The sequence below is a fragment of the Eutrigla gurnardus genome (assembly GCF_963514095.1).
Source record: "Eutrigla gurnardus genome assembly, chromosome: 11".
NCBI lineage: Eukaryota > Metazoa > Chordata > Actinopteri > Perciformes > Triglidae > Eutrigla > Eutrigla gurnardus.
In genome coordinates this window covers 14,600,085-14,671,369 of record NC_139925.1, presented here as the reverse complement: position 1 = coordinate 14,671,369, position 71,285 = coordinate 14,600,085, and the positions used below count along the sequence as shown (strand labels likewise).

At 42.4% G+C, this 71,285-nt stretch overlaps 4 protein-coding genes across 5 annotated transcripts in view; 3 read left to right on the top strand and 1 right to left on the bottom strand.

Annotated features, from left to right (window-relative positions):
• The window catches only part of ifngr1l (interferon gamma receptor 1-like), a 10,531-nt gene extending 5,641 nt beyond the window's left edge, over window positions 1-4,890 (top strand). The window contains exons 4-7 of the mRNA XM_084021723.1: window positions 619-809; window positions 1,044-1,212; window positions 1,940-2,055; window positions 2,159-4,890. Coding sequence (XP_083877849.1) covers window positions 619-809; window positions 1,044-1,212; window positions 1,940-2,055; window positions 2,159-2,524 — 842 coding nt within the window. The 3' untranslated portion in view covers window positions 2,525-4,890. The remainder of the gene's footprint in view (window positions 1-618; window positions 810-1,043; window positions 1,213-1,939; window positions 2,056-2,158) is intronic.
• A 2,207-nt stretch (window positions 4,891-7,097) lies between these two features.
• Window positions 7,098-10,713, top strand: il22ra2 (interleukin 22 receptor, alpha 2). The gene is made up of 6 exons (XM_084021288.1): window positions 7,098-7,231; window positions 7,973-8,093; window positions 8,731-8,912; window positions 9,012-9,154; window positions 9,499-9,656; window positions 9,864-10,713. Exons 1-5 carry the CDS (start codon window positions 7,168-7,170, stop codon window positions 9,646-9,648), a joined length of 660 nt encoding a protein of 219 aa, XP_083877414.1. The 5' UTR covers window positions 7,098-7,167; the 3' UTR covers window positions 9,649-9,656; window positions 9,864-10,713.
• A 6,023-nt stretch (window positions 10,714-16,736) lies between these two features.
• On the bottom strand, window positions 16,737-38,323 carry map3k21 (mitogen-activated protein kinase kinase kinase 21). 2 transcript variants are annotated; one of them, XM_084020806.1, is made up of 11 exons: window positions 37,415-38,323; window positions 24,889-25,069; window positions 24,598-24,746; window positions 23,935-24,110; window positions 22,184-22,424; window positions 21,500-21,622; window positions 20,177-20,272; window positions 19,236-19,386; window positions 18,971-19,065; window positions 17,764-18,594; window positions 16,737-17,673 (listed from the first exon to the last, which is right to left on the bottom strand). In XM_084020806.1, exons 1-11 carry the CDS (start codon window positions 38,205-38,207, stop codon window positions 17,303-17,305), a joined length of 3,207 nt encoding a protein of 1,068 aa, XP_083876932.1. In that variant the 5' UTR covers window positions 38,208-38,323; the 3' UTR covers window positions 16,737-17,302. The 2 variants fall into 2 exon arrangements, with proteins under 2 accessions (XP_083876932.1, XP_083876933.1); XM_084020807.1 differs by lacking the exon at window positions 20,177-20,272.
• A 7,923-nt stretch (window positions 38,324-46,246) lies between these two features.
• pcnx2 (pecanex 2) lies at window positions 46,247-69,480 on the top strand. Its single transcript, XM_084021785.1, has 41 exons — window positions 46,247-46,493; window positions 46,532-46,708; window positions 48,124-48,326; window positions 49,055-49,172; window positions 49,279-49,315; window positions 50,561-51,066; window positions 51,186-51,380; window positions 51,638-52,129; window positions 52,213-52,387; window positions 53,256-53,406; window positions 53,498-53,640; window positions 54,164-54,242; window positions 54,443-54,578; window positions 55,652-55,794; window positions 55,988-56,141; window positions 56,256-56,288; window positions 56,482-56,653; window positions 56,767-56,877; window positions 57,172-57,263; window positions 57,678-57,787; window positions 58,280-58,388; window positions 58,878-58,970; window positions 59,080-59,230; window positions 59,369-59,510; window positions 59,629-59,806; window positions 59,958-60,066; window positions 60,156-60,285; window positions 61,640-61,698; window positions 61,817-62,032; window positions 62,106-62,359; window positions 62,595-62,828; window positions 63,240-63,343; window positions 63,637-63,781; window positions 63,963-64,193; window positions 65,108-65,265; window positions 65,501-65,617; window positions 66,984-67,162; window positions 67,522-67,688; window positions 67,804-67,878; window positions 68,376-68,552; window positions 69,071-69,480. The coding sequence occupies exons 2-41, from the start codon at window positions 46,556-46,558 to the stop codon at window positions 69,239-69,241; spliced, it is 6,402 nt and encodes a 2,133-aa protein (XP_083877911.1). The 5' UTR covers window positions 46,247-46,493; window positions 46,532-46,555; the 3' UTR covers window positions 69,242-69,480.
• The last annotated feature ends 1,805 nt before the right edge of the window (window positions 69,481-71,285 follow it).

Genomic DNA, 71,285 nt, shown 5'->3' with positions numbered 1-71,285 from the left:
ATGGGCAGAGAGGACGGATTTGGAGATAAAAGTGGCAGCTGACACCCCAGCTTTGGACAATAAAAAAAAAAAAAGAACTCTGATGTCCAAGTGCAAGTGAATGCAGCAAGAGTTGACGCCAAGTCGTGTCTGATAGTGTGACGGATTGAACCTGACGGATCAGTGCAGAATACAAAAGCTCCCAGTTTATAAGGCACTAAAATGACATGCTCCAAGCCCTAAACAAAAGGCATTACTGCAAATGCATCAATTTAGATTACATGTTATCTAACATGTTATCTAATTAAAAAAAGCAAAGACATTGAAAAAATATCTTAACATATTTAGAAAATAAACTAGTCACATGCATGAGGATGCACATGCACAAAATACAAACAAGATGGGCACAACCATGGGGGAAACACAATGCACAATCCTGCTGACAGTTTGACACTATTCCACTCATCAACAGTTGCACACATGCATCTCTTACATGGATTTATATCACGCGGGTTTCAAAGTATGCAAATGTTTCGTGTGTTGCGTTAAACATATTTGTTGCTTTTTGTTACTTTTTTTTTTTATCATCTCTCATCTGACATGATATTGAAATTAAGCCATGGTCATGTTGATTTCCAGGTTTCGTGGACTTCCCACCAGTTAACGTCACTGCGCAACACGATGGCACTGTCCTGCTCCGCTTCAAGCATCCTTGGCTGGTGTACAACCGAAAGTCGGCAAGCACTCCAAACACAAAACATAGGAAGAAGAAAAGCCACGATGAACAAGAGATTCCTGTATTTAATTATGATGTCGTCATCATCAACCAGGTCAGACTGCACACTGTTTTACATCTTCCACACCTTCCAAAGTGCATTAAGACATGGGTGAAGCGTGAGGAAATGAGCTGCACTACTGTTAATGTAGTTTTACTATTTATTAGTAGTACAACTGCTTACAGCTGTATGACCGGTGCTCCCATGTTGCCTCACACACTAAACACACAAATGCGGTCTCTGTATCACTTGTGAAGTTTTGTTGAAAAGGAACCTCTCTGTTTGCAGAAGGAGCGACACAGCAGGTCGTCCTGCTATGAAAGCGTGTGTGAGGAGACGCTTTCAGTGGATGCTGCACAGAAGAAACTCTGTCTGAAGATGACGGGAGAGGTTAAGAATGTATTAGTTCGAGCCACACAAGATTACTGCGTCGGGCCACTAGAAGAAGAACCAAGCTGTGAGTACTTTTTTTTAATTTTTTTTAAATGACTTCTGACTTTTTAAATATTGTCCTCATTATTTGCGTACTTCGGCATCCTATTTATCTATGTATTGCAATTAAGTCACAACAAAAGTGTTTATTTGGGGTTCATAACGCCGTAGTAAACCAGCCGATGTGTGGCCTGCTGCTCACATTAAATACAGCTCAATTAAATTCACCGAGCACCTCGAGGTGATGTGAACTCATACAGGACGGCGTTTGGTTTCCCCAGGGTATCCCGGATTTCACAACATGTACGAAGCAGCAATAGTGTTTATTTCAGCCGTGACTCATGAAACATTGTCAGTATCCTGCGAATTGATGCCAAAACCTGATGTATATCCTGCTGTTTTACATTTCACTGCATTAAAAATGACGTCCTTATTTTGTAGAAAAGGGGAAACAATATCACAGCACATTGCATGTCAAACCAAAGAGAAGTGTACATTAATTTGATTTTGATGACATGATGACAGCATTTTCACAGCTGGAAGGCAGAACCTAGATGGTAATGTGATGTCCGCCCCCTTTTCATACAAAATAAATGCAAAATTTCAGCTTTTTATGACGGTCAACCACCGTTCTGCTGAGTATCCACCACGATTTAAGGCTTATGCTTACTTTATTTTTAAGTTGAGATCTCAGGCACATAGTGAAGATGTTAATCTGTAAATCTATTTACTTTGACATCTGTTTCGTCTAGATCTCATCCACATCTGTGTCGTGGGCAGCCTGTTGGCCTTGAGTTCATTTGCTTTCGTCTTATTCATGGTGTACCGAAAGAAGACCCAACCCTCATCTTCTTTACCAAAGGCTATGGTATGTTCATCCTAACAACTCTTTGAATATGCTGGCAGTGTTCCTTCACTGGGGAGGAACACCTGGTTACATTTTCGTCACAATTCCTCTTTGTGTCTTAAAGAAATTCTCGGATAAACTGAAGCCGTGGAACTGGGGAGCGGATCAAGAGACTGTCGTGGAAGTGGCTGTCTCACCCACACCTCTACTTCCATCATCAGAAGAGGACGAGTTCACGCCTACAGGCACTCCCTCTACTGAGACCGACCTCCGTCTGCCCCTCGGGGTGTCCACCAAGGATGTAGATCAGCCTGTTGATGACGTAGAGGTAGGAGTCGATGAGGGACCCGGGTACATGCAAGGCGGAGACCTGGGTGACGATGAGGAGCTTTCCTCAACTGAAGCCTCCTCTGGTTATGAGAAACGTCAGGTGGTGGTTGAGTTGGCACCAGATGAACAGGCCAAGGGCTACCGGGCTCCTGCTCTCTGAACATTGTGGCACATTTAATGTTTAACATTAGGTCAAGTTAGGTGCTGTCCCACAATCACCTGTAATTGACACTGAAAACGATGTAAATGTTAATCTCGACAGCGACTTGCAGTCGTGGATACAAATGTCAGGTAGTTAGTTTAGTGTTGTTTCCTTGTCCGACCATCTCAATGCCAGGTGAAAGGAGAATCAGGACCGTCCTAACCTCTTGTTACATTTCTGTTACTATTTACATTAATATGTCAAAGCAGAACAACAAACACCCGTTGTGAAATATCTTCTTGCAAAGCAATTGCAACAAGAGATTTAACGGATCAAAGTGATTGCCAAATCGGATCAGTCGCCAAATTGTTGGTCGTGATTAAATAGTAATATCGTCCTGTCTATTAAGTTCTTAAAGTCTGTGATGAATTCTGCTGCCATCACAAACTTAACCTAACAGTGTTGGCTGCTGTGAAAGCCCCTCCTGTTCACATGTGATTGATGACGTTACAGAACATCACATTCATGTGGCACTTTAGTCCAAAGCGACTCAAAAGAAGTGCAACTCCATCTCCACAGGAACAAGAGTGTCAAATCCTTTTCTTAATAGAGACATCAGCAAGTGGTCATGCTGAGTTGTAGCATGCTGTAATTCCTACAGGTTTAAAATTGTTGCCAAGAAACAACTGATCCCTACTTGTTACCTTTATCAGGTATAGAATCCTACACAGACTTAAATGGGCTTCCTGTAATACATATTGAAATACTAACAAGTGACAACATTTACATACTGTTAAACATTGATTATCTTGCACTATCATCTATTTGCATTTATTTCTATACCCGCTACTGTGCGGAGTGGTCACAATACTGTATTGGCTGTGGAATAATACCTCTTATGAATACTCGCTTATTTGCACTTTCGACCTAAATCCAATGCTTTTGATTTGTCGTTTAGCACCTTAAAGCCTTCGAGTCCTATAATGTGATTAAGTGAATTGGAATATGTGGGTGGGTATATTTCATCAAGTCCTTCATATTTGATTGGATCCTCCTTCGTCTCCCTTACCTGCTGGTAGATCAGGAGGAGAATCGGAGAGGAAGTAATAAATGATCACTAAAAGCCAAAGAAGCATGCTCCCATATGGTATCACTCCTCCTGCTGAGATGACCCAGTCGATGGCAGGGTTAAAGGATTTTGCCACTATGCACATTTGTTTAGATGCATAAAGTAGAGTAGTAGACAACCTGGAGTTCAAGATGAGTCGTTGAACAACACTCAAAAAGTATTATTTACAATTGGAGGTAATTGAACAATTAAAAGTATATGGGGTAGAATTTTTTTTAAACATTTTTTTTTATTTAGTCATCCTTTAAGCATTAATGCAGTTTGAGAACTGCAGTTAATTAACTCTCTCATGAAATGTGTGGCGATCTTACACCAGAGGATAAAGAGAAGTTGAAGTAATGTTGGAACTTTACACAATCTGCTCTTTTTCTGTCATTTGTTGCTTTGTATTTAGCTTTTTTGTGTTTGATAACTTTAAGATTAGACTCTAAGATTTTAAGTTGACTTGAGATATCTCGGCACCTCCCAGGTAGATCTGTTTATACTCTGTGCTGAATATGTGAACACGAGCTGGCTGAACCAACAGCACATTTTAAGTGATGCTGACTACAAAAAAAGGGAAATGGTGCCTTTATCTGTGCAAAATGTGTCAGTCCACCAGTTTCAAATAGGAAAGGAAGGACTGATGTAATTTCCCGCGTCCCGGAGTGATTGTTTGGGTGTGATGATGTCTGAATGTGTTGTTTAGATTATTTAAAGGATGATACCCGTGTTACTAAATGTCATTGATATCATATAAGTACCCTAATGCACGATTTGATCTTGGATCACTTGGATCCGTTGTGATCGACAGCTCAGAGGGTGGAGCCAAAGTAACGATTGAAAGTTAAACCTTGGGCTTGTGTGACTTTCAGGCTCATCAGTCACGCCATAAATGAATGATTTTAGATCAAATAAACGGCGAAACCCAGCAATTTAACAGAGTGTTATATAGTGTTTTTACACACCGTTTCAACATGAATGGCAGTGAACGGTGGTTAAAACGGTTACACCGAAGCACACAAAATGTCAGGATGAGACTGTTATGATCCTTTAATGTTTGTTTTTTTTTTTGTTGGAAAAAGCCTGTTAAACTCAAGCACTCGAGTGTCTAATTCAGCGACCAATCTCTTCCTTATCCTTTCCCAGTATCGACCTGAACTTCATCTGTGCCTCTGTCCATTTAATGTTTAATTATATTTCTGAAAACTACTGTATTATACTTTGTCATTTTCCAATATTACACAATTTCAATAAAAAAATGATTTAATTTAAATGTGCTATTTCAGCCTTTTATTTTTGTGTCCTTTTGTGAAGTACATTTACTCAAGTACTGTACTACAGAAGAAATTTCAGGTACTTGTACACTAGAGTATTTCCATTTCATGCATCTTAATACTTACTTATTATACTCATGCTACAAACGTATGATGTTCTGACAGAATACGAGGCTTCCCTTTGGATTAAACGACCCAAACGCTTGTATAAAAGAGTCAGAAATAGCACAACGCAATGCAACCTGCACATCTATACAGCGGTCATATTCATCCAGAATCATCATATATAATAGTAAGGAAGGGAAGTTGTTATTTCAGTGCAATGAAGCAGCAAATTACAGCTCGCCACTTCTATTTAGAATTCTGTCACAATGTAAAGGAAGAATCGCACGTCATGATCTTTCATGACATTTGAGCAATCAACGTTGTTCCTTCTTCTGGAAAAAGCCATTTGAGTGACAAGGGAGACCTCTTTGGTACGTGCGTTTGCATAGATGTATGCTAGCGATGTCTCCTTCCTCTTTGCTCTGTGTGTGTGGGAGTAGGGAGACCTTTATTGTTTCCAGTAACAGTCGATAACAGACTTCACTATTAGGTGTGTGTCCTCAAATGGTTCTTGGTATCTGGTTTGCAGGCAGAAGAGCTCGGGGTTTCTCGTAATCCACAGCAGTTAAATGTGATTACAGTCGTCGTATACATACAGGTACATCCCTGCCATTTGACTTCTGCATTTAACCCATCCAAAGCATTTAGGAGCTTTGAGATGCAGACAGCAGGAGCCGGGGATCGAACCAGCAACCCTTGTGGTTAAAGGACTAGTCCAGAGAACTGGTCTGTGACCTCTAGGGGGTCTGCAGAGTTACTGCAGGGGGTCCCCGAAATGATTTCATCCCAAAGTTTTAAACAGACAAAAATTTAAATATATCCAAAATACACATTAACATGAATACAACTTATAAAAACATACAAATCTTATTTATTCAATGTCATGAGGTGAGGTTGTGATGTCAAAATGCGAATATAGAATTAAAATATGTAATGTGTTCATCTGAATTTAAAAATGGAATTACATAGAGGCGGATGGTGTGTGTGTGTGTGTGTGTGTGTGTGTGTGTGTGTGTGTGTGTTAGTTGAACTGTAACGTTTTATGTCCGTTTGGCTTTTTCAGCTTCACTGTTCTTGTGCACAACTGGCCGTATTTATTTTGTCCAGTGCTCTAGCTATCAGTTTCACCACATTCAGCTAAATGTTTATGTTTTTTGCCTTTTAATCTGAAAGTCAAGTGTGAGACAGGAATCATGGGGTGACAAAGGTCCCACAGTTGGGAATCGAACCGTTCTGCTACTGGGGCGCCCTGTTATCATGTACTCTCTACCACAACACCTTTTGTTCAGCTCCACTCAATATGTGGATATATTTCTTAATCCAAGTGTGATTTATTGAACCAATATTTACAGGTGCCCCCCTTGGGAATCACTAATCTAGCCTTGTCTGGTAGGGGGTCCCTAAGGTGTTCAACAGTCACCCAAACTGTATGTACTGCAGCAGGACAAGGGCAAATGTATACTGAACCAACACGGCAGACAAGAATAGAAACATGAGATCAAAAACAATTACACGTTTTTATCAAGTTTGGTCCAAATGTAATGATGAAAAATCTGAATTTCAATTTGCACAGTCATGATGATTTATTGACAATATCATTTAGAATTATGTGGAAGATGAAGTGCGGGAAAAGTAGATAAGATGTCACCCCTCCCTCCCCTCCCCTCCCCTCTCTCTCTCTCTCTGTTGTGATGGGTTTCATTGTGCAACACGTTTCCAGTAAACTGTTTCAAGGAAAAATGTTTGAGCAGCCGATAGTTCCAGTAAATACTTGTATCCGTGTCAACCTGGGGCATGACAGTGTCGCAATTCTTCTAAGCTCCAGAGAACCAACAGCCTTCACAGAACTCATTGAAAAATCTATTAATAGGCCTTTTTCTGTGACGTGAAAATCTCAGGCGTACAAAAACTGAAGTTGGGTCTTTCCATGTTTTTGTTCAGTCACACACCAAAAGTGATGCGTCACTGTGTCGTAACGAGCCCTGTCACGTGTCTATTACACAAAAATGTACTTCTGCGTTGAAGCATGTAACGTTGCCATGTCAGAAACGCCATAAATGGTCCATGCATAATGGAATGTAAAGGGGAAGTTGACGGCGTGGTTAAAGGCGTCTGTGTCGTCTGCAGCATCAGTCCAGCGTGTCCGTTGTCCTCTCAACAGCATCGACGTCATGACTCACCTGCTGCTTGGAGCCGTGCTGCTGGGAAACCTGGGCGTCTGTGTCGCAGCTCAAGGTAACCTCTCATATAATTGTTTTTATATGTTTTATCACATTTGGATTGTTATTGTCTGACTGCTGGATTTCAAAGTCAAACCAATTTCTCCCTCGGATCACTATCTATCTTTTTCAAAATCGTGTAAAACATCAACACTGGGCTGAGAGGAAATTCACACATGTATGGGTGTTGATCACAAAAAGACGGAAAATGTATTGTTCTCTAATAAAAAAGAAACCAACAAATGCTAGATTCTACACACTCGTAGAAAATGTAATGCAAGGCGTGAAGAATGAATAGGACTTGGTGAAGCAGTTAACTAAATGAATCCTAATTGGTGTTAGATACAGTTTAGTACAACAAACGGTAAGTTTTCTCTCTCTTCAATTATTCTAAGACAGTGAACATTTTGAAAATGTCGGTAATTATAACGGCCATCAAAACAGAAGAAAGAAGAAAGCAGACATTCTGTGTGCAACGAGCTCAAGGAACTAAAGTCCATGTTAGGATAGAAAAAGCAGGAGAAACTGGAGTGTAGAAGTCTTTCCAAGGAGAAACAAAGTCCTGGTTCTTTTTTTCTACCAGTTGGAGTTCTGTAATGGAACTTCCCAGCCTCATTTAAAAAATGTTTTATCATCCTGTTTTTCTTCCTTTACTGAGCAGCTGTTGCGTAATAGCCATTTTCTTTATTATTTATTTATTATCAATTGCATTTAATTAATTGCTCTTATCTCATAAACTTTTATGTCACTTCCTCAGTTCCAGTGATGCTCGCTCCACCCACACAGGTGACGTTCGACTCTGTGGACTATAAAAACGTTGTGCACTGGACTCCGCCCACCAACAGCAACTCACTGCACTACTCCGTCCAGTGGAAGATGTGAGACACACACACAAACACACACACACACACACACACACACACACACACACACACACACACACACACACACACACACACACACACACACACACACACACACGTAATTTAATCTCTTATTGAATCCTTAAATGGGCTACCACTGGAGAGATATCGTTTCAATTAAATAGAAAATCTCTCTTACAGGGAATATGTATATGTTTTATCTCGAAACATCTTGAATATTGACCCTAATATAATAATAATAGAAAATAAAATCAAGAAACAGATTATGATGTATGTATGTATGAGATAAGTTAAGACTTTATTGATCCTCGGGGGTAAATTCACAAGCCACCCATTAATATCTAAAGTAATTAAAATCAACCTTTTAATTGAAGTGCACTTCAATTAGTAAAGTGGTCTATCCTGCATAATGAGTACTTGGTCATTTAAGTATATTTTGAGGTTAATACTTTTGAAGTTTTACTTCAGTAAAAGATCATTTTGAATGCACGGCTGTTACTTGTAACAGAGTATTTCTACATTGTGGTTTTGCTACTTTTACTCAAGTAAAGATTCCTTCAGCCTCTAAGACGAACTATATGATCCATGTTGCACAGAGTGAATGAAACTCTCTGCGTTGTCTGCTCCTCAGTTATGGCGAGCCCGAGTGGTTGGATGTGGAAGGATGTCAAGGGATCCACACGCACCAGTGTGACCTCAGTGTCGTGACCTCTGACCCCAGGGAGTGGTACTACGCCAGAGTGCAAGCTTCCTCCCTGCCCTCCGGCAAATCGGCCTGGGCCCTCTCCCTGAGGTTCAGCCCGCGCTGGGACAGTGAGTGTTTACTCTCGTCTTCTTCTTCTTTTTGTACTTCATCATCACGCAGGAAAACAAAACAAGAAACTAAACCAGATTCATATGTTGTATCTGCAGCCAAAATCAGCTTTCCTTTGTTGAGACTGAACCGCACGGAGAAAGGGATTATGGTACGTGTGAAGCCTCCCAGGCTGCTGGTCCGAAAGATGCACAGCAGTCTGCACTACGAGATCTACCTCATGCACCCGAATGGAGAGGAGGTACACACACACAACACACACACACACACACACACACACACACACACACACACACACACACACACACACACACTAAGCCAATATTTTCTTTTTTCTCTGTTTTCCTTTAAAATGTAAAGATTTAACACTTTAATGTGCACACAACAAACACATCTCATTCAAGCTACTGTTATGAAATAGAAGAGGAAGAAGAAGAGGAAGCGAAACAGGAGAACAACAGAACAAAGGACAACAATTTTCTCTCTGACTGCACGATACCTTATATGTCAAGCTCGTTTCACGTGTACAGCTGTGCAGAACAACACAGTCCCTCTCTGACTCCTGTCTCACTCTCTCCTCTTCAGGAGGTGTTTGAGATGGACTGCTGCTCCAACAAGCTCCCTCTGAAAGAGCTGCAGCACAAGACGAGGTACTGCCTCCAAGCTCGGACCATGATCCCGCTCCAGGCCAAGACCAGCGCCCGTAGCCCAGTGAAATGTGTCACCACGCTCTGATCACACAGGTATGAAAGCTCACCAAAATGGGAAGTGTCAGCTGTCACGCAACAAGCCAGCGATAGGGAGGATGAAACTCTTCTACAATTACCTCTGCTCACCCCACCCTTTGTACTATTTTTAGATATGCCATTCAGTTTAATTCCTTTTTGAGATCCATTCATAGTTTCTGTCCCTCTTCCATGTTCTCTTTTTTCTCCTTTTCTTTGCTATAGACAACCTGAACAAGCTTTTCCTCCATCAGTTCGCTACCTCGACAGCCGCAGCCATAAATGACCATGCCACTGAAAGTTGTTCACTTTTATTCTTAAGAGCATTAAGGATCTGACAGGTTGAAAAACTGTCACTTTGAATGTACTTGAATTTTCTGCCTCTGACACACTGAAACGGCATTGTTTCACTCAAGAAAAGTAAAAAAAAAAATTATATTAAGTTGAAAGTTAATTGGAAATAGTTTGAAAAAAAGGCCTCAATGTCCATTTTCCAGCTGTTTTCCACTCTGAATCTTGAAGCAAACTCCATCCACTGATGATGAAGTAATATGGTTCAAAGCTCTGTGACTGGACTTTGAGATGACTTTGTCTTTTTGGGTTCTTGGTTGTTTTTTCATGAAGCACAACTTATTTTTCACTAAAGACACACTACATTACAGTGAATGAACGTATCCTCCCAGCTGACTACAGCTCCCAGAATTGACGAGTAACAGACTAAAACACTGATATCTAGTTCAGATTTCTTGCAGGCTATTTAGCACGTGTGTGTGTGTGTGTGTGTGTCAACATTTGTGTATGTTTACTGTGAATGGAGAAACTTTTCATTTGTGCAGGGATAGGGGAGGATGTAGTCTGCACAAGTTAATACCGTTACCACAATTTGTACCTGTTTTCCTTCAGTACAGCAGCGCTCAATGAATGTCTTCTTAACTTTAAGCGGGAATCTCCCTTAAAAGTAGAAAAACTGTGCCAAAATATCTGTGAAGTTATACGTTTACCCTTTAACATTATTCAGATGCAAAACTTTGTGAATGTATCATGTATTTGCTGAATGTGTCATGTTACAAATAAAAGTCACAGTTACTGTTTACATTGGTTCATGGTCTAATTTTATACTTTTTTTACATATTACACAATTACTTAATTACTTTGTTTACTATACTATATATAGACAACATAAGTTTATAATTTTTTACTTTTTATAAAAAATAACTTTACTACACTACACCATTATTATTTTATGATATATATACATATATATATGACAAACTGTATTATGACCTTTTATTGCATTGTTATGATGTATTATAATATCACTATTTATGACATAGGCTACTCTACTATGTTTTGGTCTGTTTTGTCTCTATAATGACTTTTTTCTGGACTTTTTTTAAATGACAAACTATCTATTTTGGGACATTTTTTGTGAAATCATTAATGATATATTTACTCTTTTAATGGCGTTTTTTTGCATATAGGTTTTTCTTCTTCGAGGGATTAGCTCAGGAGGTAGAGTGGGTTGGCTGGCAACCACAAGATAGCCGGTTCTTTTTCATGACATTTTTTATAACATACTTAAAGTCGCAGTCTGCAACATTTGTTTGACCATATTCACTGAAACCGACACTATGCTCCGATAGAACAACATGAATCATCCGGTTTTAGAAAAAAAACAAAAAAAAAAAAACGCACCTCTACGTGCACCTAGAGCTTCACAGTTCGTGCACATGCCACAGATCCCACCTCCCCCCTCACGCATGTAACAATATCACAGACGCACCCCTCAAGCTAGGCATACGCTAACTGACGTTAGCAGTTGCTATCTATGAGTAAGTTAGTCAGCCTACCTCTGTGTAGCGTGTACTCCATGCCGTTTAGCGAAGACACGGGTGTTCACAGAATCTGGTGCACGAGCACTGACGAGCACTCGATGGGAGGGAGCGGAGGAGCTCAGTGGTAGAGGGGGAGGGGCGTGAGTAAACATTCAAAATTTGACTGAGTCAACTCGATGTGCCAGACTTGCCGACTGCAGCTTTAACTATCACTTTTTAATTTGTTTTTAATGACACTACACTAGGTTTAAAAAAACATTTTGATTCATGATATACTATACAATATCTTTTTCATGACAAACAATACCATGACTTTGTATGGACTTTTTCATGACATACTAAACTATGACATTTTTATACTTTTTCATGACATACTATAGTATGACTTTTTATGACTTGCATACTTGTTTATATGACATACCATACACATTATGTTTTCATGGCATACTATACTGCCAATTTTTGTACTTTTTCATGGCATACTATACTATGACTTTTTTGTACTTTTTCCTGGAATACTATACTATGACTTCCTAATTTTCATGGCATACTATACTATTACTTTTTTTCCCTGGCACACTAAGACTACACTCGACTTTTTACATTACTTGCATACTTTTCTATACCTTTTTTTAAATGACATTTTTCATACTTTTTCATGGTATACAACACTGACTTTTTAAATATCTTCCATACTTTTTTTTTTTTTTATACCTTTTTGTATGACATACAATACTATGACTTTTTAAAAAATAACTTTTTCCTCCCATACTATACTAGGACTTCTTATTTTGTTTTCCATGGCATACAATACCATGACTCTTTTTTAGCACTTTTTCTTGGCATACTATATTATTACTTTTTTTTAGTACTTTTTCATGGCATTGTATACTATAATTTTTCTTTTAGAATTTTTTCATGGCATACTACATGGCTCTCAAATTTTGAACCGAGTTCAGAGTGAGATTTTGGCGTTTGAACAGGTTGAAATGCATGTCTCATGCCCAATGCGTGAGACTTGAGAGCCCTGATACTATACTATGACATTTTTTTCATGACATACTATAGTATATATATACTATATACTTTTTCATTGCGTACTACTCTATGACTTTCTTGGACTTTTCATGGCATACTATACAATTACTTTTTTTTATGACTTACATACATTTTTATACCTTTTTAAAGACATACCACACAATTACACTTTTCATAGTACTTTTTCATGGCATACTATTCTATGATATATTTTTTAGTTTTTCATGGCATACTAGGACCAAAATAATACAATTTTCAATTTTTCAATCCTGGATTAATAAACACTGTATCTTCAAATCTAAGAAAACAGGATCAAATAATTATGGTGATTTTATGTCAAAAGAAAAACAAAATGTCAACATTGTTCTCGATTTAGACTTTATTCAAAATGTTGATAAACTTGATAGTCTTGATCAATTAGGCGTGAAATAACCAATACTGTAATGATAACAAACGTTCACTGAAACAGAAGTACTCAATGCTAACTCAGACATTAAGTGTGACAAAGATGTCCAATGATTTAAAGGAAGTGTTGCATTTAACAGGATTTATTATTTATTACTTGACCAGAAGGTGATGGGTTTTTCCAGCAACAGTGCTGATGCGAAAACTCCCCACTAGCAGCTAGTTCATTTAGTGGTTTTGGTCCTGAAGACAGAGAGGCCTTAATGCTGGTAGGGCTGAATTTGGTCCAAAGCCTGAATGCAACCTATTGATGACCGGTGTCACAAAGATTCTTGCTGCAGTTTGTCAAATGTAGTGGAATGTGTTTTTGGGTATGTTGAGTCATTGTTGACCTTTAAAGACAAAACCGTTTTGCTCAACGTTAGCCAACAATGTTTTGTTGTGCGGATGACAAACTGCAGACTTCAGCTTCAAACTGACATACAATATTTTTTAGGGGAATATAAAGCACCAGTGCATTATGGTATTTACAGATTACCCTTAATTCATAAAAAAAAAGAAATGAGTAAATCCAGTTTAACTCCCCCCTTAACAGCTTGATGATTAGTAAGGCCTTTAGAAAGTTGGTTTGACAGTCAGTGGTCATAAAATACAGAACATGGGATACTTCACATTCTAAATTATCACAAGATGCCACAGTGATATACACATCAGGAATCGCGGTTATATTTACACCATTTGGGAGTTCATATCTTTCTGTAAATGAGCCCTTGTTTTGTCCTTCATTGGGGGACACATTTTCTAAAGAAATTCTCAAAACTAACTGAAGTAACACAGTGATAAAAGGTTGGGTCAATAGGATCATCAGTCAACAGTATCAAAGTTAATTTATTAAACTTTTAGAGAGGGCCAGGGAGTGACCATGGGACTAGGGACAGTATACATCTGCATAGTCAGATCTCCATACTGTCAAGTTCACAGTGATCCGGAGAAAATATCAGATATAAAAAACTCTTTGCTCATCCAGAGGAAGCCATTCAACTGGCTGTAATTTTACTTATGATACTGAAACTGTGTCTTCCATCCATTTAACTAAATTCTGTCCTCAAGTAACTCCAGACCTTCCTGAGTTTGAGACCCAACGAAACCAATTAACTAGAACAGTGCAATAAGTTATATTAAACCAATAATGGCAAGGGGGGTGAAATTTGAGACACAGAGTTTCCATGTCAATGTTGAGCTTTAAAAGATAAGGAGGAAAAAACCCTAATTTGTTTGCATAAATGACAAAAATGCATGCACATGATAATACAAATTAGGACATGATTAAGACAAACTTTAGTACTTGAATGCACAAGGTCTGTTTTACAGTACAAGTATTGCCATTTTCTGCAGTCAATGTTCTGAACAAAAGTCTTCACGTGGCCACTCCCAGCTGTGAATTAATCCTTGCACAACTTAAATCAGAAATGATGCCGTTTCATTACAGTTCCAGCTGTCTCCAGCTGTGATCAGGGGAGATACGTTTATAAATTCATTCATTTGGGGCAGGTTTTCCCTGACATGAACATTCATGGCTGAAGTGTTCCCTCACTCTGCCGAGTGTGCAGAGAGCAAATATTAGCTAAAATAAACAAAGAAACAACAACACTTTTCTATAAATACCTGTTAGAAAATCCACATGGGCAACACATGACCATAGTGGTCATTTAAAATGTAATCCAACTGTTAAGTAAAACGATTCCATGTTTACTTTGTAGAATTTCCAGTGTTTTTCTACCTGCATCTCTACAATCAGGGCATTCTGGCAGGAAACGTACTTGTATCTCTGCTGTGATCAAGTAACCTGTCCCTAGAACACACACGATACTGCAGCATCGCAGACTTTTAAAACAGTCATAAAAGAGCATAAATGCAATACAAAACACCTGCCAGCATTAGGCTGATAATGGGATAAAAAGACATATTTACAAACAAGGCATTAGGGTTTTTTTGTTCAACATTTTAAGGGTACATGCATGCCTGATTATCAAGTCCAAAAAAATCTAAAAGCATGATCGCAACTTTGAAACTGACATGGAATGTATGTCCTGCTGGTTGCTAAGGTAAGGTCAAGTCTCTTCAAATTAAATTACCTATAAAAATATATATATAAATAAAAAGGTGAGGGTATTGTGTTGCGAAAGCTGCAGCAGCGGTCAACGTTTTGCTGCACCGACAGAAGGAGAAAGTTAGAAAGTAACAAAAAGGAGGGAGGGATGAGCGAAAAACGGTGGCAGTTGAGCACCGAGGATCCGACTAATACCGTGTTCACACCAAACACCAAGGGAATTTGTTCACCTCGCGCTATTCGCACTCAAGCTTGACCACAGGATCATTTGTGTTTATTCGTGTCACTCGCACTAAAAGCACCGGAGAGAAGTCAGAGCTTATCCATGTCAACGTTTCATCAAACATGGCCAAAATAACCACTATTGCTGCATTGTACATGTTGTTGAAGTCCTGGATACGCATCATCATATAGTGGTGCTTTGTGATGGTCACCAAGCTGTATTCACTATCTAGCAAGCCACACATCAACTGCTTTACCACAGCTGTGTGAACCAAAATTAACTATTTTGCTGTGATTTAATTCCAGAAAAATGATTAAAAAAAAGGTGCCAAAATAAAGATGCCGATTTGTAAAAAAGTCTGAAGTCCTGCTTTTATAGGTCTGTCTGCAAGACGACAAGCAAACAACGCTTGTATTCTGAATTGAACTCGATTGATTGGTCCGAGGCCATGCTAACATAGTAGCTGCTCGCTCAACACTTAAAATAACGTCACTTAGGCATAATACAGCAGCGACGTTGTTGTTTGTACCATAGACAGTCGATGGTTTGTACACATACATTTATATACACAGTTTCATCAGGTCAAAGACATGAGGTACTATAGGTAGAGCTCTGGGTGACCACAGACGGATACCACATGTTCTCCTCCATTCCTGATTCAGCAACGTCAGGACCTCAGTGACGACAGGAGGAAAATCTCAACACTGATAGGCTTTCGCGACACAAATTTCACGCTCACGTTGAAATATTCAACTTGCAAGTTTGCATTGACATTACAGGCAATCAGGCCGGGTGAAAATTTTGCCTTGCGTTTGTGTGAACACGGCATAAAAGCTGCAGATCCAGAATGTTCTGCTCAGGTTTCATAACTATATGTGTGTGTGTGAGTTCTAGGATAAGACGAGGCAGTGTGTAAAGCACAGTCTAGACCAAAGACTCTGTTTTAAAATGCTGCAGGTAAGAGTTGAAGCCGCATGAACCGGCCGCCTCAGCGTGCCTCGAGCTAACAGATGGCGCTACCTGTAATACAGCTTGTCAAGTCTCCAGATGCAGGTTTAAGAAGCTAAGGCACGGCACCTGTTTAAACAGCCAATCGGCTCGTAGTGAAGTCAGCTGGTCAAGTCTTTTATAAACTGTCAGCTGGTGGAAACGTCTTTAAATTGTTTGAGGAACAGCTGTTGACACCTTTTAGACGCTTTAAACGCAGAGAAAAACTGATTTATAACCGGTAACTATCTAATTGGATACGCCCAGTTTCAGTGCAGGTGCATATTCATGGTTAGAATAAAGAGCTGACAAATCTGAAACTTGTGTGGAAATAACTTGACAGCAGGAGCAACAATATGACCAATATGTTTGAGGCTATTAAAACCTGTAACAAGCTCAGCTGCAGGCTAATGTGTGTTATTCTATTTGACATGTTTCAGATGACCGTCCTGTCTGTCTGAATCAGCAGCTGTCAGCAGCAATCTTTTTTATTTTTTAAAATCTCTTTACCTATATGAGTCCATGGTTAGTTTCTGCCATGTGCACATGAGAGGACACCGCAGGCTCATGAACCCAGCAGTGTGGCCAGATCGCAGCCACGCGTGTCAATTCCTTGACCGGGTTTCCTCAGTGGGAACAGAAAGAATGATCACGTTTAGTCGCGCTGGTGTAAACTGGCAGGTTTCAGAACGTTGTAGACCGGCGCATTGCAAGCAGTTGCAAGTATCAACTCGTCTCATCACGAATCTTTGGTCTGAACTGGGCTTAAGACAATTCTCAAACTGAGATGAAGGTGCACGTTCTAGAACTCCTGTGACACAGATATGTTCTAGAAGTCTGAGAAGACTTTGCTACTCTCTAGAACACTGACATCACTATGTTCTAGAACTAAGACAAAGCTGGTTTTGACTATATGTCATAGAACTGAACAAAAACAATGGGAAACAGGTAGCCTGCTTCTAAACCCTCCAGGAGTTTTAGGCCTAAAAAATCTGTCTGAATGTTCTGTAACACTCTTGATTGCATGGGGGGAACTCTGACCACAGCAGATCACTTTTCAAGGCTCCTAAGAGAGAAACTCTTTCTCCAGCTCGAAGACGGAGGGCCGTCCTGGGGAACTCTGAATGCGGCAGAGCGGCACAGTGCAGTCTCGTTTCTGGCCCTCTGTGTCCATGTCCAGCAAGGAGCAGCCCATCCCCACATCCGAGGACAGCACCACGCTTAGGTTCTGTGCCGCCTTCTCTCCGGAGTAGTGGCCCAGGGAGTAGCTCTTGTTGCGTCCTCGCAGCAGGGCCCAGGCGTGGGGTTTGGCCCGGAACGACACCGGCCGTGGTCTGGAGAAGGCCTCACCACCCGAGGGCTTCTCCGACACTCCGTCCTGCTCCTTCTCCAGCTTCTTCTGTGTGGCTGGAGGAGGGAGAGTGGGTGGACCATTGGCTGTAAACAGACGGGGAGATACATTTTTGGAGTGTACGTTTTTAGACCGTGTGCATGCTTACTTCCCTTGACCTGTTTTGTGTTACTCACTTTTGTGGTTGGTGGTGTATTTCTTCCTGCGTAGACGTGTTCCTGTGTTGTGGTTGCTCTGCTCAGTGGGCTGGCTTTGGGTTTTTACTGGTGTCTGTGTGTTAGCTGCAGTCCTGTTACTCTGGCCTTCTGTAGATGCTGCCGGGCCGGGCCTGGGAGCCGCTGTGTGATGATTGGCGGTCACAAGCTCAACATTCCCGGACTTGGACTGTGACACCTCCCCCTCTGACTGTAATAGACACTTGGTTGAGTTGCATTCCATAATGGCCGACATGGAGATGAGATTAACAGGTTGGGTGGCGGTGTGGTTTGATGCCGCCTCGTCCTTGCGGGTGCGCCCGCTCGGTGGCGAGGTGCTGCGGCGGAACCGGGTTGCGCGCTGGAACAGGCCCTCCTTTTTCTTTTTCTCTTTCTCTTCCCGCTGGGGCTCACAATCCTCCCCGGGCGCTGAGTTTTTGAGAGCCTCCCTAATGTCATAACCGAGTACAACTGAAGCCAGCAACGAGCCGCAGCCATACAGTACGGAGTCAGTCTTACGGCGAGCTGACGTCCGTTTCAGGCTGTTGGTGGGGGTGAGCTGCGGGGTGGTGGAGGTGGATGAGGTGGATGTGGTGGTGTAGGGGTCGTCTGAGGTCTCTGATGGGCCTCCCTGACCTGCTGCCCCGACCCCAGCTTCTCCCGATCCACAATGCCCACCAGGGTTCTGAGGCTGCTGCTCGTCCCTCCACAGAGGTAGATCGATGTACACCTGGTTGGGGAACTTGAGCTGCTTTGGCTTGGAGTTGCTGTCAGGACATTCCTGGGAGAATGCCTCGTCTTTCCCGGCACCCGCTGACAACACAAAAGTGGAAGCCAGACATTATAAACAACAAGCCAACAAGTTCCCTCTCCCCTTCCCTGTACAAGCATCTCCAATTATGTAGGAGTAACAGACACTTGACAGAGATGCACTTCATTGTGATTATCATATAACCCTAAAAGGAAAGGATGTTATACCCCACTTTAAATTTGACACGCAAATAAGCACTCAATAAGATTTGAAAATGTGTTCATCGAAACAACATAAATTAGTCACGTTCGACAACACTGTGGAGCACAATAATCACTCAAATAACAAACGCATTAAAATATGAAAAAAAATATATATATATTTTTGTATTCAAATTAAAAAAAAAAAGGCACAGCATCCGATGGAGTTTCAGCTCACCTTGTTCAGCAAACAGGGCAGCGAGGGGGACAGACTTCTGGGATTTGACCAGGCTGGTGGACCAGGGGTTACTGCCGTCTGACAGAGGACGCACTCTGACAGAATGATGCACAGAAACAAATGTCAGACAAGAAAACAGGAAATGGAAGTTATTTTCATTTGTGGTGATTGTTGTGGTAGGTTACCTTATATAATATATATTACTGTATAAAACAGAGATGAGTGGAACAACACTACTCATGAGGGTGTGGTGTGTGAAATCTACCTCTCAGCAGAAGCAGGCCTTTCTTTGCTCTGTACTGAACTGGGGCCCCAAGTTCTTCCTTTCTTCTTGATTCCCTTTTTCACATCATCAAACTCCTCTGGCCTGAAGAGGGTGCTGCGGCCCCATGTACGGTTGCTCTCATCTTGAGTAACTGTTAACACAGTAACCATTAAGTGTTACCACAGACTCACACAACTGTGGGAAGGTGTTGTCAGAGAAACCAGGACCCTGACAGGGAATCTGGTGCAGACATCTTATTAAGCCTATTAAAAAAGTTTGATGCCATCAGGATTACCTAAGTAATTACTTTTCCCTTAAACTTTACTTTGTTTTCTCAGGATGGATATAAGCTTTTAAATATGTTTAATGACTGCATTTGATTCAGGAAGATTCAAAGTGACTAATCTTCTCATACTAGAAAATAGCACCAATTTATATTGATTTTTGAAAATGTAAAAATCAAAGCAGAAAACAAAACCCCAAAAAGCTGTTGTTATAAAAGCCTCTTATAGCTGTGGGTTAGTGATTGTGAAGTGAGGGAAAGGAGGATGATGGAAAATGTCAGACCAACAGACGAGGGCCAAAATTCCCATAACTAGGGAAATGTACTAATTAGCACTACTACCAGTATGTTTTCTTTTTTTTTTTTAGATCCAATTATGTAATTCAAAACACATGATTCAACAACAAATCAGAACAGCTGACTGGCCCAAGTCTGTGGCCTAAACCTCATCATTGTTATTAGAGTACCTGTGAAACGATTGTAATCAGCAGCACCAAAGTCTTGTTAAAAATCCACACATCAAGAAAACCTCGTCAATCGGCACATAAAACATTTAAGGAATTAACCCCTTTTAATCGCCAAAGTTAGCCAAACAACACATGCAGCGCTTGGTGCTGTTAGCCACACGTGCGCTGCATGTAGGTAGCCGAGAGCTTGCCTTTCCTCCTGAGCCCACAGGAGGTTGTGAGCTCGCTGGTCAGATCAACATCCTGTTGGTAAACATACAAACTGTCCCTCTGCATGTAGGACGTCACTGAGGAGGGAAACATACATGTTACGGTACCTCGAACCAACATCAGCTTCATGACACAATGCTCCGAGCTTATGTTCAATTTTATCATTGAAGAATTGTTGTATTGTAATTTAATTAAAATATTTTAATTAATAAAAAAAAAAAAAAAAAAATATATATATATATATATATATATATATATATATATATATATTTTTTTTTTATATATATATATACATACACACAAAATATCCAAATCTGAAAATTTAAACTGGTTATATACCCAATGAATATCTAAACAGTCAAATATTCATACCCAGTATGAGCTAGGAATGTATAATTGTAATTGAAAAGAATGTACTGTATATGTGGGACAGTGCCAACTGTACGCACTGCATGCATCCATTTCACGTGACAAAAAAACTCTATTTTTAAGAAAATCCGAGTGCCTTTTTTCGTAGTTAGACATTTGCTTTTCTCCATTTGACATTAGTGTCACAATACAAAAATTCTGACTTTGATAGGTGAAAAAAAATCAAAAACATCTGGAAAAGTAATTGAATAATAGCTGACAGATCATAGAACTTAAAATGTATTTTCCAGTTAATTAAACTGACTAAAATAAAATAAAAAAAGGATTCATTCTCTCTCAACTCATAGGAATGGCTCTTATTAAAACACACTTTATTTGCCGGTACTATTAAAACGGGGTAGTGAACTCTTTTTAACGGCAGGGTATTACGATACTTTTCTAGGAGTCGGTATCCTGTGCAACACTACATGAAATCAATATTGAAACACTGATCCCTAATCAGGTCTCAGATCTGGCAATTTGGTGTGGAATATAAGTGCTGAAACCTCACGCTTGGACATAAACACCATCTATCTAATATTGTAAGCAAGACAAAAACAGTTTGGTCTATTAAAAATGGGCCCTTTTGCACTTTATCGATCCATCTCCACTAGAGCTAGACATGACATCAGCATCCACCGAAAATGCTGAAGAGGAATTTGTTCCAGTTATTGCAAGAGTATTAGTGCGTGACTAACAAGACCGCCAAACTGTTCAAACAACTGGCTGACTGCTTATGGCTCTGGAGCTTTCGATCACACAGCTTTTACCACTGTGACACTGTTCCCATTGCTCCCATGACATTCCCAGAGTGTACATCAAAAAATTACAGAACCACAACACTGACACTGAGACGACAATCAGATCTCACACTCAGGAAAACAAAGCGAACTTACGCTGAATGGCTCGTAACCGGGGGATGAGTGTGGGACTGCTGGGAGGAGAGGAGCTAGTGCTATGAAGGCTTCGCCTCTTGTCCATGGATGGTGACGCCTGTACGGTGATCTTGTGCTGGAAGTCTGCGAAAAAGCAACATGAGCATACAAATTACAATCTCGGAATAGTAGGAAGGTTACAAACCAACATGCGTCTTAAGTAAAGCGTTGCACCACTGGCACAAACAACAGATGTTAGTGTCCATTTTCCATTAGATCACCTGACAAATATTCTGGTGTATACACAATCAAACATGTGCGTGGTTGTAATTTGGAAAATACATTCGGCAAATTTTGTCTCAAAAGCCAGAATGTACTTCTGTTCACCATTTCATAATTTTTCTAGACTCGCAGAAAGACTTAAATACTGTGCGTTTAAAACAGAATTAAACTATTTTTTTATTTGTTGAGGATCAAAATAAGCTTGTTCACGGCTTCACAGAGTAGATGTACTGAGCACTGATGGGACACAGCATGAAAATGCTATTCACTTCTGCAGGATACTGAATAGACATTGCTTTCTCAGTGAACATCTCACATTAACCCAAGGTCAGTCACAGTAACAATGTAGCTCTTTTTACAACTCACACTGAAATAACACCATTTTAAATATGAAACACAGTCGAGACAATTCTGTTCACTCACCTGAGGGCAGGCTGATGCGGTTTCCGTCCTTCAGTTTGAGGCGGGAACGCTTGAATTTACCCTTCCTTTTCTTGACGTTGGGCTTGTCTTTGTTGAGCTGGAAAATGAGGATGTTGAGCTCTCTCTCCAACACGTTGATCTCCCGCTCCGCCAGCTGCTGCTCCCGACGCTTCAGCAGCTCCTCCTGAGACTTCTGCTGCAGGGTGGCCCGTGTCAGCTCCTCTTCTCTGGAACGCAGCTCCTGAAAGAACCAGGTGTTAAGAGACATAGATAGCCAAATCAACAGACATACTCCTGTTGTCATCACCTCCTGGGTACACTGACACACCATTAAGGCCAGAGAGAAGACAGTCTCTTTCTACTCTAGGTGGATGTGCAACAGTTTGTCTTTTCTGGAATTGAACACTTAGTCGCTTTGCGGGTAATGTAGGTGCCAGCTTTCAAAAAAGGACTAAGAATGCATGTCTGTTGGTAGAGTACTCTTTTAATAATGAACCTTAGTTCTCCTCATGTCTACACAATCTTGTTAGATATCAGAGTTTAGATACGTACAGAAATACATCTTATAATTCCAATATAATAAGAGAAAAGACAAATATCGTTTGCCGTCTATTAGATAACTCCTTCTATAACAAGTTGGTTTCAGGAGATTATCGCCTGCTGCTTCAGACCACGTCTCCTCCCATGGCTTACTCCTTATTCATTCCCCCCATTTTCTCTTTAGTTGTTCTCAGCTGAGTATTAATAATCCTTACTGGATGACTTCCATAAAGCAGCTTTACAGTCAAACCACTTCAGCCACCCACCTAGACACGGATTACGATGGGACCTTACAGGGATTTTTCTAATTTGATGGTTAATTATACAAGACATCTGATGAAATATGCCATGTGAAAATGTTAGATAATGCCCAAAGTTATTTTTTGCTTTTCTACTTCTGATTCATGAAAGCTTTACCAACTGAAGCAAGTCTCTAAAAAACAAACATTTTTAATATCTGTGTCATACAGTTCACCATTGACCGACTCAGCTCTATGTGCTGATCCTGCTGTTTCTACAAACACTAATTTGCCCCCCCCGCTTTAAGCCAGCAATGGGAGAAGGCAGCAGATTAAAGTCTTAACAAGAGGAAGTATGCTGAAGGACCTCAGCATTAATGACACGTTTTGTTAAACGTGCGATTAGCTTTTCCACTGAAAGTAACCAATTAAGCCTTTTAGCCTGTAGAAATCTGGCCCAAGTGATTCTGCGTGGTTAAACTAATCTCAATAACAGATTGGTCAACATGTAGCATCACTAGAAAATAAAAAAGAAGAGAATAGTACTAGAAGGATAGAAGGTCTGCTACATATACTGTATGTTAAGTTTCCAACTTCCCACGCAGTGAGACAGGGCTGGAGGAGAAAATAAAAAGCCCCGATATTATGTGCAAGATGTAATGTCAGTTAGTGATGGGACAATATAGGATTTTATTGTGGATCATGATAAAAAAAAATAAATAAAAAAAAACAGTGGACGCCTTGCCATGGCAACGGGGGAAAACAGAACGTCGATGAGCCAAACCAGCTGCGAGGATTTCCCCTTATAATAAGCACTGCTGCCCTTCTGTTTAGGCCTATCATTAGAGCTGCTAGTTAAGTCCATTTGCCTTGATCAAATAATTTTGTGTGATCATTGAGTGCGCCATAGTCTCGTCAATATGTGGGAAACACTGTATATATAAATAAACATGTTTCATCACGTTGCCCTACCTTCTCTTTGGTCCTGAGCTCATCAAACATCTCCTGGATCTCCACACGCCAGTCGTCCTGCATGCTGTGGAAGGAGTCCTGAGGCATGGTGGCCATCACCGCCTCCTCGATGGCCGACAGCTGCTCCAGGATGCAGGAGAAGGAGGGACGCACATGGGGGTCCTGATCCCAACACTCTGGACACACACATTGCGATGTGAAGATTGACACATTAACAAAGGCAGTCACCACCAAATACATGTATTGTACACAACCATGCATATATTAACTAAAAGATATTTAAGCATTAGCTATAGAACAGACAAGTTTAGTGGTCGTTGCAGACAACGTCCATTTTATATTTTAATGTTACTTATATGGTTATTTAAGGGACTGGGTGATTATTAAAAAAAATTGTGAGAGATTTCATTGTCAAGTTTGAAAACTTAACATCAATAAGCATTTTACAGTTGTGTGTTTTTGTGTTGATATTTTGTATCCTGGCTTGGAATAAGATCTCTGAATCCTTATGGAACTTTATTTTTAACAAATAAAAACTCACCACTCTTTATTTTTTATAATAAAAGGACCTTGTGTAAAAGTCAAATAAAGCAATAAAAAATGAAAAACTATTTTTAGGACTTGCTTTTTACATCCTGTAATATCACCATGTTTAACATTTACCTTCCATGAGCTTGGCGAAGGGTTCGGGGCAAGTCGAGGGGATTGGCAAAGTTAATTTGTTGACTGCCACACCGTAAGCAACAGCCAGGCCATCTATCCCACGATATGGCACCTCCCCTGTTAACAGCTCCCACAGCAAGACACCATAGCTGCATATGCAGCGCGCACATACCAAGAAATTAAAAAGAAAGTGAAAGGAAAGAGAGAAGAAGGAATACTTAGGAAAGGAACGAGTAATAATGTGTAGATATTGTATCCATGGGTCTGTGTCTGGAATGTTATTCCTCATACCCCCAGACGTCACTGCCTTTGGAGAAGAGAGATGACTTGATCACCTCGGGGGCCATCCAGGAGTAGGTGCCTGCAGCTGACATTTTTGTGGTTTTGTGCCACTCCCTGGCCAGGCCGAAATCTGTGATCTTCAAGGTCTTCCTCCCAATGTCGTCATTCTCGATCGTTTCAAATAATAAAACTGAAAAGGGAGAGGGATACATTAGAGAGAGGCCGTGTAAGGGAGGCAAAAAAGGAAGATAAAGATGCATGAGGGAAAGGAGTATAACAAGCAATGAGTGATTGCAAGAAAGGAAAAAAAATGGAAAGATAGGATTGAGATGAAAGTGACAGATGTGAGGGGGGTAGAAGAAAAAAAAGGAGAAAAGGGACGAGTGAAAGAGAAAGGGAGATACAAAGAGCAAGGGGACAGAGAGAAAGACGGCCGAGCAGGTGAGGATATGATAGTCGATATTCAACAAGGCCAACAGAGGTATGCAGGTCATTTATTACTGTAGTAATAGAAGGTTGACAGCGCCACAAAGCACCTGTCCTCAGGTCCTAAAACTGTTAAACACATTAAAGACAGAGGGAACCCTCCAAACCTGCCTGTAACACTACACCTGGCCTGAGAGCCCTGCCACAGTGGAGCCACAACCCACTGACGTGCAAAGTCAAGTTTATTCACTGATTTAATATTAGTGCTCCTGGTATTGTTTCAAATCCCCCAAATGCTCCTATATAAATGTAAGTATTGCATTTCAGACCTGTTACAACTCAGATACACATCACTCCAAAATGAACAAAACATTTTTAAAAAAGTGTAATGAACGGGTATAACTGCGCTAGTAAAATAGATCCCAAATAGATTACATTACACTGTCTTATTAGGAAAATATAATCCTAAAATATGTAAGATTCATACACATAGGTGTGAAATGCAGGGCTGCAACTAACAATCATTTTCATTATTGATTATTTAATTTTGTGCCGATAATAAACATCAACTTGCTCAATCAATTAAAGTCAAAATATAGTGAAAAATACAATTGCCTCACGCCCAAGGTGAGGTATTCAAAATCTTGTTTTTTTTTTCAGTTCAAAACTTTAAAAAGGTACTCGGTTTAAAGTGACGTATAACAGAAAGCTTTGTGAACCTGTGCCACCCACAACCAGGTGATGACTGGAGAGTAGTTCCATTGATGGCCTCCATCTACCTTCAAACACTGGTCAAACCTCATGCCCCGATGCGAGCACTTTGCTCCTCTACTTCAGCTGGCCGGCTGGTACCACCATCGCTGAAATCAAAGAAATGTCGCTCAGCAAAGTCCAGACTCTTCTCTGTTCTGGCGCCTCAGTGGTGGAACGAACTCCTGACCAATATCAGGACAGCAGAGTCACTTGCCATCTTCCGAAAAAGGCTCAAGACTCACCTGTTCAGACTTCACTTTCGACAAATGTACTTATTGTAAGTCGCTTTGGACAAAAGCGTCTGCTAAATGCCCTAAATGTAAATGTAGTAACATGTTTCTACTGTCCGGTGTTTCCGTTCAACAGGGATAAACCTACTCTCTGTGTGCTGACACAACAACTGCCAGTGTTACTATTCTTGTCCCCTCTTTCACAACAACAAGCCGCCGTTTGTGTATCCACAGCCAAAGCCAATACTCTTTGATCCTTTTGGTATCATTTTCAACATTTGTTTTTGCCTCTGCCAAGATCTTCTCACATTACAAACTGTCCCATTTCATTATTTACATGCAGTCCTGACAAGTCAACTTGAACAGAGAGGTATTCCATCAGCCTCGCTACCTTTAGCGAGAGTTGCGTTCCATCAACGTGACTTGAGGCACTCTCCGCTAAGTAACCATGGGAATTTATCCGACCAAACTAGCTTGCTCCGGGGCAGGCTAACCATCAGGCTTACTTTAGCAAGTACTTTTTACAAAATTACATATATCAAGTACAAACAGACTATATTTTCATCAAGCGTCTAAGAATACACGCTTGCAATTAAAAATATGAATAAATCGTTTATTTTGTTTAAGACCAACTGGCCATATTATTATCTAAAGCCCCCAGTTGGGTGAGTGGTGATGCTCTTGCCCCTGGATGTGGGCATCGCAGGTTCACATCCCAGCGAAGACATCTCATGTGTGTTTTTTTGCCTGTATAATTGTCTTTAGATCAGAGAATTAGACCAACATTTTACCTTAACTATGATAAATATGTCGTACAATTTCCCCAGAACCCAAATATAACTTGCAAAAACATGATAGGCATAAAGATGTTATTATTAATAGCATGTATATCCCAATGACAAAGGCATTGCTGCATGCAATTTTCAGCCACATAAATTCCTTTCAGGTGAGTTCATTAATAGGTTCATTGAATGTGTTCATTGAATTGTTGAGATAAATGAGTTGGTCAATGTAGATGCATTTACTAGGCCTATCTAAAAAAAAAAGAGAGAGAGAGAGAGAGAGAGTTCCAGACAAAGAAAGAAGTTTCTCAAACTTCCATGGTCGGGAATTGAACCGTGGCCGGCGGCATGCAAAGCCGGCGCGTTACCTCTACACTATCGTCACGTTTGACAAATTGTTGTCAGTGTTATATTAGAACATGTTACTCTTAACGGTACTTCCGTATTTAATCGTTCGGCAATTCTTGCCCAAGCAGCCTCGCGATTTTTATTTATCACTACAGTATTCCCTGTTTTGGTTATGATGGGTTTATACTCCTCGTACAGTTCCATCAATATTTTTTGCGCTGGTCTTTTCTGCCATTTTCTCGATGATTCGACATTCACGGTTCTGGTCTGGCTTCATATCCCGTGAACGGCGTAACACACGACAACGTTAACCTGGCTTGAATTAGCCTCAACAAGGCGCGGCTGAAATGCGTTAATGGAACGGGTTTAGCCGCAAGTGGAAGTTGGCGTTAGTTCTAACCAGGCTTAACCAGGTAAGCGCCGCTTTAATTAGCGAGTTTGGTGGAATACCCCTCTGGTCCTACCAGCCGTGTTGATTTGACACAATAACAAGCCAGCAGAGAAAATACAATTTTCTCCCAGTTGACACGACAACACAAAACCGCCGTTATCCGAAATCTCCACTTTGGCCGGAGTTTTTAGAAATAATCGTTTCCTGTGATAAAAACAGAGTTTTCGTGTAAATGAGAGGCCAAACTGCGTGAAAATATCTGCGTTTTCCCTTCGTGTAAACGGGGCCTCAATGTCCCTTTAGGTGGTTTGACGGAGGCACTTACATGTTCGGATTAAAACAAACACTTAAATTGATTGCTGAAAACTTCACCTTTCGGTGATATTAGTTGGGAACCTGACATAGTAGTATATTAGGGGTGTAACAATACATGTATTCGTACTGAACCGAAACGGTACAGGGGTCACGGTTCAGCGCGTGGATTTACACGGAGAATACACGGTATAAAAATAAATAAAACTGCCCCGGGAATTAATTACTGAACTACTGTTAGAGGCCGTCCACACAGAAACGTTTTTTGTGGGTAAACTTACAAGGCTTGTGCGTTTCGGCCGGCCGTCCATACGGATCCAGCGTTTTCGGAGCCTGAAAACGCACTTTTTTGAAACCAGGTCCCAGGGTGAAAAAGAAAAAAACGTCACCCCTCCGTTTCGTGTTCGTTTGCATGTAGACAGCAAAAACGCATACGCTGACGTCATCGCCCCGCTCCTCGACCCTTGAGCCTGACTTCTTCCCCGCGACGTCTCGTAACAACAACAACAACGGCGGCCTACATGCGCGTGAACCTGCTGCAGCAGATATTCTGCTCCTCTGTATGACGGCGTATCAGGGCCACTGTATGAAAAAAATGGGAGCCGAGAGAGGGGGGCGATGTTCCGGGAAAAAAGTAGCAGAATTGTGACTTTTTTAAGATGCTAACAAACAACCAACACATTTATTTTTCTTTAAAGGTCCTTAGGTTGACGGCTGTTGATGCTTATTGTTGGTTTTATTTATACGGGCCAAAATTGTCATTTTATGGTGGTACAACCTGAGACATGCACACTAAAAAAATAATTGCCTTCTGCATTTTTTTTTTTTTCTGTCCCCTCGATTGCCCAGAACTCGTACCGAACTGTGAATTCAGTGTACCGTTACACCCCTACTCTTGGAGCATATTTTTAAAGAAAAAAAAACAAGTGAATAACGGCTTCAGTGTACTTCTCCTTGTTAAGATACCAAAACGTGTGTAATGATAAAGATACATAGTAGAAGTGTTGGAAAACACATCAAAGCATTTGAGTTTCTTCACCTACTGTATCACAATGTGTACTTGTATGCGATTATTTGTTAACAGCTTCTGTGTGTGTGTGTGTGTGTGTGTGTGTGTGTGTGTGTGTGTGTGTGTGGAGAAGAGAACAGACAGCGTGGTCAGAAACTGTCTTGGAGACCTTGAGAGATTTATGAAACTGTGTATGAGGAAAACCGGAACAATCATATGTCAACTTTTCTTCTTATATAGTGCAATGCCCACTCCCATAACCGGCCAAAAATTGTAGTTGCTTTTTTTAGAATAATACTGTTACCAGAAATACAGATCTGATATCATATCAGTATTCTTTTTTTCCCCAATTGGGATTGGGATCCTTCCTCTGTGAAGGTAAATGTATGTATTACGTTTTTATATTTCTACTGCTATCCTCTCACTCATATGTTTGTATTCTTCCAGTCTGCATCAATTTAGGCATTTAGGCAAATCATTTACACACATGCCACTTTGAATACAAACACCAAAGACATTTAGCTATACCACTACAACCACCACAGCTTTTACTTCAACAACCTTCTTATGAACACAGGAAACACACAACTAGTAAAAAATGTTTTCCCTTCGGACACACTGAAGACACAGTTTCGGGGTGTGAAATGATTTCAAGTATTATTTTAACTGTATCGGGACTCCTATGGGGCTCTGCTAATAACAGGGATATTGGTGCCATTACTAGCCTCGGGCACCGAGGGGATCCTCTACCCGGGCTGCAACAATAGGAATTCCATTACAAACTGGTTTCACTAGACAAGTGATATACTTCTACTTCCTGTTGTCAAGTTCTCTCTGTGATTCCATAGATTCCTCCAAGCAGGCTCTGTAGGTTTATAGTGACTTATGATGGGTTAGTTACACAACCAAGGACAACAGTGGTTTTGGGATAGCCCCATCTGCGTTCATTGGCCTATAGAATATCATGCCGAACACTTTCTTTGTAGCGCGATGATACTTCAGTGTCAGCCCTCTAGAAATTCTGATAAAAGACCTAGCTCCTGTATACGTGACTCTATGCTGACGTGATGCTACGAAAACAACTTCAAACCCCCAGCCAGCCAGCCCACCATTATATTTGGTTACTGGAGTGGTTAACCAGTGTTATGTGATTTATTAGTACAACGGATCACCTGCAAGGACATATTGGGTCAGTTCTACTCGGACTACAAAAGGAAACAAGAATGCTTCCGATATCAAAATCTTCAAAATATTCTACATATGAATGCACAGTCTGTTTATAGACATTATCCATTGTATAAATCTATCCAAGCATACAGTGCAGTCAATGGAAATGTAGACACTAAGACTATTTATTGCTTCAGCTCTGTACTTTTTTTTTTTAAATCAAAGAATTAACTGTGACATATCAAATGAAATAAACGATCACTAAATAAAATAGGCAATAGGTGCTGCAATTATTTACATTATTGATTAACCTGCCCAATTATTTAATTATTGTTTATAAAAGGCTCAAGTTCTTAGATGAAAACCTTGGCTCAAGCTATTTACATTTTATGCATGAACTGTATTATATAAAAACAAAGGATATTCAGCAGCATTCAGAGTGGACACTGGAGGCTGCAGCTGCAGTAGTGAGGATACAGCCAATAGCGACCCTCCAACAGAAACGGACTAATTTTATTTTGCTAATTTAATGTTCTGTTTTATTGAAATTGAGTTATACTTTAATGTGTCTCACTGGTTTCAGACTATTTTTAAATTTTACTGCAGAACTGAAACACTTTGACTATTTCGACAGAGACCAAAATCCATGTTTAAAAACAAAGCAATATGTCAAATGAAAAAGAAACAATGACAGCAATATAATCTTTTGACAAGACATAGAATTCTTGCCTCACAATTGCATTCAAAAAGCAGAAAAATATGCTCTGGTTGACTTCTTTTAAGGTAATCCTAAAAGTCAATCCCCAGGCCAAAACCCACCCTCTATTAGGAAGACAGATCTAGATCATTTGCTCTCAATATAAAGTTATAACTTTGTAAAGTCTTCACAGCTTTTTTTTTTGCTTATACAGACAATCTAAGGTCTGTTTGGAAAGGACATGTTGAACAAGTGGAGGTGGGGTATTGGTAACCTTATTATTACTTGTGTGTCACATGATTTGAATCCCTCTTGAAATATACATTTTAGGAACTGCACACTCGCACTGTTACACATCAATAAAAATATTCAGAGGTTACGGCAAATGCAAGAATGCTATGACATCCTTGAGTTTGCTGGTACGCGTCACTTATAGTCACTTATATGGGTAAAGCAACCTAAATTGTCAATTAAAAAAAAGCTCATCATCTGTACTCCTCAACCCAAACACACAAATACTTTTGAAAGGACACTAAATGTAAAAAAAGGAAACGAGTAACACAAGGGCCATATGCTATAAATACAGGAAACTATAGTTGTAACTGTGTGTTGCCTGTTATGTTATAATCAGAGGTAGATTACTACGTGTGCTAGTTGCATAAGCTACAAGTGATGTGTGAATCTGTTTCATGATCGAATTCCTGTTTACTTTCAGATTGATTTACAATCAGATTTTCCATTGTGAATTGCAAAAAGTCTTGTGATACATTACAATGACTGTCCTATAAACCTGCTGTGTCTGAAAAGGCTATAACTCAATGTTTTCCATGCTTTTTCTCAGTCTATATTTTCTTACTCTTTTGAAAAGAAAAATGTTTTGAAGCGGACAACAGTGCAACGCAATTGGAGATGGATATGCCTCCAAGGCAGACCCCACCCTCGGTCCAACCCCCATTTAATTCCCCTTTCCAACAGTGGATCTCCAGGCAGACCCATCTTTCATGGTGGAACAGTGGGAAGATCAGAAGCGGATCTGCTGCCTTCAAAGCAGGTCCCACGCTTCTTTTCATTGCTCCATCCCCCTCAAGGTAAAAAAGCAGAAAAAAATACTTTTGGGGCAACCATTTCTTCTCTCTTAAATTAACTAAGAATACCCAATGTTCAACTCCCTTCAACTCTGCAGCAGGTGAAATTCCACACACCAGTGATAAATGAAGATTAAAAGCAAGTTTAAGAGTGTTTTGAAGCACATTTGCAGTATCCCTATTCAGTAGATAGTAAATAGTCAAAAGCCAGTTAAATGTGTTACTATCTTTCTCCCTCAAGTATCAAACAGGTGTGTATAAACTGCTCCAATATGATATGACTTATGACAACCAAACTTTGAAATAGTATACTTATCTACTACGAGAGTGGTTTCAAATTAAAGCAAAAATCTCAGCATAATCCTGAGGCTTCCTTCATTTTTTGTGGCATATCTAAGCATTGATGGTTACTGTATAAAATTCTTAGTACAGCCTCCTAAGTTGACGTGGCGGTATTTTTGTAACTGTGCCAACAGACTAAGCATGAGAGTAAGAGGGCTTCCTGTAGTAAGCAGAAACAAGGCTGCTAAACATTCCCCGACTGGTCTGTCTCTCCCAGTTGAAATGAGAGTGCCCCCAGGCATTCTGGTTGATGGGAAAAGGATCAGGGCTAATGGCTGGCTAAATCCATCTATCATGGCCACGTCTCTCCGGGCCACTTGCTCTTTGTCTGTCCCCATCCTCTCCTGGTTCGTGTCTGTTTAAGCTCGAATTCACCCACAAAACATGACAAATGTTAAAAGGTGTAGAGCTGGTACCTTCTGCTGTATTAGCATCTCTCAATGCACTAGGGAACTACTGAGAGTATTGGTTGATTTGGAAGGCGGCTTTTCTCAGCTGTGGGCCATTTTCCTTTTCACCCTGCCCTGCAACAATAGGTGCAGTCAGGGAGAGGTCATAAAAAACACAGTGAAAGCATCTCCACTCCTCCTCTCTCCCCTCTGCCCATTCTCTCATCAGAGAAAAGACAGGCAGTAACTGTCTGTGTGTCACCAGGGGTAATTGTGGGAGGCCTGAGAAAAGTTGCCCTAAAACACCTAGTCAAGCTTTGGAAACCTACATTCCACGTATTACAGCAGTAGAGCAAGCCAAAAGACAAATTGCAGGAGAGAAAAGGGATTCTCTATCGATACTTCTCCTGAGTCACACCATGCCTAACTATTTTCTCTCCTGTGGTGAGCTGGCTGTGACCTAGCAATGATAAGGTGTCTTCTGCAATGCTGTTCCCACAGAAGTAAGGTTGTTCACCCAAATCTATGAGACAACTTCTGGGTAGTATTTTCATACTGAATGATGCAGCAGCGGGAGGACAGGAAAAATGAAATGGAAGATGCACGCATGTGTTACACGTATAGAGATGGAAATGACAGGTGCACTTGTCATATGCAACCCATCTGCACCTTTCCCAGGTTGCTGCAACTACTGACAACCTGCAATGGTGTGATGGGTGGCACATGTTCTCTCCACTTATTATTTCCCTTCATCTACACTTATGTCATGGCACTAAGCAGAAAAGGACATTCCTTCTATGCTTCTACGACTTTTGCCACACAGATCCACAAAACAATGGCTGAGTGAATAAAGACTCGGGGAAGGGGGGGTGCACAGATACAGCATGATGATGAAGTCGAACAATAGCTTAAGATTGATGGGAGAATGCGGTTGCACACACTCCTCACTGAACTCCATCAGTTTCAGTGGCATTCAAGCACACATTCCTGGCATACTATGGCTCGCACCAAGATGTGAAACTACAACGTGAATATGGGCTATAGATGTTGGCTCAGGGCCAGGTTTCAGTGTGATTTCTGGCTCTTATCTATTCCTCTATGAAAACTTCCCCTCCTAGCTGGAGGGAGAGTTTAAAATGAAACTTGCAAGGAGTCAATGAAAGGAAGGAATAACCAGACTAGGATAAAGAACAAAAAGATCGTAATTCACAATAAACTTACCCTACTAACCCAATAAATTATGTATCCATGCATCTGCTGACATGCTATTGTATTTAAAGGACATATTCCTTCATTATAAACAGAAGAACATTGCAAGTGTAGTTTGTTTGTCTGAGCTTGTCGAATTTGAGCATGCCCAGTTATGTCTTCCCCCTCTCCAGAAATTACAAATGCGATCCATATTCGCCAAACTACCCAGACTTAATATGTCATTTTAACAACAGTATTAGTAAACAACCGTTTTTGGATGACAATGGAGCGCTATGGCACTCAGGCTGCAGCTATACACAAAATACTTCGGAGAATAAATTATTTGTCTGGGAAGTCTCTTGGTTTAAATAACAAAAAAAAACAAATAAGTAATCCAGTATTTCAAGTCTGAAAATTGTGTTGGCTGAAATGTAAACATAAAAAATAACAATAAGCGAGAGGGAGCAGAAAGTAGCAAGGGGAGGAAGGTCAGTAAGGAGAAAAATAACGAAGTAAGAAGGGAAACCCCCTCAGTTTGTGGCAATAAAAGAGTACCGCTGCTCTCTGGGAGATTAAATATGAACGTAACAAAACAAAACGAGGGCTTTGAGACCCTCCGAGTCCTAGCCATTCTTCTGGCCACAGTAGCCTAGCAACCGCTGCTTGACCAGTCCATTGTGCAAACGTATGTTAAGCTTTTATCCCTCATTAGCAACATTCCTCCCTGCAGGCTGGGATTTTACAGATTAGGTTGAAAAACACAAAAGAGATTGGACAAATCTTGCTGACTTCCAACATACTACTTTACAGGCTAATCATTGATCAAATAGATGTATGTTTGTCTGTGTGGAGCATGTGTACACTGCAAGTTGATAAATAGCAGTCTGTAGTCTGTAGTAGTTGAATGAAGGTGGAGAAGTTTAATTGTGTACCTGTCTGTGTCCAGGTTTAAGAAATATGCTGGAATTAAACAACTTGACAATATAAGCCAAAATTTAAAAAGAGACACACCAACAGCCATTTGCCCATAACACATCAGTCATTCATTATTAAAAAATAGACAGTTTACTGACTAACAACCACTTGTTAATGTATCCATTTTCTTTTTACCCCATGTAGATGATTCTAGCTACTTGTATCCTTTTAGAAAGACGTACACACCAACACCATGACAAACAACAAGCTCTCACCATCAGTTGCAACAATTTCTCTGAGCTGCACTATTCTAGGTTTCTGCTGGGAAAACAACCCAACACACCACAGGGTGCCGTTTGTATGTAGGAGAGAGTCTTTTGTGAACTCACTGCCCTGGTTCAAATCAAACACATACAGCTTCATTCATTCTCTTGTTTTAGATACGACCGTATATTGACTACAGATGATCAGACTTCTGACTCTGAGACGTGCAACCACCTGCAACTAAGTAACAGCGCTGGTAGAATTCATTGTCTTTCTTTTTGTGGTTAACGGCTTAGTAGTGGGCTATGGTGTAGTGGAAATCAAAGAATTCATTGAGAAAAAGTGACATTTATTCCACTAGCCTTCAATCTTCAGGCGAAATGCAGACTTCCCAGGTTTCACTAGAGTACAGAACTGCAATGAGCACATTGTGAATGATTTCAAATATTCCCTCTTTACTTAAACCTTATGCTGTCTCTATGTCACAGTGAAGTGGCAGGACAAACACACTGACTCGCAGCACTGTGCCTGTTCGGGGGAGTTTGTTTGTATATGTTCACCAAACATCCGATTAGCTTTAACAGTCTAAATGGCAGTTAAATCCCCTCTCTCCATCTGCCCTATAATTAACACAAATCTTCCATCTTAAATAAGACTACTTTAGGGTAGGGCTCGTCTACAGTATTTATTTCATGGCATTGGGGGCGTCATATGCACACAAGTATGCACATGTTTTATTTCAAAGTTTTGTTTAGAATTATTTGAAGAAAATCCCCAATACACACAATATCTGGTTGTCCACATTCAAGATGTGATGGTTCATCTTAGAAAGTAAAGACATTTTATTCTAATGCATACTTACAGTATTACACTTCTTTTTTTCCCAATACCATGTAAGTATTGGCACTCGAAGATGTGTTTTTTTTTAGATTTATTTATTTTTTCTTGTGAAAAAATAGCTATGAGGGACAAGGTGTAAACATTTTGTCATGCTTTTATTCTCTCTAGGTTTGTGTTGTTATGATCATTAGGCATATGTTGAAAATCATATCTTCAAATATCTCAATCTGGTGATCATGGATCAAGGGTCCGGTCTGTGTACATTTCACATGTTTTATCTCTACATTCACACATGGACTCTCACAGCTGGAGATAAACAGACATCAGTAAACCAGAGCTGCTCCCAGCATGGCCTCAGGTTGATAAGTCTCCGATCACAAAGGGATAAATAGTGTTTGGAGTCATATTGCACACATAAACACACCTGCGTTGAAGTGGGTAGCCTGTGTCAGTTGGTATATGACTCAGACTCTTTTTCTCATCCAGTCTTGTCCATTCATTATTCAGTCCTGGGAAACTAAAGTTTGCTGGCTTGTTGTCAGTAACCAGCCCATGGCTATATGACACTACTCAAAAGTGAGACATGCAAATCCTCAATCTATCTACCAGTAATTATATTTTTCCAAATCATGAGCATCTGAAACAATTGTGAAACTCAATTTCCTGATGAATAAGAAAACATCCCTGTATTGCATAAAAAGTGAAAGTGGTTGATTTTCTCTAGTATTATAATACTTCTCTGTCTGACTTCTCTTCACCCTATGACCTGTGGTATTAGCGCTGGCTGGTCGAGCACATGGCCTGACAGTGTCGACTGAGTATGTCTGGTTATGTGTTTGGTAAAATCACTGGCTTTATTTGAACAACATTGCAGCTGGGACTGGAGAGGGGGGCTGGGAAAGTGTGAGAGTGTGTTTTAAAGGATTGGGGGGGTGAGTGCAGGGGGCTGGGGCGGGGGGGAGCCCAGCTGTGCAAACTCTTTATTTCACATCCTCTCGATGGTGTCCTCCACCACTTCATGCACCCATGGACCTTTTACCCCCTCTTTAAATCCAGTAAAGTAAAGGGCAGCACAGCTTTGTGAGATATAAATTTAGAGTTTTCAGCAATCTCAATTTAGGCTGTAATGGAAAAACTATAACAACCTGTATGCACATTGTAACCATTCTACAATGCCTCATGTAATTAAACAATCATTATCTTTATCAGTTAGTTAATAATTGCTTTATAACTATAAATAACTGGGCAAATTCAACAGGTGGATGCTTCTCCTACCAGAACTTTCTCCTAAAGTCAGGTTACACGCGCACACGCACGCACGCGCACGCACACACACACACACACACACACACACACACACACACACACACACACACACACTCTCTCTAACTTACTGTTGCTAGACTTCAGGTCACGGTGGATGATGGGTACCACGGCCTCCTCGTGTAGGTAGAGCATCCCGCGTGCGATCTGCACGGCCCAGTTGACCAGGATGTGTGGAGGGATGCGCCTTCCGGTCAACGCCCGGTTCAGTGTCCCGCCTCGGGCATACTCCATGACCAGGCACAGGTTGGGCTCCTCCAAACACACTCCTTCCAGTTTAATAATGTTGGGGTGCTGTAGCATGGAGAAGAGTTTGGCTTCTTGTTTAACACTGCCGGCGGTGGCCGTTATGTCCTCGTCTGGGTCCTGCCGAGCTGCCTTTACGGCGACCTCCTGATCTTTCCATGTGCCTCGGTAAACTTTGCCAAATCCACCCACGCCTATGATCTCCTCTAATACCAGTTCACTGAAGGGGATCTGGACGGGCGAGCTCGGGACTTGCTCCCGGGTCCCCACGGACCCACTCGTAGCAGGGAGACGGTAAATAGCCGGCTGATAGGTGACATAGTTTGAGGGGAAAATCCCGACCCGGTGGTTGATTTTACCCGTCCACCAGCCCTCGTCCCCGGAGATCGCCGCGTCCTTAGACAGCACCTCCACCACGTCCCCTCGCCTGAGGCTGAGCTCATCCTCGCCGCTTGCCTCGTAGTCATACGCGGCCGTCCACAGGGACCGGGTCGGGCACAGCGGGGCAGAGTGAGCCCACGCCTGAGCTGTGGGGGAATCCGTCCAGGCATGCTCCCCCGTCCCATCGCCGCCCGGCCGCCCTTCACCGTTTGGGAAAGCGGCCTGCGAGACATCCATTTCTCGGGGGCCGTAGCGGCACCATAGGGTGCAGGGCTTTTAGAACAAAACGAAAAACTTTAAAACGGTAAAATTAAACTTTTTTGAAATCCTCATGCTGTCACATCCACGAGACTAGCCGGTGTTCGAGATTAACTGGTGGCTGAATTAACTGGTGATATTCTTTATACTAGGCAGATGTTTGGGAGGCGTGTCCTTCTGAGGACCCCTTGTTGACTATCCAGGAAATAAACATTTGATCGCTTCTTGTCTTTATCACGTTCATGTGTCGGTGTGTTTGGAAACATTACGGTCCGCTGTAACATTATAACCGTTCGCCAGCCCGTCGGTGAGCTGCCGCTGTCAGGACTCTCCTAGCAGGACTAGCGAATGAGACAGTAGGTGACTGTCCCGATGCCTGTTCAATACACTGCTAACGTTAATAAATCTGTTGAAATGTGTTCTTGTCGTCAGTCTCATATGTTTAATCACACATGGTTAGTAAACTGCTGTCCAGACGGCCCGATAGCTGGTTCTGCTTTAACCCACCCTGCAGGAGAAGCAGTTTCCAGCCCGCTCAGAGCGGTGAGGAGACTGTGGTCAACTGTGGTCTGCTCAGATTAACCTGTGATACAACATCTGCTACCTACCTGAGCGCTCTGCTCAGCTTTCTGCTCAGCTTTCTGCTCGGTCTAGACAGAACCGCTTGGTACCATCAGACATCTGGGCTGTGGAAATATGTTGTGTGGCGACAGAAAAGAAACAAAGACATGTTTGGCGGAGTTCAACGCGGCACATGTGAACACGACTTGGCTGTCAAGTAGCGTCAAGACCCGCAGATACCAGCGCACTGACCTGTGTGGACCTGCTCTGTCATATAAACACTTCCAAATAAAACATGATGCAGCTAAATGTGAGTTTACACACTGTAGTCATGCAGCACACTGCCAGAACTACAATCAGTCATTACTGTAGCAGAAGGAGACACAATGGATCAGTAACAATTCAGAATCACTTTTATTGTCCAAGTATATGTAGACATACACTAAAAATACAAGGCAGTAGCATGTCCTTAATGTACAGAAATGTGACAGACATATCTCATCTGCCAGTTGAGGTGTGTTCCTGTCCTGTTTGAATCCAAACCAGACTGAATTAGTCTGTATGTGGAGTCTGTTCTAATGTTCTTCCAGCGGTTCCAGTGCCCTCCAAAAGTGCAGAGACATGCAAGTTAAGTGAATTAAACTAGACATTTTCAATATCTGTTCAATTGTGACTGTTCACCCGGTGATGTTGAGGTGACCCATCCAAAGTGCATCCCAGTCTTCCAATCAAACTCTGGGCAGGAGTTAATCAGGAGTTACAGTTAATCAGTGTTATTAAATTAACCTGTGGGTGGTTGGGAGCAGGTTTCATTGGTACATGGTACAGACTATATAAACCCAACTGACATGCCCCAACTTTGTGGGTTTGTGAGGAGACGGAGATAGTGAGAGATAGAGAGAGATAAAACATATAAGTCAGACATAGTTAGGTGATTGGTTAGTAGCTGAGTGAGTGAGTAGTCGATAGTTGAGTGGTTGCTGTGAGTAGTAGAGTGTGGCTGTGTGTGTTTGAGAGGTTTATTTGTCTTTATTGTGGTTGTCCTGTTTGTATCTTGTTGTGTATCTGTTTGTGTGTGAAGGGGTGAGTAGGTAGGTTGGAGCAGGTGAGACAGGTGGAGGTAGGAGCTAGGGACAGATAGGGGTGATGGATCCCAAAATTGTGCAGGAGGTGCTCAATTTCAAGCTCCACAACCAGTATCCTGAGGGGTTAACGGCCAAACAAAAATATGTTATCAAAAGGAGAGCGGACACCTCCCGGATTAAAGGTAAGAATGCTTGCCATCTGAAGTTCAGAACACAGTGATCATCTGCCATGGTAAAACTAACAAATGTAGCATTATGTTATTTAAACACCAGATGGAGATCTGCACTACATCTGCAGGCGCAGAAAAAATAAAGCTGAGCACCTTGCTAAGGTTGTATTAAGTGCAGAGGAAGCAAATGATATATTTGAAGAATTCCACTGCAGCCATTTTGGAGGACACTGTGGCGTGGAAAAAACCCACAGTGCCATCATCAGCCGGTATTACTGGCCTGGCATGGAGGAGGACATTCGCAAGTGGGTAAGTTTGTATCTTTAAAATGAGGTGGAACACTCATTCAGCTTGTACAGTAGAGTGTGATGTGTTTGTTCATATACTGCTAGTATGTTTTATTAGTTTTCAATATAATGTATCATGAAATCATTTGTGTGAACACATTCATCATGCTGTTGGAACTCATGTTATGTTTAGATTGCTCAGTGTCCACAGTGCCAGGCCAAGAGAGCGAACGTGAAAGAGAAGAGGGAATACAACCCGATAGAGGTAAGGGAATCAATGGCACATTTTGTCAGCTTTCAATCACAACACTGAAATAGAAATACTATAATGTGTTTTTTTTTTTCCTCCCAGGTAACTGAGCCTCTGGAGCTCGTAGGGATGGATCTAGTGGGTAAACTCACAGTAACCAATGGTGGCAACCAGTACATATGTGTCATGGTTGATTATTTCACTAAATGGGCAGAGGCTTACCCACTAAAGAGCAAAACAGCAGATGAGGTGACCAGTTGTATTCTTGATTTCTTTTACAAATTTGGTGCACCTAAACGACTGCTAACAGACCAGGGCTCAGAATTCCGCAACAAGGTACCATGATGAAGCATTATGACTGCCCGATATGTAACTGCTGCTGTGCTCACCTATTTAATGTTAGTCCAACTGATCATTTCAAGGTCAACTACGGCCTGTGCAAGAAGCTGGGCATAAAAAGGAGCCTCTGTTGCCCCTACCATCCCCAGACCAACGGCCTAGTGGAGAAGCTTAATGGCACCATACAGAGGTATATTTGTGTTCAATAACTTAAGCTCTTCATGAAATATTGAGCTAAACTAATATGTGTTTTGTCATACTGTGCATGAGTATCTAAATTCTTTCCTGTCTCCTTTTTGAGGTCCCTGAACAAACTGGTGGGTGAGAAACCACAATCCTGGGACCAGTTTCTGCAGTCAACTATGTTTGGTCTGCGGACAAAGAAACAGTTGACGACAAAGTATAGCCCATATTTTTTGATGTTTGGGAGGGAGGCCAGGTATCCTTCAGAGGTACCAAAGGAGTATGAAGTAAGTTGCTCTAATGTTCTCATCCTTAAAAAAGGGGCTCATCTATGTCCTCTACATACTAACTGTGATTTGTGCCAGGTAACCGAAGAGAAAGTAGAAAGGCTGGTCACAAAAGAGGAGCTTCCAGAAGGACTAAAAATGCAGCAGGACACGTACAGAGAGGTCAGGACCAACATCGCAAAAAGCCAGGAAATGGTGAGAAGGAGAAAGCGCGAAAGGGGCCAAGATGACCAGTTCAAAATTGGAGATGTAGTTCTTAAAAAGAACATCAGACGGGAGCAACGGAAAGGGGGCAAGATGGAGAGTGACATGATGGGTCCATACCGGATCATGGAACTCGAGGGGAAAAATGTGGTCCTGGCCTCTGAAAAGGGGAAGGCCAAACTTATGTCGAATATAGACCTCCTGACACATTACTTCCAGCCAGAGGAGAGGATCCCTGCCAAATTAAAAAAGGTGTTGGATCCTTCTCCTCTGGCTGGTCCACAAGACCGTGAGATGCCAACCACATCCAGTGCCCTGCCAGCAAGACCACCTTCATCCAGCAAGGCACAGGATGACTGTAATCCTGCAGAAACTTGTCAGTAACCTGACAAAGTACATATAAAATATGAATTTCACAAATGACTGGTATTGCTATGTTTACAGTGATCAGAGACATATGGAGTGGGAGGAAGAGGAAGACGCTGTGGTCCAAGATCGGCCCATACAAATTGTTCTCTGAAGATCTGCTGGTCTTGGCCCCAGGAAAGCTGCTGGAGGGAGAGGTACATTTATATTGGCCTGATATTTGTCTTTCACATTGTCACGACTAATTATTATTCTCATAGATCATAAATGCGTATTTGATGATGGTGGGCCAGAGAGCTGGGGCACTCATCATCGATTCGTATCTCATGACCTCACTCTGGCAAGGAAGAAATACAGGCAGTTTAAGATCGGTGAGTCTCTTTGTCTGTCAGTTTCCCTCCACAGTACATGCATAATGTTTGTTTTTATGTACTTTTTTGGTAAGCTGGACCTCTTAAAGTATGCTGTGGCAGCTGGAGCGGTTTGTCACGGTGGACACTGGACACTCATTGTAAGTAATCTTAAAGTTAACAGATGTAGATGAAACTATGAGACCATCTGATGTATGAAGGCTTGGCTGTCATCTTGTTTGCCTCTCCATAGATCATGTATCTGAAGGAGATGAGGTCCTTGTACCTGGACCCATTTGGGGCCTCTGCAGAACACATAAATCACTGCAAAGATGTAACAAGGTGAATTAAATGCCAACTGGCTGGTCTTTAGGTAGCAACACGAAGCCTTTTCACCATTCAGCTGATCTTTAATTGGAAATGATCTCTTTGGGGCTCATGATACACTTGCCAAACTGTAATCGTTCTGTGTGCAGGGCACTGGTTCGCAAAAAACGACCCGCTGTAGGAAGGTGGACATGCTCGACCATAGAGCATCCAAGACAGACTGATGGGTCCTCATGTGGAGTCTTTGTGTGCAAGGTAACAATTTGATCATGCATGTTCTGACATAATTGGAACCCCTTCAGAATTGTACTCCCTGTTATCACTTTAGCTTGCAGAGCAGATACTTCTAAATGAAACTGTGCAGTATCGTGTGGACCAGGAGGGGGTGGCGACACTACGGCTTAACATGGCACAGGCTCTGGTGGAAAATTCAGGTATTCAGGATTGTACCAGCTACACTGAAATGTGTCCATACTGGCACTGCACTACATTAATGGCTTTTCCCCCCTTAACAGATGACCTATCCCAGCTGTGCCGAGCTTGTGGGGAGCTCAGCTCGGGAGCTGACATTGACGACTGGGTAAGAAGTTTAATTCATATCCTGCCCAGAGTTTGGCTGGAAGACTGGGATGCACTTTGGATGGGTCACCTCAACATCACCGGGTGAACAGTCACAATTGAACAGATATTGAAAATGTCTACTTTAATTCACCTAACTTGCATGTCTGCACTTTTTGGAGGCACTGGAACTGCTGGAAGAACATAAGAACAGACTCCACATACAGGCCCACAGCTAAGAATTAACCCTAGTATCAGGATAAATGTTTGTCGATATTTAAACATCTATCTCTTTCCCTTTCAGATTGAGTGTACCACATGCAGTCTGTGGTACCACACAAGTTGCGTTGGAAGTCCCCCAGCAGACCTTAACTATTTTTGTCCTGCGTGTGTACTTTGATTGAAAATTATAAGGAAGCTACAGACCCGTGTTGGCTACTTCTGGAGGTCCAACCTGCCTCCGGAGCTGCTGATCCCATTCCACACTGCAATAGTCCAGTCTGGAAGAACATTAGAACAGACTCCACATACAGACTAATTCAGTCTGGTTTGGATTCAAACAGGACAGGAACACACCTCAACTGGCAGATGAGATATGTCTGTCACATTTCTGTACATTAAGGACATGCTACTGCCTTGTATTTTTAGTGTATGTCTACATATACTTGGACAATAAAAGTGATTCTGAATTGTTACTGATCCATTGTGTCTCCTTCTGCTACAGTAATGACTGATTGTAGTTCTGGCAGTGTGCTGCATGACTACAGTGTGTAAACTCACATTTAGCTGCATCATGTTTTATTTGGAAGTGTTTATATGACAGAGCAGGTCCACACAGGTCAGTGCGCTGGTATCTGCGGGTCTTGACGCTACTTGACAGCCAAGTCGTGTTCACATGTGCCGCGTTGAACTCCGCCAAACATGTCTTTGTTTCTTTTCTGTCGCCACACAACATATTTCCACAGCCCAGATGTCTGATGGTACCAAGCGGTTCTGTCTAGACCGAGCAGAAAGCTGAGCAGAAAGCTGAGCAGAGCGCTCAGGTAGGTAGCAGATGTTGTATCACAGGTTAATCTGAGCAGACCACAGTTGACCACAGTCTCCTCACCGCTCTGAGCGGGCTGGAAACTGCTTCTCCTGCAGGGTGGGTTAAAGCAGAACCAGCTATCGGGCCGTCTGGACAGCAGTTTACTAACCATGTGTGATTAAACATATGAGACTGACGACAAGAACACATTTCAACAGATTTATTAACGTTAGCAGTGTATTGAACAGGCATCGGGACAGTCACCTACTGTCTCATTCGCTAGTCCTGCTAGGAGAGTCCTGACAGCGGCAGCTCACCGACGGGCTGGCGAACGGTTATAATGTTACAGCGGACCGTAATGTTTCCAAACACACCGACACATGAACGTGATAAAGACAAGAAGCGATCAAATGTTTATTTCCTGGATAGTCAACAAGGGGTCCTCAGAAGGACACGCCTCCCAAACATCTGCCTAGTATAAAGAATATCACCAGTTAATTCAGCCACCAGTTAATCTCGAACACCGGCGAGAACGGAAGGACACCCCCCGCACAGCCCACGGCTGGATCCCACTGTTCGTGTCCAAAGTCCTGTGGGAGAGAGAGCGTCCACAGCCCTGCACCGTTCTCCACGTCGCCACTCCGGGAAAAGTGTAAGGGGGTCAACCACTTGCTAGCGAGATTGCTGGCTACGGTTAGCCGAAACACTTGTAGCTAATGTCACCACTTTGTGGCTTGATGGTTGAGTAGCCGATACGGTTTCAAACTAACGACCCATGTCTTAAACCTCAAATGAGGTCTGCCACGAGAGAGAAAGTGCTCCACAACATCGTCGCCGCTTCTGCTTTATGCTAATGCAAACAAGCTAACGTTAGCTCTCTATCGACTGAGCTAAGTTACCAAGTTTTCGCAGGTGCCTCAAGAGGTGCACCTGCACCGTCCACTCCGACCGGATAAAGCGAGGCTCCGAGGGACACGTTTCTCTTAGAAAGTCGCCAAGAAATCTCAACTAGTCACTGAATCCCGAAATGTGAAGTTCGCTTTCCCGTCCGTGGACTTTTAACGGGACTTTCAACTGCATCGGCCAGCGGGTTAGCTTAGCATAGGTCAGCCCACTGACTAGTAAGGCAGTTGGAAATGTTGCTCCTCTCAGCTTCAGGATCGCTCATTCCCAAGTGTTTCTTCTTCGGCGACGTGAAGAAAAGCCGACGGTTGGACGCTCTGAAAGCGCACGAAACATCCCGGATTTTAACGCAGAAATGCCCAAATAAAAAAAACGTGAAAACTTTTATCAAAACAACCCCCCCATCGCTGTTGTCGCCAGACGGAGTTGGACCCAGCAGTGGCTGTACGGAGGAAGATCCGAGGGACGCTGCTGCTGCTGCTGCTGCTCTCGCTGCTGGCTGAGGGCCGCTCTGATTGGTAGATTACATAACACGTGACCGCCGCAGTAGTGGGGAGGAGGGAGGAGCTACTATAGGAATGTGCGAGGAGAGCGCGCCTTCAGGGAAATTATGGGAATAGTAGAGTGTATAAAATCACACACACACACTCCTCTCCACACCATTCACACCATGTGAAACAGATAATTAAAAAGTGAAAATGAAACCACTACTGGGCCTACACTGTTATTTTACGATGTATTTAGGCACACAAGGAATTTGACTCGGATTTGTTTTTTAATGTAGGACTGACAAGAAGAAATGTAGCCGACAGGAGGATACACATAGACAAAGACAGCAACTCCATGCGGATTCAGCTTGAAACATAAACATAGGTCAACAACAACAATAATAATAATAATAATAATAATAATAATAATAATAATAATAATAATAATAATAATAATATAGCCTATGATCAGGCGATTTCACAATGTGGCTTGACTTGAACCCGCCTAGCTGTGGCTGCGCGTGTGCGCTGACAAATACTGAAGGTGCGAATCATAGGGAAGGATGGAGAAGGGGAGGCGGCGAGGAGGAGTGGGGGAGGGAGGGGAGGCAGTCGGAGCTGCGCATCTGTGCAGGCAGCAATCGAGGAGAGGGAGAAGGAGAGAAACGACCAGGACGAAGATGAGGACCGCGGCAGCAGCAATGGACGAATCGACATTGGGATGGGAAAAAGCAGACGGGAGGACGACGCCGAGGACGAGCGATGAGGCATGAAAGAAAAGGCTCCGGAGACGCGCTGCACCGCCCCAACATGGAGGCGTAGCGACGGTAGCATGATTTAGAGGAGATCACTTCACTGTAGCCTAGCAGCCGCATCATCCGTCTGTCCAACCTGAGCGGAGAGGAGGAGGAGGAGGAGGAGGAGGAGGAGAGAGGCAGAGAGATGGGCTCCCAGGTTGTGCAGACCCTGCGTCAGGGAGTCTGGGCATCTGTGACCGGGGGCTGGTACCACGATCCGGACCAGAACAAATTCAACAACTCCTGCCACCTCTATCTGTGGATATTTCTCCTCATGTTGCCCCTGTCTCTTCATCTGGTGAGTTTCCATGAGGGAACATGACGTTCAAGGCCGCGAAGGGGGTGTAAGGTGCTCGTGGTGCCATGGGTAGCGTTTGGTCATGCGCGCTTTTATCCCTTCTTGGAAAAAAAACAAACGTGCGGCGGCTGTGCGAGAATTTCACACCCTTGATTGTGTGGTTGCTATTGAGAGAAGAAGAAAAAAAAAAACACTGTCGCAGTATTTCCCCCTGCATGCAGTGAGGGAACGCATGGCCGCTCCTGGATGTGGGAGAATCCAGGAGGCGTGAAACTGAGGTTCACTGATGTTTTCGTGTCATGGCAAATATTCCCAGCGTCAATATCCAGACTGAGGAGCTTCTATTGGGCTTTGTTAGTCGTTCACCTTGTAGATGTGGAGATACAGTAGAGAACCTCTGTTTCTAAATGCTGCAGGCATAGTCCCACATTAGGATGGTGGTATGCATGAAGGGAAGGGATGCTTCTATAGGTCAAACACCTTGACCTTAGCTGGGATGAAGTATAACTGGAATGAAGCAACACTGAAAGGGTGACCATGCATTTATTGATCAGACCGATGGCAGCTTTTTTTTGTTACAGCATGTGATAAATACATGTAACTGTGTTATTATTAACAGTTATAACAGTTATTATTAAATATTATTTACGTAACAGAGTGTTATCAATAACTAGTTTTATTGAGATTATAAAATCTATATTGTAGATTATGTGAAGTGGATTGCTCCCCACTATAACCCCCATAACCCTAAATTAGCAAGCCAAGAATGAAAGTTAGCGAGTTAGCAAAGCGACAGATTCTGATGTGAGAGTGACGTTTAAGAGCTTTGATGCCAAAATTATATCATAATGTTGTTGCTGACAGTTTTCACAGAGTGTTTGAAAACACTCACATATTCCCCTGAAAAAAAGCAACACACGCTTTGTGTGCTATGTTTCAAATTTCAGGTTGTTTTTAGCAATTTTATCTCAAGGTCGCTCACAACGCAAAAACATAACAATGGCAAGTTAAGGAACAATCACAAGCATAATTGTCACCGGACTATACATCTGTACCTGTACTGTAGACATCAAGTGTCCATATTCAACACAGCAAGAATCTCTCCAGGCCAGTATGACTCACGTTTCAGCATGATGCAGATGCTTGGTCTTCAATCTTCCTTTTCCTTATGAGCCATAACGCCCCTGAGGATCACTAAACATCGTTCATCCACCAGTTAATCATATTAGATCTTGTAGCTCACTGAGCCCACGATGTAACCGATGAACTGTCGGCAAATAAGCTTACCTTTTGCATAATTTCATCAAATAAGCTGAGAAGAGATTCTCGAAGCATTAAATCAAACACAGTTCTCGTGGTGTCAGGAGACTCCGAATGATGACTTGAATATGACGAAGCTCCTCTCCTCACTACAGGCCTTGCCCCCTACCACCATGGCTTTGAGCATCTACTGTACCTCCATCACCATCTTCTTCATCCTCATGAAGCTGGCCAACTATCGTCTGCACCTGATGTTTGACGAGGGTGAGGCGGTGGTCCGCAGCAGTCTCTCTGATCTCAGCAAGGCTCCGGAGAAGAAAAGCAATGCCTCGGACTCCTGCCTGCCCGCCAGCATCAGGTGACCCCACTCAGGCACGCGTATTATCCTGAAAGTACAGTCAGATGGATCAGTGTGAAAAATCTCCCGGCTTTATGGATGTATTGGAGGTCATTCAGAGGGTTACACACCATATATACATTTGACAAACTGGTAATTTTGCTCCTTGTGCCTCAAGCTGCTCCGCTGCCAGGTTAGTCATTACGAAATCTAGGCCATAGGGCTAAATCACTGAGGACACAACTTAATTATTAACATGCAATGGTACATTTGGGCCTGATAACTCCTTTTGGAATATTGCCACTAATACTGTTACCATTTTTAGACTCCTATTATAAGTTTCTCTTTCTGTGGGATCAGATTGGTTTTGTGATCTCAGAGTCGGATATGGACTCTTTCCACTGACTTTCAAAGAGTGAGTGAATTAATGAGGGGAGGTTAGTGATCTTCATTTGGCCAATCCGCTCTGACAGACTCGATCTGCTCAGAGACCAATACAAGAAAATCCTTTACTTCTTGTTCACTGTATGACTGTATTTCTTTTCATTTCTATGCTGGTGGAACAATGAAACAGCAAGTCCAGACAGTATTTTTTACTGCTTCCTCATCCCTATCAATGAGTGGATTTTTCGTATTCAAAATATAAGATGCTGGAAATGGATGTCATATGATTTCTTCCTTCTCTCTTCTTCTGAAAGCATGTGTTTATGTTTGGACTTCCGTACACCCCCTATCTCTTCGTCTCATAGGAAGAGCAGTACGGTCCCCGACAGTGTTGCCATGACGATGTTGGCTCTGAAACGTACCAGTCCGGTGATCCAGGTGACAGTGAAACAGACCGAAACCGACCCGGGACTCATTGGGGTGGTGAGTGAACATTTGACACCTTACGAATATGGACGTACAGAACAGAAAACACAGTGTTGACCTGCGTTCCGTCCTCATGGTAATCACATGTTTCTCTTCCCTGCAGGACTGTTCAAAGTCAGACGAAGGGAAGACTGTGGGAGGTGATGCTGATCTTTCTTTGGCTTTGACTGAGATACATGCAAGCTGGGTGTAAAGCAGGAAATGTGTTTTTTAGCAGACTTGGTTCAGGTTGTTGGTACATAAGTTAGTGGTCGTCTCAATTACCAGTATTAGAACAACTGAGAATAACTATTTCTGCTATTTCATCAGTCAGGCTCAGGACAGTTTCCTTGGGTGTTTGAATTGGACTGCTTCGTATTTCCAACAGGTTACTGCTGTGTCTTTAAGCTCTTCCCTTCTCATTACTCGCTCCCCAAAATTGTTAAAAAGAGTGTGGAATTTTACAAATCTTCTCTGAATGTTGAGTAATAATTATCCTGCCACATTTGGAGATTGGTAGTTTTCTTGTTGTATTATATTTTTTACTGAGACAATAAGAAAGAACAACAGAGTCGACAGAATGATAAGCAATAACAGCAAGTTATTTGTATTTCCAACATTTGTTGGCAGCTCTGAATAGTCTGGCATCAAGGTACAAATGACTAATACACTAAGCAGTTTTTATCCCTTTCTAGAGAGTTGCTTCCCTATTGATTGTGTGGAATGCTAAAATGACACTTTGAATTAGTGGAATTGATAAGTACACACTCGTGGAATGAAGACAGCGTGTAGAAATGCAGCCTGATGCAGCGCAACATTTAACCCCAGGTCGTCATCAATTCATCTCTAGTTATTGTCACTATTGAAGCCCTGCGTGTCATTTAGGGGAACAAGTGTTCTGTGTAGTGTATCACCGGAATCAATCTGTGCTGCTGGAAGCCAATTATCCTCTTCCCCGAATGCACTCGATGGCCCCTCAGACAATGTAGACTGACAACTTCCTTTTCTGCAAACACATCATGGCTGTTAATATTCTCAGACAAGCACAGAACTAGCAGCACGCCAAAAAAGGCCAGCTGACTGCTTCCAGTAATGGTATGATCTCATGCGCTGACAGAACAAAGTCATCTTACTTTAAAAAAAAGGGATAAAAATGCTGCTGGTGTGTTGCATCAGAAGATTGCACAATTGTAACAAAAGTGTCTGTTTTTAATAGCAAAAGGATTTGTCCCCCTTCTGCTTTTAATGGGAAAATATTTATGTCACTGGCAAATACAGTGTGGATGTTGTGTGTTTGTCACTGTAGCCAAAGAAGAGACTGCAATGTTTCCATGGCAGTCACTTTAGGATTACATCAGTTGTTCATTTAAATCCAGAATTTAATTTAGCATTTCATTTCATTTCAGGACAGGGTGAGAGTGCTGTAGATGAGAGTCCTGTGGAGAGAGGCCTGCACCCGAGCCCTTCTCCAGATGACCTCTCCAGCCCCAATCCGGACCAGGCCGCCCCCCTGCTGCAGGCCCAGCAGAGGCCCTCATCTCGAGCTGAAACAGAAGATATGCGGCCTGCGTCTGCGAGTGGGATGGGGAAAATGGACGTGGAAATGACTGAAAATGTGGTGGCGAGAGAAGGAATGACCACTAAGAGCTCTTTGATGGCGACTGACAGGGAACAATCAGAGCAGGAGCGAACAACAGAGAAAGAACAGCTCAGGATAGAAGACTGTGACGCTAAAGAGACTGCAGACAGGGACACAGCTGATGAAGGCCTGCCTCCCTCCAAGGGAAGTGAAGATGAGAGTGAGGAGGAGAGTGAGGGGCAAAAACAGCCACCAGATGCCAACAATAACTCCCTGGAGACTCCCCAGGACCACCAGTTTGATTTCATTGACATCCCTGAACCTCATGGACAGGTAGGCTTCCCAGGACTAAGATGTTTTCATTTGGGAGCTTTTAATTTGAAGGGTGTCTGTCACTGCGTTGTGATTGTTTTGTACATGGCGGGTAGAAACTCTTACCTGTTGTCTCTCAGGGTGAGCCAATGGAGGAGACGTACTGTTCCGATGAGATTGAAGTGGTGCTAGTGGACAACTCCGGCCCGGGGCTGGTGTCAGCTCGTCTGGACGACAGCGACACAGTCAAGATCATCATCACCATGAGCTGTGACCCTCAGACTGCTGCTCAGCTAGAAGAGAGCGTCAAGCAGAGCCTTCTGGAGAACGCACAGGTACGATACATTTTTATTGTTCCTCATGAAGCACGTTTAACCACTTTAACATCCTGTTTATTATTGACAAAGCTTTTACTTTATTTTTGCTCTTTTTATGTATAGCAATCAGAACAAAGCTCCTGCAGTAAAACAATTGATTGGAATCTACAGTTGAATCCAAATGTCAATGCCCTGATGTTTGAGCTCATGTCTCTATGAATGATGAGCAGAGATGTTGTTGACGTGCATGTTTGTGTGTGTGTGTGTCCTACAAGGCTCAGAAGGATGCAGGAGAGTGTCACATCAAGATCCCCGTCATCACCTTCGACTCCCCGGAGAAGGAGAAGCTGGAGAGGGAAGAGGTGGAAGAGGCGGAAGAGGCGGCCGGATCAGAGGACGAGCAAACCCCGAAACAGCAACAGACGGTGAGCCAAAGCGAAGAGTTTCACCTGTGTAGAGAAACGACGACATCTGAGTCCACCACACTAGAGTGTCCAGATCCGGACCAGGAACATCTCGGCATGCAGACGACTGAAGACAGCACACAGAGCCCGCAGCTGACAAATGATAACAGTTCATCGGGTATCGATGTCCACTCCCAGCACGACGACACGGATCCCCTCGATCCCAATGTGGACTCGCAAGGTTTCCTGCGTCTGCCGCCAGCTTTGGGCCGCTACGGGCCCGGCGGGAGGACTCACATCCGCGGGCTGAGCATGGACAGTGGGAAAGACGCCGTGCTGCTTTCAGACCGCTCACATAACACAGTATGTTGGCAGTTCTGTCTTTGTTTCTAGTTGTCTCCATCCGTCTGTCCATGCATACATGTAAAAACGTGTCTCTCTATCAGACCACCATGACCAGTTCCAAGTCGGATCTGGAAGCGAAGGAGGGCCAGATTCCCAACGAATCCAACTTCTTGGAGTTTGTTTCCTTGTTGGGGTCCCTCAGCACCAGAGGGGGAGGTGCCAACCCACATGAAGACGGAACGGAACGGAAAGAGGAAGTGGGAGCTGCAGAGGAAGGTGAATCTCAGCAAGCAGTTGCTTTACCTCCACATCCGTTATCTACATATTATATAGAGTCTGCGTTGATGCAAGATGTTCACATATAAGTGTGCAATGTCTGCATTGTTTTATGAGTGGTAATAAATCCCTACTGGTGCCATTAGTGCATCATCACCTATATAAAGTTAAACTCCAGACTGAAACTATACTCATCATGATGTTATTATTATGCATTATAACATAACATATTCTGTATAGGTGAAATTATTAGGGTGTTTAAGCCTCTTAGGCCCTAAAGATGCTAATGTTGGTCAGGAGGTCACTCAGTTGGTATAAACCACTTTGGTTAAATAGGACAAATGGACCAGCCCAACTTGTGGTGGCAGCTAGTGGGCCTGTAGACTTTTAATACTGTTGAAATAATTCCTCTGGTTTCGATTCTTTTTTTTCAGGTAGTAACATTAGCATTCATTTGGCATCTTATTTTTGGTCATCAGCCAATGAGTCATATTTCCACCCTCCTTTTAGCTCTGTTTTAATGGCCACCAGCTCCATTCACCTCGTAGCCCGCCTGCTTTGGTGCTGGGCAGGTAACCTAGCATCCAAAGCTGTGCTTTAATACAGTTGCCTGCTTTGAAGAGAGGTGAGATTCAACCAAAACAGAACAGTTGTGAGCCATAAAACCAAACAATGACCTGAACTAAAACTAAAAAAAAGAAGAAGTGCAGAGTCAGCTGATAATCCTCTGGGGGTTGAGCACTATTAGCATCTCCTTCCCCAACACAAGAATATAGTTTGTACAATGCATTAAAAGGTGAATCGGGGTTATACAGACATTTCTGTCTGTTATTCCAATAAAAATCATGACTATTTGATTAACTTGCAGAGAATCCAAGCGATACCTCCAAACAAGATGAGATGACAACGGAGAGCAACACGGATAAGAAACCAGAGAGACCCAAACCGCCCACCAGTCTGCCTACCGACACACTACAGGCTGTACCGCCCACACCGATCCCCATCGTCTCTCCTGACAGGTACACGTGCCACTGAACCCACACACTTCACCAAAATAAAACTGTATTCAGTATCCAATCCGGGATCTGCAGCTGATTGTGTTTTCTGCAGTCCACAAACAGACAGAGAGAAGGATCCAGACTACGACTCGTTGCCTTCGCAAACCTCTCAATCAGAGAGCTCCATGCTGCAGGTCATCTGCAGGCCAGAGGCCACCAACAAGGAAGAGGCCTACACCTTCCACACTGTACACAGTAAGCAGCCCCCCTTTGAATGACTAACAGTGTTTTTTTGTGTGCCAGAGACAAACTAATGTTGCAACAATGAGGTGCTGTTAATACAGTCAACCATCCATGTCTGTTATCGTTTTAAAGATAGAAGAGAAATCATAGTGTCTGCACATTATAACATTACAGCGAAACAAGAGTAAATAGACTCCATCCATAATTTAGGAATGCGTTTGTGCTGGGACAGCCTGATATTTGGATCTGTTGAACAACAACACAGTATGTGTGGAAGGCTCTGCCAGGAGCTGATGGATTCACTTTTTGAATCAGCTCAAAAGGCTTGTAGATTAAATGGCATTATTCTGGAACGGCTCCAAACATATTTAGCTGTTCACTTGTTCAGTTAGGGTTCAGTCTAACATTTCTGTCTGAGTAGTAAAAAAAAAAACTGAATCCCACCCATAAATCGTCAGCTGAGTGTCAGTTACTGCACATTACCCATTCAAAGAGCAATAGTGGGACAAGTCTAACGTTGTGTTTGTCTCTCCAGGAGACAGGCCTCGTAAGCTGTACGCAGAGAGAGCTCTCAACCTGCCGCTTGGAGCGGAGCTCATCACTGGCAACATGTGGTACTGCTGTCCAACTCTTCCTTTTCCTCCCTGGAGCAAATTATTCCATGTTTTCATCCCACTTTTTCATTTTTCCTGCTTTGTCTTCCTGCATGTTCTCTTCCCGCTTCTTCCATCTTAAAATAATTTTACCACTGCCTTGGTCGTTAGGTTTATTCCACACGTTAACATCGGCCTGTTTTGTGTGTGTGTGTCTTCAGTGACCTGCTGTCAACATCTTCTAACTCAGAGTGCCAGGACGGCCTGGCGGGCGGTCACGCTGACTGTCCGTTCCAACGACGCATCATCCCTGCACACAGGCTTCGGCCACGAAGGACGCATCCTGAGATATTCCAGGTGTCTTTTTTTATTTTTCTTTCTTGTTCTGTATACCAATGATCTAAGACTGAAGACAGAACATGTTAATAAAACAAATGCATGGTAGTATGGTGTTAGGGTCTCCCAAATGGTTTTAAAGCTGTTATTTAAAGGTATCCTGACGGTTTACAACCACTTATATTCCATAGAAGTGCCATGGAGCCATGTTTTTCAGTGGTTCACTGTTTTGGTAGTATCTTGTGCACGTACACAAGGACTCGTGCATGTGTAAGCAGGCGGGTGACATGATACCCAGTTCTCCGGGGTGGTTACCTGCCAAGAAATGTAGCAGTGTTTCAACAAACAGAGTGAACAACAAGGCTGTTTGCAAGCAAACGTAGGTGTTAACAATGTATGTTTCAAATTATACCGAAAATCGGTTTTGCAAATGTTTTCAAGACGAGGATGCACATGATGTGTTTTGGTGTGTTATACTGAAACTGTTTCTTATAAACAAAAAAACAAAAAAAACCTCCACAAGGTACGTTTAACTAGATAATTGATTATTAATGATTAAAACACTTAGAATGAATCCATTAAATAATGTATACAATGTTAATCATCAAATAAAAAGAAACATCTGCTTTTAAATATACGCTTTAAACAACTGCAAATACATGTTAATTTATACTTAAATAACAACATCATCAAAAAAATTTAAAAAACAGTTGAAGAAGGCCATTAAAATGCTGATTCACTTTGCATTTCTACTTGTTAACATGAAGTTTAATGGCAAAGTCTGCAGAGAGTGTTTTTCTGTAAATCATAGCCAACCATAAACTGGTAAATCAGATTAGAGTCAGTTTGAAACAGAAGCCAGATGATGAGTCCTGAACCGGTCTACGTCACTGCTGGACTTGGTTGTTGAAGCTGAAAACAACAGACTCTCTGCTGAATAATCAGTGCACCTCCCTGTGTGTTCTTGCTACTTATAATGATCTTATTTGTGTTTTGAAATGAGAATTGCACCGATAGAAAAACGCCATTGGCGTTCGTGTATCATTGCGGTTGAATGACTTAAGTATAACTGTTTTTTTTCTTCTGTGTATCAGGAAGAAGACTCTTTGGACGAGTCGTCAGAGACGTCCACTCAGGAGAAACCCACCAGGAAGATTTACTACAAACTCAAACTGTTTCCTGGGAAGTGGATTAACATGTTATATGACCGACTCACCCTGCTGGCCCTTTTGGACAGGTAATACACCAAAAAATAAAAACTCAAGTTTAGAGATCAAACATCATGTTCATGATCAATACATGTCATGTCTTTTCAGGTTAATCATCGGTTGAGCAATAATTTGATCCCTTAATTCCTGCCTGTCATGACTATGAGCAAGGAAATACTGTCTGTCTAAAAGCTCCATGCCTTTGTGTGTGTATTTGTATAGAAACCAAGACGTGCTGGAGAATCTAGTTGCAGTCTTCATGGCCTTTCTGGTTTCCTTCCTTGGTTTTGTGCTCCTCAACCACGGCTGCTTCAAAGACTTCTGGGTTTTCCAGTTCTGCCTGGTCATCGCCAGCTGCCAGTATTCCTTATTGAAGGTAAGAAAAGGAATGAATGAAGTGTGAGCTCATGGTGACCCCAGACATCGCCAGTTCCCTTCCTCTCAGTCGAACTTTGACGTTGAACTTTGTTTGTGTGGTTTTGTCTTGCAGAGTGTTCAACCAGATGCAGCTTCACCGACCCATGTGAGTTTAACGTTCCTTCCTCACTGAGTCAGAAACATTATTAGAGTGACGACAAAACAAACTCCTCGAAACAGTCAGAGTAAAACGTATATGCACACATCCATCCGTCTCAATTATGGACATATGTATTCCATCATATGTTTGGATTACCCTGAGTGGATTACGCTGTTTTGTTCACGTGTATGACCTCCAGGGACACAACCAGCTGGTGGCCTACAGCCGAGCAGCCTACTTCTGCATCTTCTGTGCTCTGATCTGGATGCTGGAGCAGCTGCTGAGGAGGAAGGACCTGCCCGTCTCCACCCTGTACGGAGTCACCATCGTCTGCCACGACGCGCTGGGCTTCTTACGAGACCTGCTAGTGGGTAGGGATACATGGCCCAGGAGACAATGACATTATTGATTTTATTTTGCTGTTCAAAACGGTCATTTGTCCTCTACAGACCCTAACATTTCTTTTGTTTAACGCATGAAACAGGTTTTACCTACTGCTTCCCAATCACCTTCCTGGTGGGCCTTTTCCCTCAGATCAACACCTTCACCATCTACCTGCTGGAGCAGATTGACATGCACTTTTTTGGAGGGACAGGTTAGCGAAACTATTTCGGAGCTTACGATCTCAGTATCCTACATTGTTTTTATTGTTAAGTGTTATTTCTGGATGTATCTGTGGGTTTGCGACTCTTCCTGTCACAACGCTATTCCTTTTGCTGCACATTTTACCGACCTCATAAAAGATGATTTCATCTTGATCGGTGTTTTTAAGTTCAGTGTTTAAAGCCCCTGAAAACATAATGTTAAATCTGAACAAGAGAATAGTTAGAAGTAGAATAGAAGTGACACTTTCTCATTACTATAAGTATCTCTAATTTGTGTGTCTCAGCCGCTACGAGTCTCATCTCTGCAGTTTACGGCATCCTACGCAGTCTGATCGCTCTGTCTCTGCTCTACGGTTTCTGCTTCGGAGCTCTCAAGGTATGAATCCACCGCTCACACAACTAAAAAAAGAACACAGGTAGAAGATGTATGAATATGGCCTTTTCTACTCTCCTCTTCTCATTGTTCCCTGTTGATTGTCATCCTCTTGGTTATCGGATAAAAAGACAAACTGGAAGTTCAGTTAAAAATAGCTTTCTGCCAGACTGTTTCACTCATGCAATAAAACAGAGGTGAAGCGAAAAATACAAAGTGTTGCTCGTCATCCTTCAGCAGTGAATACAATAGTGCGACTGAAGGAAAGAAGCTTTTAAAGCGAGTTCTAAAAGCAGCAGGTCCGACTCTAAAAGGTACATGATGGTATGATTCACTCTGGTGTGTGTGTGTGTGTGTGTGTGTGTGTGTGTGTGTGTGTGTTTGTGTGTGTGTGTGTGTGTGTGTGTGGGGATACAGGAGCCGTGGGATGAGCAGCACACCCCAGCTCTGTTCTCTGGTTTCTGTGGCCTTTTGGTGGTCTTCTCCTACCACCTCAGCCGACAGAGCAGCGACCCGTCTGTACTACTGTGAGTATCTGTGTGCGTGTGTGTGTGTGTGTGTGTGTGTGTGTGTGTGTGTGTGTGTGTGTGTGTGAACGCCCACACTGGGCCTGGTTTCCATACACATTATCCTCAGTAATCTTTAAAGATTAGACGTGCTTGGGGAAAATAAAAGAGAAGAGCTGAATCCATCAAAGAAATGAAGGCAGATGAATGATGTTTATATACTAAACTCTTGTTAATATATAATTTAATGCTGAGTTTCATGTGAGCTGACTCATTCTGCTCTAGTTGGCTTGTTTTTAGCTGTTGAAAGCTTAATTAGGATAAGGTTAGAAATAAAACAGTAGTCAAACTACAAAAAAAATGCACATTTTCTTCCATTTGTTCCATAAATTATGTGAATAAAAATGTGAATATAGCCATGAGGTTTAATTTGGTTTAGCAATCTCTTTATGTTACAACTAATCCTCTCATTCCTAATATATCATCCTACACATGTGACATTTTTATTTACAGGTCTCTGGTCAAGTCAAAGATAATGCCGGCTTTGGTGGAGGGTGAGGAAGAGGAGGAGGAAGATGCGGAGAGTAAAGACCCACTGCCGGAGAAACTGCAGAACTCTATGGTGACTAAAGATGATTACGCAGCAGTTAACTGATGTATTTATTATTATTATTATTATTATTATTATTATTATTATTATTATTTGTTTGTTTTTATTGCAGCAGCAGAGTCATATTTAGTTAATTTCAGCTCACAATGATTCTCACCAGAAAAATCAATACTCATTACCACTTTGCATCTGAGCTGTGGAATTCATGCTTTCTGTGTATGAGAGGGCAGAGTGTTTTAACTCGGCGTTACAGGTGAGATAATGAAACAATGTTTGCTGTTGATTATTAATGTTGCTCATTGTGTGAGATTACAGGGAATTATGCATGAGAGGAAACAAGCCTCCCTCCACCTTTTACAGTATTAATGGGCATCGTGAAGCTCTTAAGTCTTCTCGAGTGTCTTTGATCTCCATAGAACCTCGCACATAAATTAGTCTGATAAACGTTTTCATTCGGCGTGGATTATTAATGACGGCAGCTTCCCCTCTTGTGCTCTGCAGAAGGAGATCCTGCTGTCGGATGTCGTTGTGTGCTCCGTCGCCTACATCCTGACCTTCGCCATCACCGCGAGTACTGTGTTTCTGTCTCTCAAGGTGAGATCCTCCATAATCTCCGTCTTTAACTTTTAACTTTAATCTCCACCGCATTTTGTGTTTTGATCAATTATTAATTTCCGTCACGTTCCTTTCGCTACGTACCCAGCCCTTCGTGACCATTGTGCTGTACGCTCTTGCCGGGACGGTGGGATTTGTAACCCACTACCTGATTCCCCAGTTGAGGAAGCATCACCCTTGGTTGTGGATCTCTCACCCGGTTCTCAAGACTAAGGAGTACCACCAGTTTGAACCCAGAGGTCAGCAGGCCCACTGAATATAGCTGATTAAACACGATTAAATAAGAGAAAAACATGCCTGTGGAACCCCTGGAGCGGGTCTCTCTCTAATCTAGTAAGCTGAAAGGTTTTATTTGGTTATCCTTGCTTGTGTCACAGAGGACGCTGTGCTGATGTGGTTCGAGCGACTGTACGTGGGGCTCCTGTGCTTTGAGAAGTACGTGGTGTACCCCGCCATCGTGCTGAGCGCACTCACAAATGATGGCTTCGCCCTCAGTCACCGCAAGAAACTGGGAATCCAGTGAGTGGACACACACAGCATCACACACACCCACACAGCATCACACACACAAATGTCATCCAGAGAGTGTGTGGTGAACTACCTGCTGTATCTGACCTCATGTCTGTGCCGCCTCCAGCTGTGACGTTCTCCTGACCACCATCGCGGGACTTAAACTCCTGCGTTCGTCCTTCTGCGACCCCAGCTTCCAGTTCCTCACGCTGCTCTTCACACTCGTCTTTTTCCACATCGACTGTCCGCACGCCTCCGAGAGCTTCCTGCTGGACTTCTTCATCATGTCTATCGTTTTCCACAAGGTGAGAGAGAGCAGGGTTCGATACTGTGTGGACGAAATATGACATTTGCAGTGATTCTATAGGCCAGCATTTGACCACAGGCGGTTAGATAACAGACTCTTGTGTTGAGGACTACAGGACCCTGACTGTGTGCTTTCCCTGTTCCGTCCAGATGCGTGAGCTGCTGCTGAAGCTCCATTTCATCCTGGTATACATCGCTCCCTGGCAGATCGCCTGGGGCAGCGCGTTCCACGCATTTGCTCAGCCGTTTGCTGTGCCTCGTATCCTTCTCTCTAAGATGCATGTGTGTCCGAGTGCATCAGCACCTGCTTTTCTTTGTTTTCCTTTACCGGAGTGTGTGTTTGTCCAGACTCGGCCATGTTGCTGCTCCAGACTCTGCTCACCACAGTCTTCTACACCCCGCTGGCTCCCTTCCTGGGCAGCGCTATCTTCATTTCCTCCTATCCGCGGCCCATCAAGTTCTGGGAGCGAAATTACAAGTAAGGCCCCCGATGAGTGAGTGTGGAGCGAGTTTCTTAAACAGCCTGGAGGTGTTTGGGAAACTCCTACTCACATTGTGAGTCTCCATTTAGGAAATCTCGAAACGCTGCTGGTTAAAGAATTGGCTGATTGCCAAGAAATCCCATGAAAAGACTAAAACCACAATGGATTGAGTTAATCTAACCAGTGCTGTTAGCCAGCCTGATAGACAGGAGCTTATTTCTCTGTGACATAGACCAACCATTACTATCAACATTAAATAGCCACACTTCATTACATTCGGAATTCCTATAATGAATAAATGTAGTGGGAGAAATTGGGTTTGGGGTTCCAAAAAGATTTGAAGGTTTTTGACGAAAAAATTATTTCACATCCTTTAGCCAGACATTCATTATTATTACTATAAATAATGCCTCCAAAGCTTGTGCCATAATTAAAATAATATTTTTTATAAAGTACACACATCACAGCCTTCATATTTAATTCTTCTGGAAGTGTTTCTATTCTAAAGAATATTCTGCAAATCAAAAGAGCAAATCCAGAAAACTTTTGAATAAGTTATCAGGAACAGTTCACTAGGCCGTATTTATTGTATCAACCCAAAATTATTTTTATAATTTCTCGTGAGAACCTGCTAAGGAGAGTGCAGAAAAGAAAAAAAGGCTCGGCAGCTCTTAAAAAGAGTTTGTACGCAAGAACTTACTAAGATTTTTATAAAAAAAGAAGAAGAAAAGCATATATCTGTCACCTATTTCTGAAGATTTGCAGATAAATTACCTAATGACTTCTTTCATATAATTTAGGAATTCTAACAACAACATCAACATTTTTTTATTTGCTGAAGGAGAAATCAACCTACATCTATTCGCTCGCACTTACACAACATAACTCACTGACATGAGGCCGTTTGTGCTTCATCTCACTTAGATCCACTCCGAAAATACCTGCAGCTTAGTTGTGCAAACTTCAATGATTGGCCGTGAAGCAGCCTGAGATAATATTTAGAGCTGATGTCTGGAACTCATGACTCATTGAAATCACTGTCAGCATCATCTCCGCTGGAGTCCCCGAGATAACAAAAAAAATGACGAAAACAACCGAGACTACAGTTAGTTTAGTCGACTTAAAATATTGACATTTCAGTTCGTCTGATGGCTGTGGAGGTTTTACAACTTCAATGATATGACGAAAGGTATAATATCAAAATGAAGAGAACAAATTCTTTCTGAGAAGCTTGATCAAAACTAGATACTAACTTCTATTTCCTGTATTCTATGTGAAACACTTGGAAATGGTTTTACACTGAAGCATAAATGGTACCTTGGACTGTTTTTTGTCTCTGTTTTCTTGCAGCACAAAGCGTATCGACAACTCCAACAGCAGACTGGTGTCCCAAGTAGATAAAGAGACAGGTGAGTGCTTTGTAACTGCACGGTTAGGACCATCATTTCTTTGATTCATATCTTCACGGTCTCAATATAGTGAAGAATGTACAGTAATGGTAGGAAGCTGACTGTCTTTCTCTCGTAGGGTGTGATGACAGCAACCTGAACTCCATCTTCTATGAGTACCTGACTCGCTCGCTGCAGCACTCACTGTGTGGCGACCTCATGCTGGGCCGATGGGGCAACTACAGCGCCGGCGACTGTTTCATCCTGGCTTCTGACTACCTCAATGCCCTGGTTCACCTCATCGAGATCGGCAACGGGTTGGTCACGTTCCAGCTGAGGGGTCTGGAGTTCAGAGGTACGGTCTGACCATCCTTACGTCCTTCGTACCGTCTCGTACTGACCTGATTGCACCTCCCTCCCATCCCCAGGTACATACTGCCAGCAGCGAGAGGTGGAGGCCATCACGGAGGGCGTGGAGGAAGACGACGCGTGCTGCTGCTGCGAGCCGGGTCACCTGCCCCATATGCTGTCGTGCAACGCAGCCTTCAACCTGCGCTGGCTCGCCTGGGAGGTGATGGCCACCAAGTACCTGCTGGAGGGTTACAGCATCAGTGAGAACAATGCCGCCACCATGCTACAAGTGTACGATCTCCGAAAGCTCCTCATCACCTACTACCTGAAGGTACGTGTCACTGGTATCCGTTTATGTATCATGCAGTAGTCGTTATACAATTACAACAGTATTCAAAGAGTATTACCTCTTCACTAGGTAACAGGGTAACATATTGGGTAACTTAACTCAGGATTAGGTCAGCAGCTGTAGCCCTTTCAGTCTCTGGTGCTTTCCTTGTGTTTAGTATGTTTTGCTTGTGTCTGGACCGTCCCTCTTCTTTTCTACCATCCCCCCCTCCTCTCAGAGTATTATCTACTACTTGGTCCACTCTCCCAAACTGTCGACCTGGCTCAAGGATGCTGCCGTCCAGGAGGCGCTGCAGTCCTACACCAAATGGCATCACATCGAGCGCGACCCGCAGGTCTTTAGCGTGAAGATCGACGAGGACTACGTGCACTGCCTGCAGGGTGTGACACGTGCCAGCTTCTGCAACGTCTACCTGGAGTGGATCCAGCACTGTGCTGGGAAGATGGAGACGGTACATCAATTACAGATTATTCTGTTAGACTTCATTATGGAGTAGAGCAGGAGTGGGGTGTAGCCTTGAATAACTCACAGAGGAGTGGGTATCGAGTTGCCTTACAGCATAACAAAACATATACAGCATTGCACTTTGTTTCTACAAAAAAGGAAATACAAAAAGAGCTCTTTAAAGTATAAAAAATAGGAAAAAACTGAACAATAATTACCTTGTGCTTGTATTGGGTGTACTACTACGACAACTATTTCTATCCGGGTAAAGCTAAAAATCGAGTTCAAATTAAAACTTGAATTCAAGTTGCAAATTGTCACACTCGTAATCCCTTTCTCATACAAAGAACATTTTGCTCCACAATCCATAATCGTCTTCGTCTTCGTGTTTGCTTTGTGTTTTTGTGTTTGGCTCCAGCCTGTAGACAGCGATGAAGACTCTCCTTTGGTGACTCTGTCTTACGCTCTCTCGGTCCTGGGGAGAAGATCGCTCGGCACGGCATCACACAACATGTCCAACAGGTGAACAATGAGATGAATGAATTGAGTATTTTTACAGTAAAATGTAATCAAGCATAACGTATATTTTCACCATTCAAGGTGATATGAATGAATAAACAGTTTGTCGCTTTCATGTGTTTTAGATAAATGCAAAAATGACACTTTATTATTGAAATTTGCTGATTATAAACATGCTGAAAATGATAACAAATCATCAGTGGCAGAAGATATTAACCTGCAGTTTGACGGATACACCAGAGGGGGGCGTTAGCAGCTAAATCTTTATCCATATTCTCTCTCTCACCACCATAAAGTCTGGAGTCCTTCCTGTACGGCTTCAACACCCTGTTCAAAGGCGACTTCCGCATCGCCACCAAAGACGAGTGGGTTTTTGCTGATCTCGACCTCCTGCAGAAGGTGGTGGCTCCTGCAGTAAGGATGAGCCTCAAACTGCACCAGGTAGAGTGAACTGTGCTGTTGCAACTCTGGGCGTGTCCCTGTTTCCACTAAATACTCTTCAGCAAACACGTCAGCATCATTCTAATAATATCTTCACCACGGCTGTTTCTCATCCCCGGAATGGATATTTCCCCCTAATATCTGATCCAAAGTGCTCCATCATGCCTTCTTCTACCTTCAGGATCACTTCACCTGCCTGGAGGAGACCGAGGAGGCCTCCATCCTGTACGAGGCCATCACCAACTACCGCAGCAGCCTGGTCATCTGTCACGAGAGTGACCCCGCCTGGCGCAAGGCGGTGCTGTCCAGCCGCGAGACCCTGCTCACACTGAGACACGTGATCGACGACGGCACGGACGAATATAAGATCATCATGCTATACAAACGCCACCTCAGCTTCAAGGTCATCAAGGTTTGTGCAAACATGAAATAGGATCCCGAGTGGTCAGCTGAGACAACGTTGAAAGGCTCTCTGGTGTGAGCTGCAGCTCTGCAGCCCATCTCAACTGAATATATGGAAATAGTAGGTCTGAATTGTGCCTGAGTTGCAGGATGAGAAAAGTGCACACTTGCAAATGTTAATGTCTGTACCAAATGAGCATAACAGTGGTCAGTCGATAAGTTTGACTCTGCACTGCTAAGTGCTCGAACTTCTGCTTATCTCTCAGCACTGAAAGTTACAAAATCAAAGTCTTCAACGTTTTCCAGGCCAAGGACCCCTTGGCTGATAGTGACACCTCGGAGGGACCCCCTATATCACATTGCGTTGCTTATTAAACCTGTCAATAATAGTGTGTAGTGCAGTTTAAGGTGCCATGTATAAAGGTGCTTTGTAATGATGTATCTATACAATGCTAAGCCATTAAAATAATAACTGTTGACAGATTCATATATTTATAGAATTGTAATTCGATATTGGCATTTCTACATCACAAGTTCACATTTACACAACAATTAACATTTATATTTGCTTATTAGATGTTGTATTAATGATAATGCATATTTTTGGACAAATTTTGGAAGAAAAAAAGTTTGGGGATTATTAATTATTGGTATAATTTCGGGGACTCCCTTCTATAACTCTGCAGAAGATCTCTGTGTTAAAGGAACTGTCCAACATTTTCATCAACAATCTTATCAAATGTGAAGCTACACTGCCACAGACTTTATTCTAAGCCAATGTGAATACATGTGTTTCCCCAATATTCCCTTTAATATGCTTTTAATAAAGAGCTGCAGACGGGAGGCAATTGGATGATAAATTTATTTACTTAATAGCTCTTTAAAAAAATCAGTATGTGTTTCTTTTGCCCCCTCTCTCTGTAGATCAATAAAGAGTGTGTGCGAGGTCTGTGGGCGGGACAGCAGCAGGAGTTGGTGTTTCTCCGCAACCGAAACCCAGAACGCGGCAGCATCCAGAACTCCAAGCAGGCGCTCAGGAACATGGTGAACTCGTCCTGCGACCAGCCACTGGGATACCCCATGTACGCGTCACTCACAGCTGTTCTCAGTCCAGCATGGCACCAACATCACCAAGCTTTAGGATTAAAGTTAACGTTTGTATTGATGAATATACTGTATATATGTAGTTGTCGCAGGTTTTTGAAATTTAAAAAAAATATTGCTTTTACTTTTGTATTTAAAAGGAACATTGTGTAGCTTTTAGGGGATTTATTACTAGTTGATGTTGTTGGATGTATTTCTTTCATTGTCTTCCAGGTATGTGTCACCACTAACGACGTCGTACGCGGGAACACACCGCACGCTCCGCAGCATCGGAGGAGGCGCTTTAAGCTTGGACGTCATTCGCTCCTGGCTCTGCTCTAAATGGTTACGGTCGGTTTCAAAGAAATAACTTTATGCATATTTTGAAAAACTTGCATTACATCCCGCCTCAGACAAGTGCAGTCTTTTCCTTGTCGCAGTGCTCTTCTCTCTTCACTCGCTACAGTCATTTTCTATTTAGTTGAGTACTGACAGTTCACAGGATCGGCTTCTAGAATAAACACCTGCAGCTCATTGAATAAGATACCAGCACAGTTTAATTAGAGTGGGCATTTGCATGCCTCTTAAAGTCTCAGAGGTCATATGTGTAATTACTTCCAGCTGAGGTTTATTACTCAGCATGTCCTTCATCTTGTGCAGCTAAGATGTCTCAGGGTAGTTGAATTTCATGATGAGATATGAGTTTATTTTAAAAGTGCTAAATAGCTACCGCCTTACCTGCAGCATAGAGTGTCATGTACAACATGTCCATCACACCTGCAGTGGTTGGTTCCCATTTCTGACTGCTGTTCAGTTCAAAATCATCCTTATGAGCAATTTTTGTAAAATTAGGAAAAACGATTAAGTATCAAGCTGATTAAACAATGGTAAAACATAACCTTAGGGTTAAGTTGATGTTCAAAAAGGCAAAAAGTCATAATGTTCATAATCTCTTATTCATCTGGTTGTATCCGGATGAAGTGCAGGCTGCAGCTGCGGGTGCTCGTCTGTGGCTTCGCAGATATTGACTTAGTGGAAGTCAGTGCCGGGGAGAGACTTCTCTTTTAAAACTACTCACTTAATGCAGTTTTAAACACATGCACGGGGACAGAGGGAGTGCACACATGAGAGGAAGAGAGGATTGCAGAGTGGGAGGGCAGCCAAAAGCTTTGACTCTCCTCCCCGCCGTCCCTCTCCTCCTCTATCCACTCTCTTGTTTATCAATCCCTCTTTTACACATTACCTTCAGCATAGCTTATTGTATAGGCTCTGCATTAACCTCTGCGGGTCAGCTAAGTGTGTGTGTGCGTGTGTGTGTGTGTGTGGTTCTCTCTTAAGCTTCTTAGAGAGTTTTCCTTTGAGATTAGATTAGTTTGTAAATCCTGTTCTTGGGCCTCGAGTTAAAGGTGTTGTCTTAATTTCGGTAAGTAGCCGGGGAAATAAGGAGATGGGCTGTGCCTCGCCAGCTAGAACACGTTTATCTAATTTAAAGGCTGTGTGTGTGTGTGTGTGTGTCACGTATGCTAGCACAGTTACGCAACGACTCTCTCTTTATGTTTGTGTGTGTGTGTGTGTGTGTGTGTGGTTTACCAGCTGGAACAGTCGAGGCTTGCTAAATTTTTGATGGCCCTTTGCCAGTTTGTGTCCCTTGCAGTGATGTGGACATGAATAAATAAATCAGAGCTGTGTGTGTGTGTGTGTGTGTGTTGTTCTGCAGGGTGCGTAAGGACAACCTGACCAGCTGCAACAGTGGTGTGAACATGGAGGACGTGGACTGCGGTGCCGGCGGTTCGTCCTCGCTGAGCCACAACCGCCCGTCCTCCGTCACGTCCAACAGCCTGAGCCTCTACCAGCACAGAGCCCGGACCACACACAGCCACCGGCACCACAACGCCGGTACTCACCAGCACACACGAGGGGGTCGCACTGCCTCTACTGATCACTATTGATCTCTGAGTCCCTTACTGAAGCCTTAACCAGAACCTAATTCACCTCCTAAAATGTCTTTATTTGGATATGAAATACACACGGAAACATGCCATACAATACAGATACACGTTAAGGTATTATATATATGTGTGGAGGTTATAGTTTGAGGTGTTCCCTTTTTTATTTGCCTTTAAAGCATTGGCTAATGTTAGCAACCTTTGGATAGATATACTTTACACACATGATTTAGGTGTTTGGGCACAATGACAAGAAAATGTATGAAAAGAAAAGAAAAGTATGTCTAATTTTTGTGTGTGTTTCTGCAGCCAGGAGAGAGTACCGCAGTCGGTCAGTGCAGCCTCAAAGTCAGCGCCCGCCCGTCACCAGCCAATCAGGGCCCATTCTGGACTCAGGCTCCACCCACGGGCTCGTCCAGCGTCTGTCCAACAGTCAGCTGTCCTTTAACACGTCCATAGCCTCTATATTCTCCCAGGTAATCGCACACACACACACACACACACACACACACACACACACACACACACACACACACACACACACACACACACAGAGACTAAAGCAATAAGAGGATGCCGCTCTCTTTTCAGGTCCCTCGTCTCTCAGGAGCCGGTGGGATCAGCTCGCAGCTCCAGGCAGCGCAGCATCAGCAGCGCTCCAGCCAGGTACCAGCTTTCTACACTTGTATGCATCCAGACTTTCAACACGTGGTTTACTCATGAGGTTCTCGTGTTTGACAGTTTTTCTCAAATGTTTACACATTGATACTGGTAGTTGAGACACGATGACCACAAGCAGTAACTCATGTACCAACCCGCTTAACCAATTCTGCTAAAATACAAGCAGATCTCCTGCTTTACAACCACAATTTTCAGAACACACAGTTATCTAACATTTGGCACAATTGTCGAGATTGAAACCTCTTCTGTTCTGTGAGAAAGACCAGGACCAAGGAAAGCCGTCATCTCTTATGAGATTTGAGCCACTTTGGTCGACCAGGGTGTAATCATGAGGGTTTCATTTTGCAGATTTCTGCCTTTTGTGTGTTTTGGGAATTATGAGTAGAGTTCTGAGAATATGAGTTTCAGAGAATGTGCGTAAACGAGAGAGGAAGAACTGTGACTACAAGGCATTCTTACTGTACACTGGCGTCTCTGCCCAGGTCTCCTCGTCTTCGTCCACCCTCAGCCTGCTGTTTGGGAAGCGGAGTTTTTCGAGTGGCCTGGTTATCTCTGGGCTGTCGGCCGCTGAAGGGGGCAACACCACCGATACACAGTCCTCATCGAGCGTCAACATCGCCCTGGGGCCCTCACACAGGTCCAGCAGCAGAGCCACACAGGTAGGGGACAAATCGACAGGTGGACACGAGACAGAACGGACATAAGTCATCAAGAAAGCAAATTAACCTTTTTCCAAAATGTTGAACTTTGCCTTAATAAGTATTTGAATATAATGGATAGGTCATCATGACATTTACTTGAAGCACACCGGGAAGCGTGAGGCCTAAGGCATAAATGTCAGTGTTTCACACGACATCGCTGTAGCTCATTATCCCATCCACAGAGGGGATAACCCCCCAGTAGCCCCACTACTGGCAAAATGCTCTATGAACATCAACATATTACTGCAGACTGCTACTTCTTCAACACTTTTAAATGGGAGGTTTAATCAATATTGCAGCCTCTAGGGGGGCACTGGGCTTGAGACTGTAAAGTCCCATAGCTTATTTAATCACATTTTAATTAGGATATTTCTTCACGGTGAGAACATTTTCTTTCACTTTGACTCAGGATGGAAAGTACAGCACAGAAAATAAGCAAAGACTATTCCTTGAATGTGTCTGTTCCTCTCTCTCAGTGGACGTCAGAGCCTTACGAGAGTATCGACGCAAGCTACACCAACGCGGTCACCACGGTGAAAGACGGCGTGCCGGCAGTCGACCGAGGCATCAGCCAGGAATTAGACGAGACCCAAGAGGACTCAGCATCCGTCTCAGCCCCAGAGGCGACGGACCAAAAGACTGTATGAGAGAGAGAACACACACACACACACACACACACACATACTTGTGCCCATAATACAGAGAGGACTGTGAAAAGTTACACACCTACACAAACATAAAGAGGATTGTTTGAGCACCCGTGCACACAAACCTGCCTCCTCTCACATCCTCAGCATGTGGTCTCACCTTGTCTGAATGTAAACAAGTCTGAAAACATGATCTTGGATCCAGTTGATGAAATAAAGACGTTTTTAAATGAGGCTGCCTTTTTCTTTCTCACTATTTCCATGTCACCTTTTGTTTGAATGCGTTCGTTTCCCCACAAATAATGCCATACATCCCTTTTTTTCACTTGAAATCATCCTGTATCCCTTCAAAGGAGACAAAGCAACATCTAATGCAGTTTCTGTCTAACAAACAATGATGTATATTTCTGCTTTCTGAGATGATGCATAATGTTTGAGGCCAGTATTTGATGCCTGATTGTCTTATGCTGCTGGACTGTGATAGACAGACTGTTGTAGCGGTTGCATCTTTCACCAAACAGGCAGGAGTTAGTTGGGCTTTGACGGGCAGAAACAGCTCATGCACAAATCTCTCTGGTCCCATGTGGTGCGAGACTATCCGTCACGTGGACAATCGGCTGGGGGAGGAGACAAATTAACTCTGAAACACACCAGAGAGGAAGGTTGGAAGATGGGCCTGGTGTTATCAACATCAACCTGTAAAAAGAACCCATCAAGGCGACACACGAAGTCCTAGAAAGGAAGAGTCTTCTGTATCCCGAAGCTGAGGAGAACATGACGATGTACACGGGAAAAACACGCATCCGACCCCTCCGACACCTAGACAATGCACCATGTGATCCCTGAGACCTTCTGGCAAGGTCACAAACTCATTCTTAGACATGTATATGAAACACATGTTTGGTTAACAAGAAATCAATGTATAGATATTTATCAAAATTAAGATCCAAAAAACAATATATCACATTTAATGTCAATCCATCTAATATTTTTCCTTTTTTAAACTATCTGATATATATGTCAATATCTGATAACTGATATTTCGAGTCAAGGCAACCTCATGGTGACGCTACAAAGAAAGGTCAGTGGATCCCTAAAGTAAGCATGATTCATCATCTGGGGATAACAAATGTCTGTACAAAATTACCTGTGAATCCATCAGATAGTTGAGGAGCTGGAGCGAAGTGGTGGATCGACAGAACACCACACCCGACGTCGCCACCAGGAGAGCTACATCACCCTTTCATAAGTTATTTTTGACATTCTGCAGAAATTATTTTTATTGGTGGATTGGCATCTCCAAAACAACAAATCTGCAGATTCTATAGCAAGAATACCACACAGTCAAAGAAAGACACAGTCACATTTGGCAAAAATCTATTAAGTATTTATTTTAAGTTGTTACATTTAGATTTCTTTCTCTAGCAGCACTATTTAAATGACAGATATTCAAGGGGAGTTACCATAGATTGAGAGTTTTCTCAAGAAAATTTCATAGTGTAAACAGAGACAGAGATTGTTAACGTTAATGTAACGGTGACTCGTGAAGTTAAAGGCTGACGAACAACACATTTTTTGCCTCTTTTGAGATAAAAGGAAAAAAAAAACTATAAATGAAATAAACTGGCTATTAAAATAAATTAAAATAGTACAAAACAAGTTAGAAAATAACAAACAGCTTTTTTTCGTGAGTTACAATTTCAGATGGATCTGATATGGTTGCTTGTAATCCAAGTGTCATGCGGATGCAGATGATGCAGAGAGATGACACAAAAACCCATGGCAGCAAGGTGAAAAGACCAAAATGGGTTTTTGTAGACCAACAGAACATGTGATTTTCTTTTCCAACAATTCCTTTGACAGCTTTACATCCAAACAAAAAGGGGGAGTATCAATTTGGCACATTTTATCCACCATTGTTACACTAAGTATTGTTACACTTCCTGGGAAAGTTGCATTAACCAGTATGTCGAGCAAATTCAACCTAGTTTTTTTCTTATTTCTTTCAAGGCTCAACTTTTTTTTAATAATTTTTTTTAAAAGG

Bases quoted from the DNA above. Each gene is read 5' to 3' on its own strand.
- il22ra2 (XM_084021288.1), top strand. From the start codon at position 7,168: ATGACTCACCTGCTGCTTGGAGCCGTGCTGCTGGGAAACCTGGGCGTC. The intron at 8,913-9,011 runs GTGAGTGTTTAC...TTGTATCTGCAG, and splicing joins GTTCAGCCCGCGCTGGGACA to CCAAAATCAGCTTTCCTTTG. The intron at 9,155-9,498 runs GTACACACACAC...TCTCCTCTTCAG, and splicing joins TGCACCCGAATGGAGAGGAG to GAGGTGTTTGAGATGGACTG.
- pcnx2 (XM_084021785.1), top strand. From the start codon at position 46,556: ATGGGCTCCCAGGTTGTGCAGACCCTGCGTCAGGGAGTCTGGGCATCT. The intron at 63,782-63,962 runs GTAGAGTGAACT...TTCTACCTTCAG, and splicing joins TGAGCCTCAAACTGCACCAG to GATCACTTCACCTGCCTGGA. The intron at 67,163-67,521 runs GTACTCACCAGC...GTGTTTCTGCAG, and splicing joins CCACCGGCACCACAACGCCG to CCAGGAGAGAGTACCGCAGT.
- map3k21 (XM_084020806.1), bottom strand. From the start codon at position 38,207: ATGGATGTCTCGCAGGCCGCTTTCCCAAACGGTGAAGGGCGGCCGGGC. The intron at 25,070-37,414 runs GTAAGTTAGAGA...CTCCCTTTTCAG, and splicing joins TGACCTGAAGTCTAGCAACA to TTTTATTATTTGAAACGATC. The intron at 19,387-20,176 runs GCAAGCTCTCGG...CTGTGTTAACAG, and splicing joins CTGTGGGCTCAGGAGGAAAG to TTACTCAAGATGAGAGCAAC.